Below are 53579 nucleotides of genomic sequence, written 5' to 3' on the forward strand. Positions count from 1 at the left end.
GCCTGAAGATGAATATGTCAATGACTCAACTCTTTACAAAGACAAATTGTTTAACGACAAATGTTTCTGATTGTTTCAATTGGGGCTACAGTAGGGATGACAGAGAAAAAATTGGAGTGAGAAAGACGAAAGAGAAATGGTTGAGAGGAATGAGAGAGGTGAGGAAGAGTTTGGGTTTTTTTTAGTTTTGAGAATGAAAATTATTAAAATACCATTAACCTTAAAACTTAGAATCCATGATATATAAAGATATTTTTGTCTACTAAAACCTGATACACATTGCTAAAATGTACCAATTAAAAATCAGGGCGTAGTTAGCAAACTCCATATATATATATATATATATATATATATATATATATATATATATATATATATATATATATATATATATATATATATATATATATATATATATATATATATATATATATATATAAACGTAATATGCATAAAAATTCATCATAAAAGTGTTAATTTTTTTTAAACGAAAATCGTAAAATAAATAAATTATATCTCTTTCTTACTTAATCAAGAATGTTTAAATATATAGACATCAATACTTATTAGATTCTTATATCTAAAAAAGGTTAAACAATTAGAACTTTAACAATAAAAACACATGCAAACTTTTAATTCCAAGAACAAGTAAAACAATAATTTTCTAAATTCCAATCTTACCTTTTTTTTTTACTTTTATCTTTACCTATTTCACTTTTTATTTTTTAAAACCCTAATTCCCTTTCACTTTCACTCTTTCTCTTATAGGCAAGTCCCAATCCCCACTTTCACTTTTGTTTCTTTTCAATTTCCACATTCGTTACCTAATCTAATTAATCCCTATAATCTTCTTTGCCAACAGCATCACGAGTCTCCTTCACCCTCTCTACGTCACCATTGTATATCACACCCTGTGACTTTAAATATTAGAACTAGTTTATTAAATCTACACTACATTGAGAAATCCTCACATCCACATATGTTGATGAACTATTACATGAAATTTATTATTCAAACTGTCAACTTTTTTCCATTACTTTTTAAAAAATATGACAAAATTGATAAACAATATAACGTAACTAAGCTTTACCGAATGAAGAAAAGGCAAAAATGGAGAATAGTGTTAACCGATGTGAAAATTGAAAAGAAAGATAGAGAGTGAAAGTAGGGATGGGGTGGGGTTTGCCTATGAGAGAAAGAATGAAAGTGAAAGAGGATTAGAGTTTTAAAAAATAAAAAGAAAAATAGGTAAAGAGAAAAGTAAGAAAAGTAAGATTGAAATTTAGAAAAAATTGGGGAGGTAGAGAGAGAAGATGAGATGGTGGAGGAAGTAACACTCTTTTTTTAGAGGAAAGAGAGAAGAGAAAGGGAAGAAAATGGGCCTGGGCCCAAGGTTTCACATAACTTAGTTGAACATTCTTTAGTGGGTGTTTTACCATGCACTTTCAACCCTTTCACCTGCACTTCTAAATTCCAGAAATGCCCTGTAATTAATGAAGGTGATTATACATTAATTTTTGTTGAGAAATTCTGTGCATAGTGTTGAAAACCTTAAATTTATTTTGAATATATATTACGAAACCTAACTCCCATTTCCTTTCATTCATTAGGAACTCTGCACCCCATTTATTTAAATCTGTTCTTCTCTTCTATTTTAATTAGATGATTATTAATTGTTCAAAAATAATTTGTATAAATTTATTAAATTTAATAGAATAATTTTAGAAAGAATAAAAATTGATATGAAAATGTGTATCAGATATAAAAATTAAAAAAGAAAAAATATACACCAAAAAAAACAAACTCAACGAAGAAGAAGAATAAGTTGTGCCTTTGTCTGCGAAAGAGAGTAAAGAGAAGGAGAATGTGAAATCAGAAAATGAGGAAGACGAAAGTCTAACTGTGCCAGTGAAAGATGAAGCAAAAATATGAAACAAAAATGAAATACGAAGACGAACATGTGTCTGTGAAAAAGAAGAAGAAAGCTTGTGCTGCAGTAATGTGGAAAGAGAAAGAAATGCAATTTGAGAACCTGGAACTGACAAAAACCTAAAGTCTGAATCAAACTGTTTAAGAATCTTTTAGTAAGATTTTTTTAAGTTTTCAAAAAATTAAAAACCTTTTTAATTAAGGGTAATATAGGTATTTAATTAAAGTTTGGAGGTGCAGTGTGAAAGAGTTGGGGGTGTAGGGTGAAACACCCTTTTTAGTTTGTAAGTGTTTGAAAAGTATGTTATTAATTGTTTTGGGTCTTGTTTTGTCAATACAGGTGTTTCACCGGTGTCAACCTTGATCATTGAATGGGAGAAATTTAAATATTGAAAAAGTCTCAAACCGTTAACTAATCCTTTCAACGGAACATAGATAGGCCCACGTAATATATAAACCTAATATATTTTTTTAACAATATAAACAAAAGTGTCAATTATTGAAATTCATTTGGGTCACACACATGTCTATGTAAAATATTTTGTTTAAGTGGTAAGTAGATGTGTTAACTTGATCTATAGACCAATCTTAACTTATTATTAAAAAAATTCATTTTAGGAGGTTTCTTTAAATGAGGATAAAAAAAATTTCATTTTCAAAATCCATTTCAGAATAGGTTAGAGTCAAGATTAAATGAATTTGATCATAAGATTTTAATTAATTTTTAAAAATAATTATACATGTAAAATTATATCTCTTATTATATAGTTTAATATGTTGTAATTTTATTATATTTAAATCAATATTTTTATATCATATGTTATTAAATAAAAATATATAATATATACTTTTAATATAGTTATTGACTATAAATTTATTATTTTTATCAATTTTTTAAAGAAAAACTTAGGTTTAATGTCTCGGTAGGTTTGTATTTTCGTCCGTAATCTCAAATAGGTCCCATTCTTTTTTGAGTATTTTGTGAAAATTGCATCAATTAGACCCTTACGTTAAATTGAACCTAATGACGTTACTATATATTTGACGTGACACGTTGGATTATATTTTTAAATGACATGGCTAAATGATGTGGATTTGAGTTATTTTAAAATTAAAAAATTGAAGAAAAAAATTAGAGCATCATCATCTTCACCAATTTCATCCTCAGAATCCTTATCTGCTCCATCATATCCTCATCATCCTTATATGCTCCATCATATCTTCATCGTAATCACAATCCCTTCTCCTATCATCCTTATTTATGCAACACCAATTGATAATCTTTAGAAGCCAGAAACAAACTAAGCTAAAAAAGTAATAAGAACAAAATGAACTCTGATGCTAAAGCAACAACAAACATTTGATTATAATAGATGAAACTAAGTTCTCAATCTATTACTTCTCTAAATAACCTAGCCCAATCAGAAAGAGCAATTGAAAAACAGAAAAGAGCAATCAGAAAGAGCAATCTATAAACGAATAAATTCGCAAACATGGAAGAAAGGAAGAATCTAAATCTAAAAATAATATACTAAAATTGAAAATAAAATTGAAAATCAGGGGATCAGATAATAATGTCATTCACCATCTTACACTGTCTGGTGCAAATTAAGACTAGGGCAACAATAATCATCATCATTTCAACCTAAACAAAGCTAAAAAAATATCAACCGTAATGAACTTCACCCACATAGTTGACTAACCTTGACGCAGATCTTGCGATCGCTTTGGGGGCGCTTGAACTTCTTCAATTGCTTCTTCACGATCTTCTTCGAGATCAAGGGTACCGCCATTTTTACTAACCTTAATTAGGGTTTCCCTATCGGAGAAATTTGCTTCTCAACATTTATAAAACATGAAAATTAACATGGGTTAGGTTTTTGCAGATCAGGGCCCAAACCTGACCCGCTTCTTTGCTTTTTGTTTTGAGCCATGAACTTGAAAGTTTATCTCTGCACCACCCCAATAACACATCGTCAACCTCCGTCACCTCCATCAAGCCCAAACCTGCAAACCACAAAATAAAAAAGAGCTCATCCTAAATCCCTATCGCGATAAACCCTAGTTTGCGAAATGCCACCATCAACCTCACTGTCAGCCGCGAGCCTCCATGGCCACCATGCCGCGACAACAATCATGCCGCCACCCAAACACCATTTAAGCCTCCATGGAAACCCTACAAATAAAAAAATCACATAGCCACCAGAGAGCCATCTCTGTACCTTCAAATCGCAAAATGAGAGACCCTTCGCATCCACCGTTGGCCGTCAAGAATGAAGGGGCGAAACCTTGATTCGAAAAACATCTTCCCTAATTGACAGAATAACAAAGATGGTGGCAGCGCCGCGGAGATGACGACAACCCGGTGATGGTTGTCAATTTCTTTTGAAAAAAGATAAATAAATAAGACATGTCAGAATATAATAAATTCCACATCATTTAAAAATATAGTCCAATGTCCTACGTCAAATATACAGTAACGTCGTTAGGTCTAATTTAACGGTAAGGGTCTAATTGATGCAATTTTTACAAAATAAGGACCTAGTTGAGACGCCGAAAAAGAAAGGGACCTACTTGAGATTATGGACAAAAATAGGGACCTAACGAGACATTAAACCAAAAATTTATAACATTTAATAAGACAATGCATTGTGATAAAGTTGCGTATAGTCATAGTGTGAGAATATTTGGTTAATTTTAATAAAATTCTCAACTAAAGTATTTTTCATAATATATATATATATATATCATTAAAGAAAACTAAATAAATACTAAAATTTAAGTATAAATTTAAGCCATAAAAATAAAGAAAAACAACATGTAATAAAAAAACCATAAATTTATTATTCATAATTTCATTATTTTAAGTTTTCAAATTGAGATGTCGTATTTAGTTTTGAGTCAGATTTAAATGAGTTTTTTTTAGAACAAAAATCAAATAACCATCTTATAAACTTTAAAAATATTTTTAACCAGTTCAGAAAAATTAAATATATTTAGTCAGTTAAGGATTTCAACATGTTATGATATTAATTTTTCTTTATAAGCAAGTAATCTAATTTATTGAAACTCCTTACAAAGTTTATGCTAATCTGAATAAAATGTTTGTATATAGTTTTTCGAAAAATTAAAAGTACTTAGATTTACGAGAAATTAAGAGTTAATTACACTTTTTTTTATTGTATTCAAAATAAATATTTTTTTTAAAATAAGTTTCATGGGCTAAACTTGACTGATCACAGAACTTTTGTGAATATTTTGATCCTGTGAACTTTTTTAATGGAAGACTTTTTGATCTGTGAATTTTTCTGACAATCCATGTGAGTCAGAATTAAATCACATGATGGAGTCAAATTGACATGTCTAAAGAGAAGTATAAGCTTTGATTTTATGTAAAATTGAAGTTTATACTCCAAGAGTTAACTTTTGTTTATGCCAATTTAACATAAGAGACTTAATTCATACAATTTTTACAACTTTAAGACTCAATGTATACACTAAAATCGGGTACTAAACTGAAAAAACTCACTTAACATAGGGATCAAGTAAGCAATTAAGCCATAAACTTATTTTGCCTATTAATTACATATTTTTAAATGAATTGAATTCCTTACCTACCCATTCAAAATCGTTTATTATGCTTATGACTAATTGCTTAGGTACCATTTTTAACATAGTAATTATTTCAAGAATCAATAAATATACATTATAATTCCAATGGCTAATAGATTGATAATGAAATATTTTAAAATAATTTATTAATTTCTAAATAAACGTGAAGACTTATTAAAATTTTAGGGAATAAATTGTTTACTTATTATTTATAGATAATTGACTTGTTAAAGAATTTTTTCCCCGAGAAAGACGAAAGTGTGAAATACAAAGTAGTAAAATAAATAAAAGTGTCAAGGGGAATATTAAGGAGGGAAACTTGAACTGCAACCTTAATTGCAAACCATCTATGCTTTGTTCAGTTGGAGGAGAGAAATTGGGAGAGAGTGAGTGGATGAATTTGAGCACTTGGAGGAGAGAAATTGGGAGAGAGTGAGTAGATGAATTTGAGGGGATTTGAAGGTGAATTAATTGTTGTTTATTTCAGAAGATTTAGAGGTAAATTAGAGTAGATTTGAAAGTAAAGTACATGAAAATTAGTGTAAGATTTGATTGATGTGACATAAATTTTTTTTGTTTAATTGGTAGAAATTGAAGATTACCAAAATGCCCATAGTTATTAAATTAATATAAAATGATAATCTTTAATATTATATTTAATTGTAAAAAAGTTTATAAAGAGTAAAAAATTAAAATTAATTATTAAAAGTTTGTACCTAACAATTTTTTTTACCAATTATCCAATAGTATTTTCTAGTAAACGCAGGCACCATTAGCCTTCAAGTATCATTCTACAAAAGGAAATTCAAGACAAAAACCAGTTTTTATCATCTATCAAAGCCTTCAAATCCATTACATTCATCCCATCGATTCATCCTTCCAATTTCCCAATTTCTTTTTGGTTTGCAAACCTTAACCCAACCATCATAACCTTGATAGCCACATGTAGCACCTCCACGAAGGACCATCGATAACTCATCTTCGAGCCATCATCAACCATCACGTTTCCATCTTTCACCATTTCCTACAAACCTGCAAGCAAAAGCTAACTTCTTCTGCTAAAACCCAAGGTTCAAATAGCCTATATGCTAAAGCTTCATTCTGCTCCAGACCTCCGTTGTCATTCCCGCAACTGAAACAGTAACGAGTCACCACCATGTCACCAGCTTGGTCGTTCCCCACCACTGTCATATTCGCCGACCATCACCCACGCCGCCATCGCAAAACTTGCAAAACACCATCGCTTGACCAATCGCCTTTGAGGACGCGGGTTACGACGGGTGTTGCCCTTGGTCGCGACGCTTGTCGCCAAACCCTCGCGCCACCGCTCCAAAGCCGCCATCTTCCTCGCGCCAAACCCTTTAATCGTTAGCGCTATTTGAAGTGGTTTTGCATAATGGGAACCGAATACCACTCCATGGTAACCAAATACATCTCCTTCGTCAAGTTATCTTTGGCTTGGAACCGAATATCACTTGATGCAAATCGAATAAAGTAAGTCCTTTGCAGGAGTGGAATTTTATAATACACTGAGGGTACAACTGACTTTTTACTACTAATCCCTCCAAATTTCTCCCCTTTCGCGAGTAGCCAAAAAGCTTTCCATCCCGCAAATCCATCTTCGTAGTTCATTGCTTTTCCTCTCAAACGAACACACAATTCACTTCATTTCATCGCTCACAAACTCACATGAATAATACAATCTGTTCATATGAACACAACGTCACACATGAACTTGCATTAAATGTTGTGTAGTTTGTTTGGAATATGTCACAATCATGCATAAGAAAACAAGGTAAATAATATATTTGAAATAAATACATATTTTTTCTTCATCTATCCATTTGTTGAAATATCTATTTTGTTTTTTTAACTCTTATTCTTTTTAATCTTTAAAAACTCCATTGTGTTTTTCTTTAATGAAATATTTCAATTTTTTCATTTCATAATTATATTTATTGAATATTATATTTGACAAAAATCACTATTGAAAATTAAGGTTTTGTATAAATCAAAATAAGTTAGTTTCTTAAGCATTTGCTTTTTAAATGATTTTTTAATATCGATAGAGTTATTGTTAAATTATTTTTAAATTGTTTAACACAAGTTTGGTAAGTATTTGATTATCGGGCAAGTATTTCCTTTAAAGGCATTTGGTAGTAGATACAAGAAATGATTTTTTCGGACAAAATGTTTTTTAGGAAAATATTTTTGAATTTGTAAATATCTTTTCAAATATTTATTTTAATATTTTTTATTTTGGATTGGAGGTTTTAAAATATAATTTTAGATTATGAAATACTTATTTTGAATTTTTTTTATATTTTAGATTAAGTTTATTTTGGAAAATATTTTATAAAGGTGGAAATACATTTCAAAATATTCAATTATGAATATAAAAGAATTCTACGTGTCAAAGGTATTTTTGAATTTGTAAATATTTTTTAGAACATACATCCTATAATATTTTTTAATATTTTTTGGAATACGTGTTTTAAAAGATATTTTTATGTCTAAAATTTTATTCTGAAACACTCAATTTAGAAAATGTTAAAAAAGAAAATATGTTGGGATTTTTATTATAATTTTAATAAGAGCATATAGATTTATAAATTTTATGGAGTGCATTAAGAAAAAAGTGGAGAGCAGGAAGGAAGAAGTAGACTTCAACTAATTTTAGGTATTACTCCCTCCACCACCACAACTTCTTCCTCCACCACCCCATTCCCTTTTTACCTTTTCTTTATTTTTCTATTTCTATTTTATCCTTACTAAAATTTTAGGGTTAATATTATTTAAAATCTATTCTCTTTATCATTCTTTCCTCTTTCTCTTTGTTATTTTTTTCAAGTTGTCTCTTACGTTCCATTATCCTTGGGTTATCTTTCATGTTTCACTTCTTCTTCTCTTTTATAGAATTGTGGGAAAAACAATTTATTTTCAGTCGTGAGTGTGGTGGTGCTTCAAAGTCCTGGTTCAGAAGCGTGAGAGGTTCATAGGGATAAAGGTGCGTAATAAAACCCTAAAATATAAACCCTATAATTTTTAAACGGACGTGAACATCCGTCAACATATTATACCATTTATATTTTACAGTTTTTTTTATATTAATTTTGAAAATATCTTTTTGGCCCAGTCTCTTTTGTTCCTACACTCATTTTTGTTGCCCCAAACCCAATCTGGTTTTCTAATATTTACACTGAACAATCTTCTTCTCTTCCAATTTTCTTCCACCGCTCCCATTTTCGGCGTGACCTAACCACCACCGTCTTCAATCTCCGAAGCCCCGCCGTGTCCACCGCACCTTTTCTATTCCATTCTCTATCTTCAAGACGTCCGTGCCAATTTCAGCAAAGGACAGACCTCCGCCTGCAGGGCAAACACCTGACCACCTATCCATCTCGAGAGAAGAGGCGTGAAGCGGCCGACGTTAGACACCTGAACCCCTGAGCTCCCTTAATGAAAACAAATCGTTGAGATTTTTTTGTTGGTACGTTCCCTAAACCTCACTTCTCTTTCGGACAACCACAACCATGTTCACAGCTTCATTCTCCCTTAAACCCTTTTCTTCTTCCTTCTCGTCCTCCTGCTCCTCATTCACCACCACCCTTTTCCCCAAACTCCTCTTCCCACCTTTCTCACATCTCCACCCACCGCCAGGTGTCTCTCCACCTCTCTGCACCCTCCACTCCAACACCCTCTCCCTCCCCTCAAACAAAAAAAAGAAAAAGAAAAAACCATACGACGGCGCTTTGCCCTCCCTCCTCCGATCCCTCAAAGCAGCCGCGGATGTGGCCCTCGTACTTGGCTCTCTCCCGGACGCTCCCTCCCTCTCTCCCAAAGAAATTACCGTCATCCTCAACGAACTGTCTTCCTCGTGGCAGCGCGCGACCAGGGCCTTCGACTGGTTCAGGTCCCAAACGTGGTACACCCACAACGCCATTCACTACAACGTTGTTCTAAGAGCCCTGGGAAGGGCTCAGCAGTGGGACCAGCTCCGCATCTGCTGGCAAGACATGGCTAAAAATGGCGTCTTGCCCACCAATAACACCTACAGCATGCTCGTTGATGTGTATGGGAAAGCAGGTCTTGTCCAAGAAGCGCTTTTGTGGGTTAGGCACATGAGGGTGAGAGGTTTTTTCCCTGATGAGGTTACTATGTGCACTGCTGTTAAGGTGTTGAAGGACGTGGGAGAGTTTGATAAGGCTCATAGGTTTTACAAGGGGTGGTGTGATGGGAGTGTTGAGTTGGATGATCTTGATTTGGATTTAGAGAGTTCTTTTCGTAGTAATGCTAGTGGTAGAAGTACTAATACGTCTGCATCAATGGCAATTAGCTTCAAGCAGTTTCTCTCTACTGAGTTGTTTAAGATTGGTGGAAGAGTGTCTACTTCTGTGGCACATTCAAATTTGTGTAATGTGCCACAAAAGCCTCGTCTCTCTACCACCTATAATGTGTTGATAGATTTGTATGGGAAGGCAGGGCGGTTAAGCGATGCAGCCGAGGTTTTTGAAGAAATGCTGAAGGAGGGTGTAGCCATGGATGTGTGGACTTTTAATACCATGATTTTTATTTGTGGGAGTCGTGGTGATTTGGTGGAGGCGGAGGCTTTGCTTGGGATAATGGAGGAAAAAGGGGTGGCGCCCGATACCAAGACTTATAATACTTTTCTGTCTTTGTATGCTGAGGCTGGGGATGTCGATGCTGCGGTTTCTTGTTATAGGAGAGTGCGGGAGGCTGGTTTGTGTCCTGATGTTGTGACTTACCGAGCTCTTCTTGGTATGCTATGCAAAAAGAATATGGTTCAGGATGTGGAAGATTTGATTGATGAAATGGAGAGGGATTCTGTGGGTGTTGACGAGCATGCACTTCCGGGAATTGTGGAGATGTATGTTAGTGAGGGGGATATTGATAAAGTGTATCAGCTGCTGAAGAAGTTTCATATAAATAGGGAGATGTCCTTGAAAATTCGGGCGGCGGTTATGGATGTTTTTGCTGAGAAAGGACTCTGTGAGGAAGCAGAGAATTTGTTTTATGGAGGAAGGGACTTGACAGTACATAAAAAGGATGTTTTAGAGTGCAATGTCATGATCAAAGCGTATGGAAAAACTAGACTTTATGACAAGGCTGTGTCTCTCTTTAAGGGAATGAAAAATCACGGGACTTGGCCTAATGAAAGCACATACAATTCCCTTATTCAAATGTTGTCTGGTGGTGATTTAGTGGACCAAGCAATAGAACTTATGGATGAAATGCAAGAATTAGGGTTTAAGCCACCTTGTCAAACTTTTTCTGCTATTATTGGTTGTTATGCTCGCCTTGGTCGGCTTTCTGATGCCAAGCGTGTGTACGGAGAAATGGTAAGAGTTGGAGTAAGACCAAATGAGGTTGTGTATGGCTCTTTAATAAATGGATATGCAGAACATGGTAGTCTTGAAGAGACACTTAAATACTTCTACATGATGGAAGAATCTGGGTTTTCAGCTAATTTAATTGTGTTAACATCCTTACTGAAGGCTTATTGTAAGGTTGGAAATTTGGAAGGAGCAAAAGCCATCTATGAGCGGATGAAGAACATGGAAGGGGGTCTGGATTTAGTTGCATGTAATAGTATGATCGGCCTCTTTGCGGATCTTGGCTTGGTTTCTGAAGCCAAGTTGGCTTTTGAAAATTTGAGAGAAATGGGTCGGGCGGATGCAGTTTCCTATGCAACAATCATGTATCTTTATAAGGCCGTGGGCATGATGGACAAAGCCATCGAGATTGCAGAGGAGATGAAACTTTCGGGTTTACTGAAAGATTGTGTTTCATATAATAAGGTACTGGTGTGTTATGCCGCCAATGGGCAATTCAATGAATGTGGTAAATTAGTACATGAGATGATATCTCAGAAGCTTTTGCCAAATGATGGAACTTTTAAAGTTTTGTTCACTATATTAAAGAAGGGAGGTATTCCCAATGAAGCAGTGGCACAATTAGAGTCATCTTACCAGGAGGGGAAACCATATGCTCGGCAAGCAACCTTCACTGCCTTGTACTCTTTAGTTGGTATGCATACTTTGGCACTTGAATCTGCTCGACCATTCATTGAATCTGAGGTTGAACTTGACTCATCTGCCTATAATGTGGCAATCTATGCATATGGTTCAGCTGGAGATATCAACAAGGCCTTGAATATATATATGAAAATGCGGGATAAGCATGTGGGACCTGACCTTGCAACGTATATATATCTGGTTGGTTGTTATGGAAAAGCTGGCATGGTTGAAGGTGTGAAACGGGTATATAGCCAATTAGAATATGGAGAGATTGAGTCAAGTGAGTCTTTGTACAAGGCTATTATAGAAGCCTATAAAATTTGCAATAGAAAGGATCTTGCCGAGTTAGTTAGCCGAGAAATGAGATTTGCATTGAACTCACAAGAACATTCTGAAGTTGGAAGCGAAGGTCAATATGATGTTGGAAGCGAAGATGAATATGAAGTTGGAAGTGAAACTGATTATGACGAATTCTGATACAGCTTCTTCAGGATCCTAATACTGACAAGAAACTGTATGAAGACGGATACAAATGCCATTCAATTCAGGTTAGTTTCAATGTCTTCAATTCGTAGAAGAAAGTCTTGTGTGTCAAAATTTAGAATTACGTTTCTGAAATCTAATCTCCCTTCTCAGCTTCTTCAGACACACTCCTTTGCAACTTTACTTGTTGTGGCTGTTTCGTCTCTTCTATTTCTCTTCCTGCCTCTCCGCCTCATACCAGGATTCACTCTTACACATGCAGGACTTCCCAAAGTACCAGGTATCATCTTTACATTTAATTTAATTTTATTCTGTGTTTTATCATACTGTTGTAGGTGCAGGTTGGTACCTTATGCTTGTTGCTCAAGCCTTAAAAGTTATAATATGGACATTAAGAATATTGTGTGTTTTTAATTTGTTAGAGATGTAATATTACCATGCCATGACCTGATAACTTTAAATCTTTAGGATAGTTGGTTCATTACTTGGTGCCATAGCCTCTTTAGCTTAGTGGTTCTGAGTTTGATCTTTTTTATATAAAATGTTGATTTTTTTTTTCGAGATAGGTGGGTCTGTTCATATTTTCTTTTCTAACTTTTCTCTGAAATGTGTCACTTGGACATGCCATATTAAACCAATTTTATGCTGCCACTTAACTTAGGCTTTTGAGACATTTAGGTTCAGGACATTTATTTGAACCCACCTTCAATGCCCTTTACCCCCTATGCCTAAAAATCAGGAATATTTGTTATCAAGTCTTAGTTCTAATCTATTAACGAACAAAATAGTCGATTGCTGCAGTGAAAGCAGGTTAATCTGAATATAATATCTGCAGAATTGGGGGCAGGGAAATTTGCTGATTGTAGAGTGATGGAAGAAAGTAAAGGAATATAAATCTATAGTCGTACTGTCTCTAGCGGACCCTTTAATTGGTTGGACGCCACTACTTATGCTTTAATTAAGTTTTTGCATGACTTTGATTATATGCTTTCTTAGCTAGGTCGGAGTGACATTATGATTCATATATGGTTATCCATCTTGTTTTTTTCCAGTACCTATATGCAACCAGTTAGTAATACGGTCTTTTTTTGGTCAATGGCTCCCTAACTAACGGGCTACAAGTGGTGCAATGGATGCTGGGAACTTGTTGAAGCCAATGCTTGGAAGAGGTGAACTTAGATGTATAGGAGCAAGTACATTGAATGAGTATAGAAAATATATTGAAAAAGATCCTGCTCTTGAGCGAAGATTTCAGCAAGTGTTTTGCAGTCAACCATCTGTTGAAGATACAATTTCTTCGTGGGTTGCGTGAACGCTATGAATTGCATCATCGAGTTAAAATATCAGATAGTGCATTTGTTTCAGCTGCAGTTCTTGCGGATCGATACATTACAGAGCGTTTTTTAGCTGACAAAGGTAAGATGTGACATTAGCCCATATATGACGAGTTGATTCCTTTATAATACTTTATTTTAGGGTTACTTGCAGAAGTTTGGTCTTAGCTAGAACAGCATAATGTTAGTTTTGAAAAGAAAAAAGCATTCCCTCTCTGTTAAAAGCCTACTGAATTGGATGAGATAGACAGAGCAATATTGAAATTGGAGATGGAAAAGCTCTCTTTGAAAAATGACACTGACAAGGCATCTAAAGAAAGATTAAGTAAGCTTGAAAATGATTTGAGTTTACTTAAACAGAAGCAAAAAGAATTGGCAGAACAATGGGACAATGAAAAAGTTTTTATGACACGAATAAGGTCTATCAAAGAAGAGGTAATGTTTAGTTTGTATATAGTCAGTCACAGCTCCCGTCCTCCCCTGGAAAAGAATTTTGAACCTTACATGTTGTAAACATTTGCAGATTGATAGAGTCAACCTAGAGATGGAAGCTGCTGAACGTGATTATGACCTGAACCGTGCTGCTGAGCTCAAGTATGGAACTTTGATGTCCCTTCAGCGTCAATTAGAAGAAGCTGAAAAGAACCTAACTGACTTCCGAAATTCTGGAAAATCTTTGCTTCGAGAAGAGGTCACTGGCCTTGATATTACTGAGATTGTTAGCATATGGACTGGTATACCATTATCAAACCTCCAACAAACAGAAAGAGAAAAATTAGTCTTGCTGGAACAGGTTCTTGACAAGAGAGTGGTTGGTCAGGATATGGCAGTAAAATCTGTGGCTGATGCAATTCGCCGTTCAAGGGCTGGATTGTCTGATCCAAACCGACCAAGAGAGTGGTTGGTTAGCAAATGTACGTTTTCTTACCTTCTATAGATGGAACGAGTGAAGAACAGGCTTAAGCAAAAAGAAAATTGATCTTCATTACACAGAAGAAGCTGTTAAATATCTTGGTGTACTGGGTTTTGATCCAAATTTTGGTGCAAGACCAGTTAAAAGAGTGATACAACAGTTAGTTGCAAATGAAATTGCTATTGGAGTTCTAAGGGGAGATTTCAAAGAAGAGGACTCAATCATTGTGGATGCTGATGTGACTCCATCAGCCAAAGAACGTTCTCTGAATAGACTGCTTATTAAGAAGTTGGACAGCCCTGTTGCGGATGCCATGCCCATGGTTGTCAATCACTAATTTTACCCGCCGCAATAGATAAAAGGTAGTTTTTATTTTTATGTGTAATCATTGTCATAAGAATATTCTGTTTCAGAAGATTTGTTGATTATTGTTTCACTCTAGATTGCACAGGTCACTAAATATCGTGAATTTTTTTTTTATAAAAAAAAATCTAATCATATTTAACTGCAATTATACTTTTGGTCTATAGATGCTTTGAGATACTCTTAATATAAAAACAGCTCTCATTTGAAGTTTGGTACAACTAAAGTCACTAAATATCTTCAATGTAGAAGCCTATAGTTATATTTGGTCGTATTGTTATTTTGTCCTTTTCTTCACTTATTGATGATATTAAGAAATAATGGTAAATTAAGATGGAATAACAGATAATTTGAAATAAGTTAAAATAACAGCTCGTAGTAGTATTAGAAAGTGCGAAAAATAGTTGTTAAAGAGTTAGTAAATATTTCGTTAATTATATGCATATTATTTTAAAAGAGAAAAATTGTTAAAATTATAAAAGAAATATGAAGTATTAATGTTTTATTGAAAATCTTTTATTTTGTTCGAAACTTCTTGATGATGAGTGAAATAGATCATTCATCTTTATATATTATGAAGTTGTTTTTTCATCTTTAGCTTTGCACATGATCTATATTATTACATGCCTTTGTCGTTGTAGGATGTATAGTCAACCATACTCATTAAGAATATTTATTTAGAGTAGATCACTATTATGTATTTAAGATGGCTTCTTCGGCGGTGACAATTACATAACTTCTCATGTTGGACTTCGATGGTGGTATTTTTGGGGGTGTTTGCACCTCCAACTTTTCAAGAAAATACCAAAACTAACCTTGGTTAAAAATGTTTTTAATTTAGGTAAAAAAATATAATTTTTTTCTCTAACCTAATAAAGTTACACACCTACTCACACAAACTTCTTTTGCAAACCACTAGATCGAGTGGTCGATCGAATATTGACATCCAACCATACCATTCTCGGATATCGGATACCAATCTTCACAACTTTAATTTTTCTAAAATATTTATATTAAATCTAAAAAATTCATAAAAGTTATTTTTAACAATTATATATTATCTAGTTAAATTCTAAATTCATAAAAAATAATTTAGAATTTTAAACATAATTATAAACTAATAAATTAATTATATAAGTAATGTAATAAAATTTTTATATAAAATATTAAATATAAATCGGACGTGGATATCCGAAATCATGGCATCGGATATCACGATGGGCACATAATCAATTTTTTATTATTTTAAATTACTTTTATTAATTTTAATATATTTATACAATTAAATTTATATTAATTAAAAATTATATTTTTACATTATAAATTCATACATAAATTTATAAATAATTTTAAATTAATATAATAATAATTAAATATATAACGAATATAATTTAAACCTATATTAAATATTTATCAGAATTGAAAAGTTGAAAAACGCTCCATCGGATGTTCATATCCAATTTGGCACACATAGGATCTCAACAGCTGATAAACTCATTTTCGAATTATATGTTGTGTATTTCATGCAAACAGATTAACACAGATAAAATCCTAACCTTCTTCGAAGCAATGCAACAACAATTTCACACCAACAACAGCAAGAAGAAGAAGCATCCCAGACACCACCACGAAGCACTCCAACCGCACCAGGAACGCACCACCACACCATTCCAAACTACAGTAAAACACTCACAACTGGAAAAGGAAAACTTCAAATGGAATGGACAGAAAAAATATTAAGGAGGAGAAAAGATGATCAGAGATGCAATTCAAATGGGATGTTGTTTGAATATAAATTGATTTTGTATGTTGGGCCTAAAAGATAAAAGTTGAATATTAGCAAAGACCCAAATAGCATTCTAGAAAATCCTATCTAGAAGGATTCTAAAATGTTCTACAAAAATATCTAGAGATGCTTATCCATAAGATGTCTCTAGATAAGTTTAGAATTATAGGAATGTTTTAGAAAGTTCTAGAGAATAAATTATAACCCTTAGATGAATGTTGCGGTGGCAAGATCCTAACCATTGGTTAAGGAGGTGCCATTAGTATAAATAGGGGATGGTTGTATCATTTGAAAAAAAGCCAAAAAGTTTAGAAGCACTCAATACAAGCCTTTCCTCTTCTCTCAAAATCTTCCAACCTCTCTCAATCTTAAACACTTTCTTCTAGCCTTTAAAGTTTCCTCCCAACAAAGTGGTATCAAGAGCCATAAGATCTTCGTAGAAATGGCAAATACTAGAGTTCCCTTTCAAGTCCCAATGCTCACTAAGAGCAACTATGACAATTGGAGCTTAAGGATGGTAGCTCTCCTTGGTGCACATGATGTCTGGGAGGTGGTCGAGAAGGGCCACATTGAGCCAGAAAATGTAGAGAGTCTTTCTCAAGCTCAAAAAGATAGCTTGAGAGACTCAAGGAAGAGAGACAAGAAGGCTCTCTGTCTAATCTATCAAGGACTAGATGAAGATACTTTTGAGAAGATTTCTGGAGTCAAGTCAGCCAAGGAAGCATGAGAGAAGCTTAAGATCTCTTACAAGGGAGCAGATCAAGTAAAAAAGGTACGTCTTCAAACTTTGAGAGAGTTTGAAGCTTTACATATGAAGGAAGGTGAACTAGTTTCTGATTACTTTTCAAGAGTTTTAGCGATTACTAATAACCTAAAAAGAAATGGTGAGAAGCTAGATGATGTAAGAATTATGGAGAAAATGCTTAGATCATTAGATCCAAAGTTCGAACATATTGTTACCATTACCGAAGAAACAAAAGACTTGGAGGCCATGTCAATGGACCAACTTCTTGGTTCGTTGCAAGCTTATGAAGAAAAGAAAAAGAAGAAGGAAGAAATCACAGAGCAAGTCCTCAAGGCACACGTTGATTCAAGAAAAGAAGAAAATACACACAACCAATCAAGGCGAAGTTATAGTCAAGAACAAGGACGAGGGCGTGCATATGGACGTGGACAAGGACGAAGGCCTAACAGCAATAACCAAAGAGGAGAAAGCTCTAACAGAGGGCGTGGGAGAGGAAATCCGAATTCAAGGTATGACAAGACACAATTCAAGTGTTACAATTGTGATAAGTTTGGACATTATGCTTCTGAATGTAAAGCCCCTAACAAAAATAAAGTCGAAGAGAAAGCCAATTATGCTGAAGAAAGGTGTCAAGAAGATGGTACCTTGTTATTGGCTTACAAGGGCCAAGATAGAGGCGAGGATAATTAGTGGTACCTTGACAATGGAGCAACTAACCATATGTGTGGGAAAAGAAGCATGTTTGTGGAGCTTGATGAATCAGTAAAGGGAAACATGGCTTTTGGAGATGAATCAAAGGTGGCAGTGAAAGGAAAAGGTAATGTCCTCATCCGACTAAAGAATGAAGAACATCAATTTATTTCCAACGTATATTATGTGCCAAGCATGAAGAGCAACATCTTGAGCTTAGGACAACTCTTAGAGAAAGGTTATGATATTCAACTTAAGAATAATAACCTTTCTATAAGAGATAATACAAGTAGATTCATTGCAAAGGTGCCAATGACAAGAAATAGAATGTTCGTGCTCAACATTCAAACTGATGGCCCACAATGTCGCAAGATGTGCTACAAAGACCAATCATGGCTTTGGCATCTTCGATTTGGGCATCTTAATTTTAAAGGATTAGAGTTGCTCTCCAAGAAGACAATGGTGAGATGACTGCCTTATATTATTCACCCCAACCAAGTTTGTGAAGGATGTCTACTTGGAAAACAATTTCGACTGAGTTTTCCAAATGAGTCGGCCTCAAGAGCTCAAAAGCCATTAGAACTCATACACACAGATGTGTGCGGACCAATCAAGCCAAGATCACTCGGTAAGAGTAATTATTTCCTTCTCTTCATTGATGATTTTTCAAAAAACACATGGGTATATTTCTTAAAAGAAAAATCAGAAGTATTTGAGAACTTCAAGAAGTTTAAAGCCCATGTTGAGAAGGAAAGTGGCCTTATGATCAAAGCTTTGAGATCCGATTGTGGAGGAGAGTTCACATCAAAAGAGTTTCAGAAGTATTGTGAAGATAATGGAATCATACGACAATTGACAGTGCCAATATCCCCTTAACAAAATGGAGTGACGGAAAGGAAGAACATAACAATCCTGAAGATGGCAAGAAGTATGCTTAAAAGCAAGAGACTTCCAAAGGAGTTTTGGGCTGAAGCCGTTGCATGTGCAATCTATCTAACCAACTGCTCTCCAACAAGAAGCGTTAGTGGAAAAACACCACAAGAAGCATGGAGCAGAAGAAAGCCAGGTATATCTCATCTTAGAGTCTTTGGAAGCATAGCTCATGTGCATGTACCAGATGAGAAACGAAGTAAGCTTGATGACAAAAGTGAAAAATACATCTTCATTGGTTACGACGCCAACTCCAAAGGGTACAAACTCTGCAATCCTGATTCAAGGAAAACAATCATCAGCCGAAATGTAGTGTTTGACGAAGAAGGAGAATGGGATTGGTCTACAAACTGTGAGGATCATACCTTCTTCCCGTGAGTTGAAGAAGATGATGTGGAACAACAACAACAACCGCAAGAGGCACCTGCTACTCCACCCACTTCACCAAATACAACCATTCAAAGTTTTCGAAGTCTCCAAGAAATTTATGAGGTAACTGAAAATCTAGACAATGTTACCTTATTCTGTCTATTTGCAGACTGTGAGCCCATGAACTTTCAAGAAGCAATTGAAAAGAAGAGTTGGAGAAATGCAATGGATGAAGAGATCGAGGCAATAAAGAAGAATGATACTTGGGAGCTAGTCTCACTTCCAAAAGGGCACAAAGCAATTGGTGTCAAGTGGGTTTACAAAGCAAAGAAGGACTCCAAAGGAGAAGTTCAGAGATACAAAGCAAGATTGGTCGCGAAGGGCTACAGTCAAAGGGCTGGCATCGACTATGACGAGGTATTTGCTCCAGTTGCTCGACTAGAGACTGTAAGACTTATTATATCATTAGCAGCTCAAAATAACTGGAAGATACATCAAATGGATGTCAAATCTGCCTTCTTAAATGGAGTTCTTGAAGAAGAAGTCTACATTGAGCAACCACAAGGATATGAAGTCAAAGGTGAAGAAGATAAAGTCTTGAAATTAAAGAAGGCTCTTTATGGGTTGAAACAAGCCCTGAGAGCTTGGAATGTTCGGATTGACAAGTACTTCAAAGAAGCGAATTTCATCAAGTGTCCATATAAGCATGCACTCTATATCAAAGCTCAAAGTAAAGATATCTTGATTGTATGCTTGTATGTCGATGACTTGATTTTTACCGGGAACAATCCAAGCATGTTTGAAGAATTCAAGAAGGATATGACAATGGAATTTGAAATGATCGACATGGGGCTTATGTCATATTATCTCGAAATTGAAGTAAAATAAGGAAACAAAGGAATTTTTATTACTCAAGAAAGCTAAGCCAAAGACCTCCTCAAGAAGTTCAAGATGGATGATGCTAATCCAGTTGATACTCCTATGGAATGCGGCATCAAGTTGAGTGAGGATGAAGAGGGAGAAAAAATGGATCCAACCCTCTATAAAAGTTTTGTTGGAAGTTTGCGCTATTTAACTTGTACAAGACCAGACATTCTTTATGCCGTTGGAGTCGTGAGTCGGTACATGGAAGCTCCAACAACTACTCGCTTCAAGTCTACGAAGAGGATTCTTCGATATATCCAAGGTACGACAAGCTATGGCCTATACTACTCCATTTCTAACGATTACAAGCTTGTTGGATATAGTGATAGCAATTGGAGTGGAGATATGGATGACCGAAAGAGCACAAGTGGATTTGTGTTCTACATGGGAGACACAGCCTTTACTTGGATGTCCAAGAAGCAGCCTATTGTCACTTTGTCTACATGTGAAGCAGAGTATGTAGCTGCAGCTTCATGTGTTTGCCATGCTGTTTGGCTACGCAACCTATTGAAGGAGTTAAGCTTGCCACAAGTGGAGCCAACAAAGATTTTCGTGGACAACAAGTCGGCAATAACATTAGCAAAAAACCCAGTCTTCCATGATCGAAGTAAGCACATCCACACCCGTTACCATTACATTAGAAAATGCATCAACAACAAGGATGTGCAAATGGAATATGTGAAGACACATGATCAGGTAGTAGATATCTTCACCAAACCGCTGAAGAGAGAAGTCTTTATGAAGTTGAGATGTTTGCTTGAAGTACAAAATCAAGTTTAAGAAGGGGTGTTGGAATATAAATTGATTTTGTATGTTGGGCCTAAAAGATAAAAGCTCAATATTAGCAAAGACCCAAATAGCATTCTAGAAAATCTATCTAGAAGGATTCTAGAATGTTCTACAAAAATATCTAGAGATGTTTATCTATAAAATGTCTCTAGAAAAGTTTAGAATTATAGGAATGTTTTAGAAAGTTCTAGAGAATAAATTATAACCCGTAGATGAAGGGGTGTTGGAATATAAATTGATTTTTTATGTTGGGCCTAAAAGATAAAAGCTCAATATTAGCAAAGACCCAAATAGCATTCTAGAAAATCTATCTAGAAGGATTCTAGAATGTTCTACAAAAATATCTAGAGATGCTTATCCATAAAATGTCTCTAGAAAAGTTTAGAATTATAGGAATGTTTTAGAAAGTTCTAGAGAATAAATTATAACCCGTAGATGAATGTTGTGGTGACAAGATCCTAACCATTGGTTAAGGAGGTGTCATTAGTATAAATAGGGGATGATTGTATCATTTGAAAAAAAGCCAAAAGGTTTAGAAGCACTCAATAGAAGTCTTTTCTCTTCTCTCAAAATCTTCCAACCTCTCTCAATCTTAAACACTTTCTTCTAGTCTTTAAAGTTTCCTCCCCACAGTTAGATGTAGAGTTTCTTTATAGAAATGAAAGGGATGCACTGGTGCATGTTTTATAATAAGGAAAAAATGGAAACACAGAAATAATCGATAAACATAAAATTAATAAATAATCACTTAATTAATTAGGGTGAAATGCTTGAAGGTGCAGGGAAAAGACCCACCTTTCTTCTGTTTCTTTGCATTTGTTTGAAACTTTCTAGTAGCCGACCTTTGACCTATCATTTGTCCTTTCTTTCCAAGTAATTCCCAAAATCTTGCACAAGATTTATGTGGTGATTAAAGTTCAATCGGATAACATTTTTATTTCAAACCCTAACAAAGGGTTTAATTTAGATTAAATGTTATGCTTCTTCACGGAAGTGAACTTTGTTTCTTTCAGAGACCAAACGCAACACAAACATAAACACAAACACTTTGGTGGCAGTTTCAAGTTGTGATTCATAGCATAGTTGGATTTAAGGCCACAACATGCATTATTCGTCACAGCTATGTGATTATCACGATTACGATATTTTCACTAAAGTTGAAGAAAAGCACACCTAACCATTTGAATGAGATTAAGTACTAAATGACAAGAAGTAGTAATATGACAGGCATTAATAATTGGGAGGAAAATGCACCAACCAATGTGACTGATTTGCAGCCATTCATCCATTACCAGTGTTTGAAAAGCACGAGAAAAGGGCTAATTAAAAGAAAACGAAAGAAGGAGCCCACTGTAGAACAATGATGCGTCAATAATACCACGTCCTCGTCACCCTCTAAACTTTCTTAGTTCCACAACTAGTGGTAGTAATCATATCGCAACAAAGATCAACCCACTTTTATTATTATCTCATTATAATTTGTAATGATGGTTAACAAAAGCAAATGGTAATAATCTAGATTAATCTTCTGTCTAAGCCATCATTACCCTAGTGGGACCAAATGCATTATTTTCCTTTTCCCCTACCTAGTTAAGATTTTTATGTTGCTCTCTTTGCCTCTGCTCTGACTTCAGCTACTACCTACTACACCAAAGTTCATTGCTTCCATTTTATTCTCTCTTGTCTATAAGCTTATATAACTATTTGCAAGCAAAGAAATTAACTACTAGGAAAATAACCATGAAAGGAATTGATTTGTTATGTTCTCCCTCAGCTTCCACAGCTGTTACTTCTAGCATGCACCATCGTTCTACGGCGCGTGGAAGAACAAAAAGCTACGACCATGACGGAAGGAAAAGCCAACTCTGTGTACCTTGTTCATCCCAATTGCCCTTAACTCCTAAGCCTCAGTCGGAGAAGCACAGAAAGAGCTCGGCTGATAAGGGTAACAGTGACACGCGTAGAAAAAGTTCTGTTGATGTTAATGACCTATATACTCATGCCAGTGCTGAGCGTTCATCCAGAAGATATCTCCTAGCTGACGCGCCATTCTTTGAGTGGGTATCAGAGTCTAATAAATTCACACAAATGGTTCCTTCTCAACATGATGTCGAAGACAAGTCCATGGTTATCAAAAGAAACCATGCTCCTACTCTTCGCTCCTCTTCTTCAGCTCGCTCCAAGGACCAGGTTTTTCTTTTCTTTTCCAACCTTTGTTTCTTTTTTCTCAAAATGATACTCACCGGTTATCACTTTTTCTGAAACCTTTACCAGGTCGTGGTTTTGAGGGTGTCGTTGCATTGCAAGGCCTGCGAAGGAAAAGTTAGAAAACATATTTCAAAAATGGAAGGTGAGTCCGGTTAATCCATATACTTAGTTTTGGAGTTTACATAGCAGTATCGTTACTCCGGTATAGTTGAATTTTATGTTCTTTGTAAACATTAAAGTTTGATGTTTATGGTAATGCTACTATAATCATTTATATAAACTAATCTTGCATGAAAGAAAGAGTGATTTGTTGAGAATATTATATGGGTTTGTAGGAGTGACATCATTCAGCATAGAAATGGAGACAAAGAAAGTGACGATAATCGGAGACGTGACACCACTGGGGGTACTGGCGAGTGTATCCAAGGTGAAGAATGCACAACTTTGGCCATCTCTCTAGACTTGAATCTGATACACCTTTGGGGTGTGCGTGTTTGTATGATTAGAATTTGGATAACTTGTGAAGCACTCGAAAGAGTGTTGTAAATGAACATTTTTCCTTTAGTTGTTTAGTCATTGTGGTGAGTGAAGTGGTACAACTGACAATTCTTAATTGGTCATCTGGTGTGTTTCACGACCAAATGTTTACTCTTCCGCCTAAATCAAAACACAGACCTGCTTAGGAGACAACGTCTGGCAAACTTTTGAAAGAAGAAAAGGGTAACGTGTATAGCTTTAAAATGTAGCCGTGCGCCTAAGACCCACATTATCTTGTTCCTGCTTGTGGGGTTAAGTAGTATATAAAAATGAAGTAAGTATGTGTTGGTAGAAAGTAAAGAAATTGAAAATAAGTGTGATTGCAAACCATTTTGAAGCTAAACAAGCTCATTCAGTGTATAACGAGAGAAGGACATATGAGAAAGCTTGAGGCTAAGCACTTGAAAAGCAATAATGGGTATACGTTTGTCCAAGCACTTGGAATGCACTTTGTTGGGGACACAAGTAACAGGGTAATGCATGCCAGACAGTGGTAGCAGAGAGCACTGAAGACCAGCCTGGTCTGTTTGGAAGCATTCTCTTTGGAAAACTAATGGTTCTAAGGTTTTCTTTTTGAGCTTCTGAAAGCGATTAGAGTTGGTTAATGTGACATGATGCAGGTCCCGTTGTTGAAGGGTTCGGTTTGCTTTTGTTGTTTTTGTTAACATTGTACATTCTATATTCCCTACAAGTAACCTAATCATGAGAGCATAGTCCACTTTTATGGTTGCCTAGTCTTGCTCAAATTTGACATGGTCCGGTGTTTTTATCTTCCTTTTGCTTGATCTACTTTCTCAAACCAATTCATCAGACAACAGGTACCCTGTAGAAGCCACTAGATTTCTATTTATCGCTAGTTTTACTTTCCTCCTCGTGTTGTTTCTTTGCTTCAATTTGTTTTACTAAATTCTGTGTAACCGACGAACACAATAACTTATTATTATATAGTTGGATTCTCAACACTCTCTTTAGAGTTCTTTTTACATACACAATTCTAGTATTCTTTATCTATGAACACTATTGTTTTAAATTTGAAAAAATTAAAAAAAAATAGGATAATTTATCGTGTAAATTATAAAAAGAATAATTAAATTAAAATTTACATATTAAAGATAAGTTGTAATGAGTCCTCACTATAAAATTTTCATAAGTTTTGATGGCTTATTCGTAAGTGAAGTCCGTGTGACTCAACATTTTTTTTAATATATGTTAAACTAAAGTTGTCATAAGTCACAACAACTTAAATTCAATTGAAAGTTGTTATCCGATAACATCTTATAAATTGAAAATTGTCACAATTTCCAACTAATTTCTTTTATTGTATTTATAAAAAATTCTCATAAGTCAATTTTACTTTTTCAGAATTTTATGAAGTAAAGAAACAACAATGGTTAAAAACTTCTTTCCACTACGATTCTAAAACCATCGTTGAATAAGTCTTCATTAAAAGTAGTTCTCAAACAACAACAGTTATATTTAACTGTCATTATATTGCTAAAATTGTAATGACGATTAAATTCAACTGTTATTAAAAATTCAAGATAATGATGATGCTCAGACCGTTTTCAGATTTTAATTAGAATAAAAAAAAGTAATGAAAGAGCTTTATAACAACAATTTTATCTATAAACCCAATCAAAAATTAAAATAATAATAATAATACTGTAAATGGACTTTGAATTGAAACTTTGTGACAAATGTAAATCGTACAATACTGTAAACTGTAAGTATTTTGTTGAATTTTATAGAGATTTTTCAAAAGATATTTAAATATATTGAATTTAAATTGATATTATTTTAAATTATTTTATTTTTCATCATTTATTTGGATAAGTAAATTTAAATTTGATTTTTTTTATTCAGACGAGATATTTCAATTATTAATACATACAATTATTTAAATGAAAAACATTCATAATTAATGTTGCTGAAATTTTTTTCGGTCAACATTTAAAAAAATTAAAACAAACTATTGATAAATAATAATATTTGTGTTGATATTAAAAAAAATGAAAAATTTTAATTGATACTGAGTATTAAATATAGTAATTTATAATAATAACAAAAATAATTCAAAAAAATTAAATAAGAATAAATATAAAGATTAATAAGAAAAATTCTAATCGTCATTTGTCGAAAAATAATCATCCTATCAATGTTTTTATTTTATTCACATCGAAGACTCTCATACCAAAATCGAACTAGCATAGTTTAGGTGTTTGAAAATGTGAAATATTTAAAATTTTTACCATTTAAATGGTATTTGAAATTGTCTAATTTTATGTAATCCAACTAATTTCATAAAAAATTTGAATTTCAATGTCTTTTTGAATCCAAACAACATATATAATTTATTTCATATTCTCTGTTATGATGAATTATTCTCTTAAAGTTTTCGTCCAAACACGACAAAATAGTGAACACGAAGAGAATGGAAGTAAATTTAAAACATAGTGTTTCTGCTAAAATGGAACGAGGATCTCCGCTGAACGTCCTCTTGTCGCTGGTGAACATCTCCAGCCTTATCTTTGATCGGTCTGGTAATCCTGCGTACCGAGCATTTTGCTTCTCCTAGCTCTAGTTAACCCCGCTGAACGTCCTCTTGTCGCTATCGAACATCTCCAGCCTTTGATCTTTGGTCGGTCTGATAATCCTACGTACGGAGCGTTCTGCTTCTCCTAGCTCGCTCCAGTTAACCGAACATGGAAAGGGGGGTGACGAAGACACTCCGACGCTCTAAGTCTGAAATTTTCTCTGTAGGTCTTTTATGATTAAGTAGTGAGTAAAAACGTGAGTTTACCTCGAACTTAAACCCTTAATTATAGAATTTAAAGGATTCTGATCAATTAATTTATTTCTTAATGGTCATTAATGCAAACCTTAACCGTTTAACAATAGCCGTTGTCACATTTATTGTGTGCCTTAACTCTACTCAACGGTTGTCGGGACCGGGACGGAATGACTGAGAGGCTTTCTCCTGCACGTTGACCGTTCAATTCCGTAGGGTCGTATGTCATCCGATGGATCGGTCGGCCATGAGCCCAAAGTAACTCAGAGGAGGTTCTTCTACACCTTTACCGTTCCGTCGGTCATGAATCCAAAATAACTTAGAGACTCTTCTGCAAATTTACCGTTCGGTCGGCCATGAGCCCATAGTAACACATAGGATTAAAGAAAATTATAAAGATAAAATGTTTCAAATGTAAAGAAATTTTTCTAAAGAAACTGAATGCATAAAACACAAATACGTGAATAACTAAAAAGGTTAAGATAATTCTAAATATGAAAAGAAGAAGTATCAACAAATTTCAATAATGTTTGAAGAAATTGTATAAATTACAAAGAAAACTTAACCAGTAAAGGGGATGATGCGAGAAATGCAAATGCAAGGAGGTGTGGAAGAAGAGACTTTAAGAAGGGATATGTGTAAAATGGTGAGATTATGTAGAGAGAACGTTTTATTAAAGGATTTTGTTCTGTAAGGGGGACATTAATTTGGTATGAACCTCTTTTTTGCTTTCTCTGCTGACTTCTCTTCTCTCTGAAACAGACTCAATCCCATTCACTCCTATTCTTCTTCTTCGTGTGGAACCATATAGCTCAGGAGAATACCTAATTGAATAGCGTTTGATTCTTTTTGTTGTAATTTATTTGTTGTTTTCTTGTTCATGTTATAAGTCACACACATATTATAAAACTGGTTGAAATCTGTTATAAATAATATCTCCTATTTCAACTTATAAGCAAAAATAATTATCGAAAATTTTACGTTAACTAAAAATAAAATTAATTTAAAATATATAAATATATATAAATCTTAAGTCAGTTTTATAAGGTTGAATTAAATTTAAAATTTATTTTTTAAATGTAAATGTTAAAGTGTTCATAATTAAAATTATATATTTTTTTATTTATAGACATCTCAATATTTGTTTTCTAGAGATCCAGAACAAGAAACCTTCCAATATTACCATGTGAGTGTCCACTTGTTACCTTCTTTAGAGAAACAAGTCTTTGTAATCTATTTTCTCCATCTCAATCATCCAATTCAGTTAGCGACATTATCTTTATTTTCTTTGACTTATGAAGATTTTGAGCCTACTAACTTAATATTTTTTTATACTTGCAAGTAATTACGCAACCTACGATAAATTCTCCCAAACACTTGTATTAGCTCTTTAACAATGATTTAATAAATCTAATATTAAGATTCAATTTATATAAAAAATTTAAAACTATAAATTTATCAATCTTTTACATTATATATGATGACATTGAACTTATTTTTATTTGATATAAAACTAATGACATTCACACTTAAAATCTAAATGAGACCTAGACTTAAATAAGAATTAACATTACTCTTTATTAATACTTTAAAACAATAAAATAGTAAATATTCAATTTTATATTTTTATATGATGTTCTACTCTGGTTTCTATACCACGTAAATCTTAGAGTCATATAGTTATAATATTAAGAATAAGTAATCTTAAGAATCAGTATTGCAAAAATACAAATGTCACTTTCCTATTATAATTTTCATATTTAAGTAATTTTGAATATGAAAATGATGAAAGGGCATTATGGACATTGATTATGAATTAATTAGTAGAGTATTCTCGTCCACATGAAGCAGTGCACCCTACCATTTTACCCAAAACGTGCATGCAGACAGACAAGTACTCTGTCTGAGAAGAAGAAGGTTGAACAATGTAACACTGCTTGATCTGGAAAGTGCTTCTTTCTCAACGATCAGATTTTTAATTTCGTGATGGAAGTTCATACACCAACACGTATTCCTGTGCTGTACAATAGGGTATCCAATGCCCCAAGACTGCATCAAGTTCGACCACGTAACACCATCATCACATCACATACCCATCATACCAAAAACACATTTCCATCGCAAGTTCATTAAACATTGTTTCTGTCAATGTTTTCGATGTATTATTTGTTTTGAAATTTAAGGAAGGGAGTGTTTATAAAACTGAATTAGATCAAGAAGCAGCTTTCAACCCTCTGAAAAAACAGAAAAAATCACATCCATACAGCTAGCTAGCACTTCCACACACCATCGTTTGAAGTTTCATTTTTTCTATGATTCATTTTGTCCGTACATCGCACATCCTCTTAACTATAAATGCACCTACCGACTTATGATCACACACACAGCTAAAATCTCTCTCAGCTCAACCTTTTCAAATCTAAGAACACACCATAGCTTACCCTTAACGTTTTTGCAGAATCCTTCTGAAATTACAGAGCCAAAATGAACAAAGACCAAAGACCAAAGAAAAGGTGAAGCTTTAAGAATGTTCAGTTATTGGAGATCCAGGAGAATGTCCGGGTCGAGATCCGGCAATGAGAAGGCCTTGGTTGATTCCGAAATCTATTACATACGTGGACTCTCCCGGCGGTGGCAAAAGCTTCTGAAATTGTCTGGTTGGCGGTGAAGTGCGCCGATTTCATCAAAATACCGGCATGACTCCATCAAACAGTTTGCAACACGTTCGGCCAAAATCTGTAGCAACATGTTTCACTAAATTTAGCAGAGCATAGGGTACGTTGATGAATTCAAACATATTTCATGAATACTTCAGTATATTTCTTATTAGTTTTGTATTTTATGTATAAGATTTTTTATTTTTTTTAATTCAATAAAGTTCTTGTTTCTTTTCAAAAAAATCCTTATGTTAAATTGGCCTAACATACACGTGTCAACATCTGAATTATTTCTTATCTTAAAATCCCTTTATTTTTTTTTCTCTTCTATCTTCCTTCACCTCCTTCTTTTCCCTCTACCTCGTATCGTATAGTGTGATCAAATTTAATGTAAGTATATAAAAGTAAATGAGATTACCGGTATTACAAGAATGAAACTTGTTTAAATTTCCTTACGTCATTGATTTGTTTAATTAATTATTAGATAAACAAATCCTACTTAATCTCTTAAATTTAGTAAGTTTAATTAATTTTATTCTCTAAATATAAAATTAATTTTTAATATTGTGATTTGAAAAATAAATAAAGTTTTTGTTTTAGTCCTATCTAAAACCGGTTAAGATGAATACTTTAAAAAAAATAAATTTAAGGTATTTAATAATAAAACTATACAAAATAAAACTAAAGTAGGTTATCACGAAAGTATCTCATTGTTTCAGTTATTCTTTATGGTCTTTCTTTTTTTGCTTTACACACCATCAATTTACTCACTTAGAACCTAATCATAGAAAAATAGAAGCTTCTGATGACTTTTGAAAAAAATTGAAGATGAAAAATAAAATACAATGATACTCATAGACTTTTTGTGTGAAAGATACTTGTTTTATTTATTTTTATATCTATCCATTTTCTACTTAAAGAACAGCAATGCTGATCATTAAGTTTTCACCAACCAGCCACACCTAAATTTTTGCGCATCATTCATGCACCAAAACAACACTAATTCAAATTTTTGAGAAGTTTGCTTAATAACATCATCCTCTTGAGTAATTTCAAAAGTTGAATTGTCTTCTTCGTATGATATTTAAGTAGCTAAATTATTCTTCATCGTATCTAACTTTATATACCAAGTGCTCAAACTCTCATTTCGAGCACAAAAATGTGAAAAAAAATAATAATCATGAACTCAACTTATTTTCACAAAAAAATAAGGGTAGTTTATTGTAAAATAAAATAAAAAAGTTTGAAAAAGATATGATAATATAAGTAATTACAATCCTTATCCATTATTACTATTAATAAAATGTCAAATTCTAAAAATGAATTTGCTTTTTTAAAATACTCTTCATTGAAATAAAAAGAATTTAAAGAAGAAGGTAAAAGAAAAAGAACAGCCACACAATAAGAAAATCCACATAAATTTTAGTGATTTAAAATAATTAATCATGACTAATTTAGATATAAACTTATAAACTAAAAATTATTAATAATTAAAATCATTTCAAAAACCTATAATTGATCTCTAAATTAATAACTAAAATCATTTTTATTATGAATTAGTCACTAATTAGAAATTGATCTCTAATTAGAAAATAAATTTTAAATTTACTTTTATACATATTTCTAATCATTGAAATTCATCATTATTTAAGAATTTCTTTTTAATGAATTTCGATCCTCATAAATTACACTCTTAGTGAATTCAACCTATTAAAAATAAACTGAGTTTAACCTAACTTGTCCCGGTATGCCAATGGGCTAGTCAATCCATTTTTTCCCCTAAATTTAATTCAAAATAGTAAAGAAAAAAGAATTGTGGTACTTTGATATAACAAGACGACAAATTACGTTCATTTGATACAGTTAAACAATAATATTTTAATTATAATTATATTATTTTTTTAATTTAAAATTGTATCATGTGGCCCGAACAGCCACGCAGACACCCCATCACTAAGTCATCCCGAACGGTCCTAGAGAGCAGAAATGTGCTAGTGACTGAACGCAACAAAATCATTGAGCAAGGCTGGAGGACCATAAGTAGAATGTCTGATCCTAGTCAATAATCAGGTTTCCCTACAAAGGTTAAGGTAATAGGTAATTAAGGGTATTGGGTTAAGATTGAGTCATGATTAAGATTTTACTAATCTTAAGCTCATGCCGAAAATTATAAATAAGAGTGAAAGGTAAGAGGTAGTTGTTCGCATTTACTGTACATTTATTACTGTTACATTGAATTCCCGTCAACTGACTTAAGCATAAGAAAACCTTTGGCAGGTACACCTCCAAACAGTGAAGCGACAAAAAAGACTAGAAGAACAGATACCGGACAATCTTTCGGAAAAAATTGCGTAAGTGTTAACGACTTGACATCACATCCAAAACAAAAATCATAATATACATTATTATATTATTAAAAGTAGTGTCATATAAATGTTTATTTTTAATCCGTGTCAAACTACATTTTTTCAAGAAAAAAAATAGTTCACAACAATTAAGTACCTCAACATCATAACAGTATCCATTTTCCGGTTTCTAGCGAAATAAAATGTTCAGAAATAAATAGTTACTTATTAGATGGAAGCATCATAACATGATTTTTTTTCTCAAAAAAGTTGTAAAAAGAGTAAATCAATATGTGTGCCTGCACATGGCTTTTCAACTTCTTATGGTATTTTCTTTTTCCATAGGTCCGAGGTTTAGTCAAACAAATTAAAGCAGAGAAACAGCTCGAAGAGGAAAGTAAAACTAGTGATAAATAGAATTCTGGTGCCACCTTTTGTCTCATGAACTGGTTTGAGAAAGAAGATAAAGCAAAAGGAAGATAGAACACCAGACCACGTCAAATTTGAGAAAGACTAGGCAACCATAAAAGTGAACTATGCTCTCATGATTAGGTTACTTGTAGGGAATGTAGAATGTACAATGTTCACAAAAACAACAAAAGCAAACCGAACACTTCAACAATGGGACCTGCATCATGTCACATTAACCAACTCCAAGTGCTTTCAGAAGCTCAAAAAGAAAACCTTAGAACCATTAGTTTTCCGAAGAGAATGCTTCCAAACAGACCAGGCTGGTCTTGAGTGCTCTCTGCACCCACTGTCTGGCATGCATTACCCTGTTACTTGTGTCCCCAACAAAGTGCATTCCAAGTGCTTGGACAAACGTATACCCATTATTGCTTTTCAAGTGCTTAGCCTCAAGGTTTCTCATATGTCCTTCTCTCGTTATACTGTGAATGAGCTTGTTCAGCTTCAAAATGGTTTGCAATCACACTTATTTTCAATTTCTTTACTTTCTACCAACACATACTTACTTCATTTTTATATACTACTTAACCCCACAAGCAGGAACAAGATAATGTGGGTCTTAGGCGCACGGCTACATTTTAAAGCTATACACGTTACCCTTTTCTTCTTTCAAAAGTTTGCCAGACGTTGTCTCCTAAGCAGGTCTGTGTTTTGATTTAGGCGGAAGAGTAAACATTTGGTCGTGAAACACACCAGATGACCAATTAAGAATTGTCAGTTGTACCACTTCACTCACCACAATGACTAAACAACTAAAGGAAAAATGTTCATTTACAACACTCTTTCGAGTGCTTCACAAGTTATCCAAATTCTAATCATACAAACACGCACACCCCAAAGGTGTATCAGATTCAAGTCTAGAGAGATGGCCAAAGTTGTGCATTCTTCACCTTGGATACACTCGCCAGTACCCCCATTGGTGTCACGTCTCCGATTATCGTCACTTTCTTTGTCTCCATTTCTATGCTGAATGATGTCACTCCTACAAACCCATATAATATTCTCAACAAATCACTCTTTCTTTCATGCAAGATTAGTTTATATAAATGATTATAGTAGCATTACCATAAACATCAAACTTTAATGTTTACAAAGAACATAAAATTCAACTATACCGGAGTAACGATACTGCTATGTAAACTCCAAAACTAAGTATATGGATTAACCGGACTCACCTTCCATTTTTGAAATATGTTTTCTAACTTTTCCTTCGCAGGCCTTGCAATGCAACGACACCCTCAAAACCACGACCTGATAAAGGTTTCAGAAAAAGTGGTAACCGGTGAGTATCATTTTGAGAAAAAAGAAACAAAGGTTGGAAAAGAAAAGAAAAACCTGGTCCTTGGAGCGAGCTGTAGAAGAGGAGCGAAGAGTAGGAGCATGGTTTCTTTTGATAACCATGGGCTTGTCTTCGACATCATGTTGAGAAGGAACCATTTGTGTGAATTTATTAGACTCTGATACCCACTCAATGAATGGCGCGTCAGCAAGGAGATATCTTCTGGATGAACGCTCCGCACTGGCATGAGTATATAGGTCATTAACATCAACAGAACTTTTTCTACGCGTGTCACTGTTACCCTTATCAGCCGAGCTCTTTCTGTGCTTCTCCGACCGAGGCTTAGGAGTTAAGGGCAATTGGGATGAACAAGGTACACAGAGTTGGTTTTTCCTTCCGTCATGGTCGTAGCTTTTGGTCCTTCCACGCGCCGTAGAACGGTGCTGCAGGCTAGAAGTTACAGCTGTGGAAGCTGAGGAAGGACATAGCAAATCAATTCCCTTCATCGTTTTCATGGTTTTTGTGGAGCGAGTAATGAGTATGGTGGTTAATTTGTGGTAGTGGCGAGGTCTAAACATATAAAGTAAAGAAAATATGTTGGAGCAATGGATAAGCAGTAGGTAGTACTAGTAGCTGAAGCTAAGAAAAGGCAAAGACAATAAGGAAAGGAAAATATAGATGATGCATTTGGTCCCACCAAGAAATTATGAGATTAATCTAGATTTTCAAAACTATATTTTACTTTCCTTTATTAATTATTTTCCTTTTTTTCTTTCGGTGGTTGAGTAACTTTGGTATAAGAAATATATTCATATTTGGTGTGGTATGAATAGTAGTGGCTGTCAAATTAAGAAAGTTTGGAGAGAAGAAGACAAACAGAGTATTATTGAGGCATGATTGTTTTTTCAGTGTGTTTTGTGGGCTTGGTTGGTTCGTGTTCTTTGTATACACAGACTTTTCATGGTTTGGAAGCAGTGGTTACAGCTCTTAATTTCATTCAAACAGCTAGATGGTTTGTTGACCTGCAAAACATTAAAGAAAAAGTGATGGTAAAGAGCTTGGTTCGCCAGTTCCCGTCACCTTGTTGCCTCCCCCTCGGGTCACAAGCTGACGTTACCCAACTCAGCGAGCAAAGTTGTCTGTGAGACGATTTATAAAGTTTGGTTTATCGAATATTTTAGACTACGTGGGACTTGCAGACCGCAAAATTAAGTCTTGAGTTGGGAAATGAGGCTTCTTCTTCCTCCCCATCTATTTTCTCCATATCTATGATGCATCTTAATACATTATAACCTTGTAAATATTGAAGGATTTCCAAAAGAACAATACATTCCTCTTAAATGATAAGTTGTAATGATCGTTTGGTGTGTTTTATTTTAAATATTCTTGTCTTTAACTATTATAAATTAACATTTACCATTTTAGTAAATATCTCAGTAAAAAAGCTTGCAAAGAAAAGGTTAGTTAACATATTAATATCATATTTTCACACATTTTTTATATTCATTTAATACTATCTTTTCTAATTTCTTATCTTTATTTAAGTATAAAAATTCATTTTTTTTATTACCATTTCACTTTTGTAATATGTATTGTTTATTGCTTCACACATCCACAAAAATGGTTTTATCAACTATTAGTTTGGGAATCACTACCACTTGGTCAAATGAAACTGTAGTAGGATATAGCTGAGCAACTCCACTTCCCACATCTGATTCAGGAAGGGCAACAACTCCAATAGTTCAATTGTTTAAGCTCACTGCATGCAATCTTTTATCTGCCCTTTATGCAATCCAAACCTTCCTATAAAACTACTACTATAATCTTATTACTACTTCATCCTTCTTCAAAGCAACCAACTGCACCATTATTCAACGCCAAGGTACATATTAATCACAGTTTACAGAAAAGGAAAAATGGCCAAAAAGCTCACCTTCACATATTTTTCCCTCAGACAGCATAACATTAAAAACAAAAAGTGATGGTTCAAGAGATAGGCTCACCAAGCTCAGTGGTGTGGAGATGCAGCATAACATTATCCACAAAAAGTGATGGTTCAAGAGATAGGCTCACCAAGCTCTGTGAAACCAGCCTCACGCTGTGCCCTCCTGTCTAGAAACCAAGAGACCTTTGCCTTCGCAAAGATTCCATAGCTCAACTCTCAACTTGGAGTGGGCAAGCAGCATTATGCATCTACCAATCCAACTCAGTGAAACCTAAACTTTGTTCCATCACCATGATGCCCCCACTCGGGTCACAAGCTGACGTTACACAACTCGGCGAACAGACCTGTCTGTGAGACGTTTATATAGACTGATTTGTCTAATATTCTAGACGATGTGAGACTTGTAGACTGCAAAATTAAGTGTTGAGTTGGAAAGTGAGGCTTCTTCTTCTTCCTCGTTTATTTTCTCCATGTCTATGATGCATCTTAATACTTTATAACCTTGTAAATATGTGAGTTGGAGTGGTATATATTGAAGGATTTCTACATTCCTCTTAAAAGATTAGTTGTATTGAGCGTGTTTTATTTTAAATATTTTTTTTAACTGTTTCGGTTTACGAAGTTGAGGAAAGGTTTTCTATCCAAATGATTTTTTGTTTCTAAATTCCGAAATAGTTCTTGAATTATTCGGTTCGTCCTGGAATTATCTCAGAAAAAATTTGACATTCAAGTAAATTTTTTTAATGATTCTGTAATAAATGAGTCGTGAAAAGTCAGTCCATTATATCAATCTTGATTTTATAATGGATTTTTAATAATTTATTATTTTTATTAATTATCCATTAATTACTTTTATTATCTTATTATTTACCAATTAATACTTTTATCATTTTAATTAAATGTCAATTATTTACGGTTTCTGACCGTCGGTTGCTTCTTTATTATATGATCGATAGTCCTGTTTATGATTAACAGGGGATTATACAGTACATTAACTATTATAAATTAATATTTACCATTTTAGTAAATATCATAGTAAAAAGCTTGCAAAGAAAAGATTAGTTAACATGTTACTATCTAATGATATTTGACACACATACTTTTATGATACTATTTTTACTTTTTTTTAAAATATAAAAAATCATTTTTTTTTATAACCATTTCACCTTTATAGTATATTGAATGTAAATACATGTCACGGTTCATTTGCTGCTTCACACTCCACAAACATGGTTTATCAACTGTCAATTGGGAATCACTACCACTTGGTCAAATGAAACTGTTGTAGGATAGAGCTACTGGGCAACTCCACTTCCCACATCTGATTCAGTAAGGGCAACAACTCCAATAGCTGAATTGTTTAAGCTCACTGCATGCAATCTTTTATCTGCCTTTTATGCAATCCAAATCTTCCTATAAAACTACTACCATAATCTTATTACTACTTCATCCTTCTTCAAAGCAACCAACCCCACCATTATTCAACGCCAAGATACATATTAATCACAGTTTACAGAAAAGGAAAAATGGCCAAAAAGCTCACCTTCACCTATTTTTCCCTCAAAACCATAGCAGTACTTCATCTCTTCGTCTTTGCCATCACCCTAAGGCATGCCAAAACAGATATGGTCGCTGATGCTCAAGCCCCTACAGTATCTTTCTTCATGCATGACATCATTGGTGGATCAGCCCCTTCAGAAAGAATCGTTGCTGGCACCATTGTAGACACTCAGACAGCTAAACTTCCTTTCTCAAAACCCAACAACAGGATCTTCCCCTTTAAAGGTGCCATACCATTAGTTGATACAAGCACTGCCACTAATCCTACACATTCCAGCACCACCATGGTCATAAAAGACATTGACAAAAACAAGGTTGTTATCGATAGGAATCCACAAGGAGCATCACCAGACATGTTTTTGTTCGGAAGAATAACGGTTATTGACGATGAAATTACGCAAGGGCATGAGTTTGGGTCAGAGGTTATTGGTAAAGCACAGGGATTTCATTTGACTAGCTCATTGGATGGAAGTAGCCGAACCATGGCATTTACGGTTGTGTTTGGTGGTGAGGGTGATGATGAGGAGGATGCTGTTAGTTTCTTTGGTGTGCACAGGACAGCTACAAAGGAGTCTCATATTGCTGTAGTTGGAGGAACTGGAAAATATGATAATGCAAAAGGGTATGCCAAAATTGAAACACTGCCTTCACCTCAACAACATACCACAAATGGGTTGGAAACTCTTCTTCAAATTACTGTATACATAGCCTAGATAATAGATTATAGTAATTAGCATGTAAGATTACATATTGTTTGTAGTTAAAGGAGCAAAACCTTTTTTATACATGAATAGAAGTATATTATCAAATGGTTGGATATCCAAATTTTCAAGTGTTCTCAAACGGTTCCCTACTTAAAATTCTACCTTTTAAAATCATTCAAAACAAATATTTTAAGCTCTCTACCCTGCAAGTTCCATGCAGGTAATTTTGATGGTTTGTTCGATGACTAAATGCGATTCCAAATGTGCAGTTTTGAGAAACATTTTTTAGCTTTTAATCTCTTAACCATCAGATGAACTCAAGGAAATTTATTAATTATTCTGCTTTGACTTTTTTGTGTTAAAGATGTGTTTTCTAGACTGTTCTAATTGCATGGTTTCAGTTGATAGGACTTTTTCTTGCTGGGGAACTGGAGAGAGTAGAAATGGTGCCAGAGAGGAGGTAAAGCCTACCAATGAATTCTCAAAATGACTGAACTGCATTGAAGGCCAAACCTCATTTTCAATCGAACACTCTAGGCTAATTCTTCTTTTCCAACTTCTTAAAATGAACATTTATTAAGGAGTGTTTAATTTTACGCATAATTTTTATAACACCTTTTGTAAACTTTTTCTTTCTTTGTGTATTGCACCATTCAGTTTATGTCGCACACCTGTTCTGTTCCTAACCATGAAAAATAGGAAAGATCATGCATTAAATGATAAAATATAACATATTAAACAAATTGAACTGTTGGATAATGATTGTAGTGTTCTGCATATACTTGTGAAATGCAAGAAGAAATCATGATCCTGAGAGGAGTTATCTGATTGACAAAAATAAGAAAGTATTATAATAGATAACCATAGAAATTGTGAATGGAAAATAACATTTAACAGTGTAATTTGTGAACATTGGTTTTTGAAAAGCACAATATGCTCTCACACAGTAAATTCATTACAGGAAATACAGACAAGGTTGCAGTGATTGTAAGTTTAAAAGAAGAATGAGTGAGAGGAGGCTAATAAGCAAGATATGCAGTGAGCTGCAACAGAGTCTCAACTCCATCGGTATTGTGTTGCTGACCGCTAACCGGAAAAGTCTTTATGATGGCATACCCTTCTGCGTTCAGATACTTTCCGGTTCCTCCAATGATGGCGATGTGGGACTCAGAGACTTGCGTTCGATGGACACCAAAGAAGCTGAGACTGTCGACGTAACCATTCTCTTCAAACTTGGCAGTGAAAGCCATTGTCTGGCTTGTTCCATCCACAGAGCTGGCTATATAAAAGCCTTGTGCTTTCCCCACCAAACCTGAACCCAATTCCTGTCCTTCCGTCAGTTCATCATCAAACACAATCATTGTTCCAAACATTATCTTTTGCAGAGTCATTCCTTCTGGGAGCTGATTCGTGTTGGTCACCGAGAAACCAATACCTCCGTTGCCAAAGTTGTTGCCATTGTTGTTGAAGACGTTCCCTGTGGTACCGCCCAGTCCGGTGAGGAAGGGAAGGTTGTTGTTGTTAAGAATTCCGCCATTGTTGTTGTTCTGGGGAAGGCCGCCGTTGAGAGGAAGGTTTGCACCGTTTGGCTTAGCGAATGCCACTTGAGCGTTCAGAGCTGGATTCGTAACAACGCCCGTTACGGCTCGAGCTGAGGGGTTGGAGCCTCCGAGAATGTCGTGCATGAAAAATGAGAGCGTGTGGTGTTGGTCAACGGCGTTTATTGGTGACGGAACAGGGGTTATAGGTACAAGTGGAGGGAGAATGGATGAAACGGGGGACTGGGCAGTGTTTGGTTGTTGTGGTGTTTCTTCTACTTCTTCCAGGATTCGAGTTGAACTAGTGCAAGTGATTGCAAGGAATGTAAGTGCTACCAAAAGCATTGCTTTCAGGGGCATTGTCATGTTCATGCTCGTGGAAAGAGATTTTAGAAAAATGGTTAATTTGATTATATGATAATTAGAGCTACGACGAGAGACACGTATAAATAGGCAATTTAGAGATGCAGGTTCAAACGCCATAATTATATGTATGTGGTGGAGTTGATGTGTGCGGAGTAGTTGATGAGAGCAGCTAGCTCATTCATCTCTTTGAAATTCTCAATGTATTAGTTAAAACAAACAGTGTGCATTATAAATAAACCATTTAGAGAATCTTTTTCATAGGAAATTTAAAGTATTACGAAAATTTGAAGTCTTCATTTAATAATAAAGGAGTAAAACTCTAGCTTTTATTATATAATAGAATTGAAAGCATCCATTAAACCGAATGAGTTTTATGCTTGTTAATTAGGATTATAAATAAATATAGTAATTTATCAACAATTACGAACGGAAGCATCTGCATTAAAGATGGAACATTTTCATCTTTGATAGAGACATCATACACTTTTTTATCCTTAAATGTTATAAACAGATAATTTGTCTCTAATGAGAGAGATTATAATTTTCATCTTTAAATATTTAGAGGCATAATTTTTCTAGACGAAATTGCTTCTCTAAATCAATTATTAAGAAAGGACTTTCTAAAGATGGAAATTAACCTGGGACATCAGTGAAAATAAGACAGAGAAGAAGATAAATGAGAGAAGGAAGCAGTGGAATTCAAATGATATCATGTAAAAAATTGCAAAGATACAGACAATTCGCCCGTATAAAATGCATTATATTAGATTTACGAAGATGTAAGTAGAGTCATAAGCTCAGTGACACCCTTATCCTCACTGCAGGCAAACTTTATTATGGTTTCCCAGCTCACCAAATCAAATTCTAGCTTTCTCTTCTCCATCTGTTCCAAGACAAAGCATGCACCATCAATATTCCCAGATTTCAAAAGGCCAACAACCAGACAATTAAATGTTTCCGATCGTGGACAATGTCTACTTGTTAGCATTGCATTCAAAACACGCAGACCTATCTCAAAATCCCCTATCCGGCACAAACCATCAACCACCATCCTGTATGTAGCTGCATTTGGCTCACATCCACCAATCTGCATCTCAAATAAAACTTTGTAAGCTTCCACTGCTTTGCCTTCCTTGCAAAGATAATTTATCAATATGTTGAAAGTTACAACATCTGGCTTAAGCCGCCTTTTCTTCATCTCAAGGAGCAAAGACTTGACCTCTTCAACCTTTCCTCTCTTCCCAAGATCATTCATCAGTACACCAAAATTCACCGGCTGGGGTTTACACCCACGATACGCCATATCAAACATTAGCTTCTTAGCTTCATCATACTTCTCCAAGGAACACAAACCCTCCATCAACAGAGCATAAGTTACTTCATTTGCGCGTCTACCTTTCTGACCCATGTCCTCAAGCAAGGCCATTGCTTTATCCAAATCACCTTTCCTACACAAAAACCCAATGAGACTATTGTAAGTGACGACGCTCGGCTGCACTCTCTTCTGAAGCATTTCATCAAACACCTCACATGCTTTCCCCCACTCGCCCTTTCTCAACCACCCTTTAGTCATTATATTGAAAGTGACAGTGTTTGGACGAAAACCCATTTCATAGGATCGACCAAAAACATCATTGGCCTCATCGAACCTATCATTGTCTACAAGAACATTGAGAAGAGCGTTGAAGGACTGAATGGTGCGGACACAGTTGAACTGCGGCATTCTGTTGAAGAGTTCAACGGCCTTTTGGGGACCGTAATATTGAAAGAGAGCAATGAAGACGCTTTCTCTGCATTGCATATCGGTGTCTTTCATGTGAGCGAGAATGGTTTCCACGGCGTCGAACATTCTAGAACGAGCTAATTTGTAGAGCAATGCAGCATAGGAAGGGTAATAGTGGCGGAAACCGTGTTCCTTGTAACGGTGAAAGAGAGACAAGGCTTCTTCTGGGTCTTCCACTGTTTTGACTTCGGCGACGAAGGGAATGCGCCTGCGAAACTTTGGACGAGTTGGTCTTTCATTGGGTCGAGGTTTATGGGTGTGGAATTGGGATCCATTGTTAGCATAATGAAGCAATGGATTAGGATTAATCGTTTTTCTTCTCCCACAGATCATTCAAGCAGAAACAATAGTCACAGTGAAGAAATTGAGAATGGAAAGAAGAAGAATAACATTGTTCTAACAATTTCTTCTGTAATTTACTTTATAACAAGAATGTGAAGAAGTAAGCATTATGTTTATATAATTATATATTTTTATTATTAACTTTTTATATATATATATATATATATATATGAATGAGTATGCTAAGTTGAAACTTTTTTTAGTTGTATATTTTAGTAAGGTGTACAAAGTTTTAAAGATAAAAGAAATCTATGTTTATAAAAAAAGAAATCCTTTAGTATTTTAATAATTTTTATTTTTAATTTAAAATAAAAAATAAAAAAATCAGGAAAAACTCAACCCTAACCCAATTTTTTCGTTTATCTAATTTATTTTCTCTCGTCTTGATTCTCTCTCATCCACGTATAACAATATGGGATACCTTTCTCTTGTTGTTTTATTAGCTTATTTATTTATTATTTTAATAACAAAATAATTGATAAAATTGATGTTAATTTTTATTGGAAGATTGTGTTATATTCTTTCTCTTTTTATTGTTATTAAATTTTGTTTTTAATATTTCTTCGTTAATAATGGATATAGTTTCAATAAAAATAATAAATTTCTTTCTTTTCAATTTGTCTTAAACATCAATTACTCTATCATATAATTCATTTATTGAAACATTGAAGTAATTTCAGCAAAAAAAATATTTTAAAAAGTAATGTAAACAATCTTACACTATTGGGCCTTATTTACATGAAATGGATAGGGTTGGGTAAGATGTTGTGATTCCTGTTTGGGTGTTTCTCCCTTCACCACCACCCCATTCATGTTTTACCTCTCTTTATTTTTCCATTCCTATTTTACCCTTAGTAAAATTTTAGGGTTAATATTTTTTAACTTCTACCCACTTCAATCCTCTACATGTATGCAGCGACAACTCTTCTTCTTCTTTATCGTTCGTCCCCTCATTGTTTCATTGTGCTCTTCTTCCTCTTTTTCACATTCCACTTCTTCCTCTTTTTCATGTTCCACTTCTTCCTCTCATTCTTTAATTGTGATAGAATTGTGGTCTCAGAGTGTGGTGGACTTTCATTAGCTGGTGTGCTTAGTGAGAAATTGCAAGTGATGGTGGAGTGGTGGTTCTTGAAGGATTCGTGGTGAAAGTGCGTAATAAAACCTAAAAAAATAAACGTATAATCTTTAAACGGATGTGAGCATCCTTCAGCGGATGTCAACATCCGTTTAAGGGAAAACGAATGTCTTTTGTCTTAAACGAATGTTGACATCCGTTCAGATGCTCACATCCGTTTAAAGTTACATGTTTATTTTCCAGTTTATTTTTATTAGTTTATTTTTTTATATTAATTTTGGAGATATTTTAATAATGTAATTTATATGTTTTGATGTATTATTTTTTAATATATTTTTATGTATTTTAATAATGTATTTTTGAAGATCTTTATTGTTATTAGTTTATATTTATATTTTTTTTGTATTTTGTAGTTATATATAATTAGTTTTTTGTTTGAATGTTTTTGTATAATATATACTTTTTATATATGGTTTTTGTATTCTTTAACAATTTTATAATTATATAAAAAATTATTTATTACTTTAATTATATGAAATATATAATTTTATTATATTAATAATTTTGTAATTAAAACAAACGGACGTGGTGGAGTTTGGGGGGTGAGAATATGAAAAAAGAGAGAATGAGAGTTGGAAGGTGGGGCTGAATAAAAAATAAAAATGAATAGAAAGATAGGTTTGAATTTAAAGTACTTAAATAAGTTTAAAAGTAAAAAAAGTTATTTTTATAATTAAATTTTTTTTGTAGAAGGTTGGGGAGGTGGAGAAAGAAGCGGTGCTGAGGAAGGGAGCAACACCCTTCGTGTTTATATCCTAAAAGAAACCATACTTGCCTCTAAAGAAAACACCTAAATCGTAATAGCTTGGTGATACCAATTTAAATCCACCAATTTATATATAGACATTTTTCTAACAATAGACTTGATCTCATTAGATTTTTCTTTTATTACATTGGTGTAATTTTCAAAAATTTATTGAAATAGATAAAATTTTAAAATAATTACATAATAGATAAATTAAGTCTTCTACATTTAAATAAAAATCATATTTTAAATACATTATATTTGTTTATTTTTTACTTATAATATTTTTAATGAAGTTCACAATAAAAAAAAATTATTGTGTTTTTGAGAAATAAAATTGATTTTGATTAAAACTATCTCATGGAGAAGAATGTTGTGATGTAGTATCTGGTTTTAAATTAGCTAAGCTAACTTAACGAACAAAATTCGAATTTTGAATGCAATTAGATTTTCTATAAACAATAATAAGTGTTCTCACAATATTTATTGTTGGGGAACAGAAAAGCAATAAACATAATAAAATCTTGTGATGAAGGAATGAAAGACACACTAAGAAACTCTTATTCATGTTGCATTATCATAGAAAAACTCTTTATAAAAGAAGACATTATCATAATCTGAAAGCAAACTCAAGAGTAACAATGAGTCAAACCACGAAGAAAGCAAATGATACAATAATTTTTACATACTTTTAAAGTTGAATAAGAAGATCACAAGGACAAGAAGGAGAACAGGTGCAAGAACGAACACAATGATACATTTTGATTTCTTTCTATAAGATCTTCAAGCAAGTATAATATTCAAAAACAGAAGAGTCACCTTGTTTGCAGCTTTGAATATGATATTGAAGATCAACAAAAAAATATATATTTCCTAATAGAAGGAAAAGGAAGAGAAGAAGGTAAATGTGACAGACATCACGATGATGACAACTAACATAGTGACAACAGACATGACAAATGTAACAGCAATGAAGGATGAGGACAACAATGGGTGACAACAAATTTGTGTGATCATTAACAGTTTTTAACTTTTGATAATATCATATTTTTTTTGTAGTGATTACACTTAAGAGTTTCTTTCTTTTATAACTTTTTATTTTAGATAAATATACATTTTATTTTAAAACATTTTTAATTATATGATTAATAAATTTTAATTAAAATTTTTTAAAATATTATCAATTTTTTAAATATTCTCTCTATATATAAATTTTAAAACATTAATAAATAAGAATAGCATATAACTTTTAGTAATCAAATTATTCAAAACAAAATTGCATTAAAAACATTTATATAAAAATTTAAAAAAAAATTAAAAGTAAATAAAATAGAAACTTCTAATTTTAATTTATTAATCAAGTTCTTAAAAAGCATTTCAAAATAAAAATGTTAACATAAAAATTTTAAAAAACTATTAATCAACTAAAAAATATTTTAAAATAAAAAATTATTTATGTAAGAGTTAAAGAAAAACATTAAAATTAAAAAAAAATAAAAATCAAGGAGAACTCGTATTCTATTTATAAAACTTGTATAAAACCATAAAGAAATTAAAACAAACAAGTTATTAAAAGGAAGTCTTCTTTATAAAGCACAAATTAAAAAAAAATCGTATTTTTAAAACGTGACTTTTCTTTTCTAAAATGGTGTGTGAAAAGACTTCTTTATTTAAGATATGATATTCACCTATTTATATAATTTTTCAAAAATTTACTTTTAGTAAATTGGAAAAAAAAAATTGTACCAGTTCACTGTAGCATGGAAAACTATTCCCTGACACCATATTTCTATATCTATATTTTGTTACTTTTTGTAATAAAATATTATACTAAAATAATAAAAGTAAAAATAAAAATAAATAACATATTATAATAAAATAATAATGAAAGAAAAATGGGAGCATGAAACTATAATGACCCAAATAAGAAATATGCAATTGCATTGTAAGTAATAAATAACCATTTGCTACCGATTTTAACTTTAAAAGTATTTTGCTTTTTTTCTTTTTAAGTCAACCGAATCCTAATTTAAATGAACTATTTAATGAGATACATTTGAATATAACTTTCGTAAATTATTATATTTATTTAACAATTTTGTATAGTAACCAATATTGAATTAAATTATTTAATTCAAATATAAATTAAATTATTAAATAAAGAAAATAATAAAAATGATTTTCTGATGTGTGTGAATATGTCAATTTACTAGATTTTGGTTGCTGGGCTCATGCACATTTTTTATTTGATAATAATATATTAACACAGATTTTTTTTTATAATATGTGTGTTATTTCTATATTAAATAATGAATTAATAAAAAAAATAATGTGTAAAAATATTGTCAAAGTATAAAAGTTTTTAGTTTTTTAATTTTTTCATTTGACAAGTTTTAAAGTTTGTTACATGTCCCATCGTAATTAAAAACTTCCAACGAACACATTAACTAAAACTTTTTTTTTTCAAATTTGAGTTGTGTTAGAAGTTCAAATTTAATAGCTACACGGAAACAAGCATTGTTGATAGGCATGATGTGGAATTCGCAATTAAAGCCGAAACATACTACAGGAGTTTAAAGCCAAAACAAAGGCCATGAATTTAAAGTCAAAATATAGATAAAAATTTAAGATGCATTAAAAGTTAAATGAAGAATATATAAATAAAAATATCTATATATTTATAATTTTAAAGTTTTAAATTCAAAACAATATCTCAATATATTATTAATATAATTTTCTTTTTCTAAAAAAGTTTAAATGCGTTTGTAATGTAATGTCTAAACCTACGAAACTATAATTAGTTTCTATATTTTGGTCTTTCAAGTTTAAAAACAAATTAGCATGGTTTTTTAATTTAATTAAATTAATTTTTTTACGTATTAAACAGTATTTTAAATTAAAATTTAAGTTAAATATATATTAAATTACAGTTTAAACTAGGTCACCATAAAAATTTAACATAACTAAACTACAAAGATCATATTTATTTATTCTTAAAATTTAATAATAAAAAATATATTAAAATTCTAAAAAAGAACACATTCAATTTCACGCAACACTAAATCTAAATACACTACAAATATATTTAAAAAGAATTCAATAATATAAACTTTTAAAAGAAGATAAAGCATGGTTGTATATTCATTTTCGTCTTTATTGTATGAAAATATTACATATTATTGCATGCTCATGAACATAATAATCTCACGTAAATTACACTCCAAAATACATACACACTACAGTATCAGACGCAGAAAGAAGAATACAAACTGTCATGTCATGCATATATATATATATATATATATATATATATATATATATAATACTTGGGTGTCATAATTTCCATGGATAATTAACTAAAGTTGAAGAAAAGGAGTAGGATCTAATCGTGGAACAGGGATGCATATAAGATCATTGGCCCTTGGAGCAGTCAAGCCTGGTCGTTCATCCATGTTGATTTTGCCTCTTCCATGCTCCAAGATTTCACCTTCAGAACCAAACATCTTCCACTCAAAACACTGCACCAGTGTTCCAATGATTGTAGGCAATTCACGCATGGCCAAAGGCATACCAGGACACCCTCTTCTTCCACTGCCAAATGGCAACAACTCAAAATGGTGCCCTTTCAGATCAAAATCTTTTCCTTCACCTTCTGCAAATCTTTCTGGTCTAAACTCCAAAGGCTTCTCCCAGATGCTTGGATCCCTCCCCATAGCCCAAATGTTTATGCAAACTATTGAACCCTTTGGAATCATGTTTCCATTAACCACACAGTCTTTGATTCCCTTTCTCATAATCATTGGTATTGGTGGATGAAGCCTCATTGTTTCTTTTATGATGCCATGGATGTAAGGAAGCTTTTCACTGTCTGCTTCACACAGTAATCTCTTGTTTGCAGTCACTCTGTCCACCTCCTCTTGAGCTTTCTGCAGCACCTTTGGATTGTTCAACAGTTCTGCTATTGCCCACTCTACTGATATAGCAGTTGTATCAGTAGCTGCTGTGAAGTAATCCTGAAAATAATAATCATAATTAGTAAATGAAAAGTTCCATTTTATTTCTTCATGTGGTAGGTTTCAAGTTTCTATTCACTTTTGAAATTGTGATAATAAATAAGCTTGATTTCTTAACAGTTTATTTGTATACATGTGTCTTAAACAACCTATACACGGCTTTTTGAATATATCTTTTTTTTGAAAAATGTTCTTTTAACCACATTTTTTACCATTTTTTTACAATCTAGTAGTTTGTGATTATTCGTTGTAAATATATATACCAATAAAATAATGATACGTTATAACATGTTATTAAAAGAAGTTGTTAACAGGCGCTGTTACTTTCTTTTTAATATTTTCTTGCTACTTTATCTGTCACATTTGTGAATCATTTAAGAATAATTAAGGGTTAAATATGTTTTTTATCCCTTAATTTTCAGTGAAAATTGGAATTAGTCCCTCTTCAAAACTTTGGACTAATTTAGTCCTCAAACTTTAGAAATTTGTGAATTTAGTCCTTTTAACCAAATTTTGTTAACTTTATTTGATGTTTCAAACGCATTTTTCAGTTAATATTGAAGCAAAAATGTGTCAAACGGTACAAACAAGTCAAATGCTATCATGAAACGCACTTGAAACATCAAATAAATCTAACAAAATTTAGTTAAAAGGGCTTAATTCACACATTTTTAAAGTTTGGAGACTAAATTAGGCCAAAGTTTTGAAGAGGGACTAATTCCAATTTTTACTAAAAGTTAAGGGACCAAAAACATATTTAACCCAATAATTAATATAAAACAACTAATTATACTTTTATCTATCACATCTTTATGAATCATTTAAGAATAATTAATATAAAACAACTAATTATATTGATGATAAATATAATATAGTTGACAAATTAGAAATACTTTTGCTAAACTAAAACCTAGTATTGAGTGTGGTCATGATGATGATAAATAGGTTTGATTTTTTTAACATTTTAAATGTTGCTTACCTATTACCTCTTTCATGAACATGGTCTTTTAAAGTATGAAGACTTTAAGCATAGATGATAGTTTTCACTGCTTAAGAAATTACAATCATTTTAAAACTCAATATATTAATATTTTAAGTATATTTATTTTATATTTTAATATTAATTATAAATATATATAATATGATAAGTTGACACTCTAAAAAGATATAATTACTCCATATTTATATAATTTGACATTATATAAAACAAATAATTCACATTACATTAATATAATTGTTAAATATATTATCTTTATTTTATTTTTATTTTTTATTTTTAGTTATTTAGTTATTATTTTTTATTTCTATTTTATACTTAGTTTATATTTTTTTATTATAAATAAAGTATCTTTTATATATATATATATATATATATATATATATATATTAAAAAAATGAATTTTAAGTATAATTTAATTTTTTAAAATTAATTTATAAAATAATATTTGCATTCAGTATTCTAAATTGAGATTTCAATAATAACTACATGTATTGAAAACTGATGCTTAAAAAATATATATAATAAAGTGCAAAACTTATTAAATGATGTAAAAAGTTATTAAAATAATAGTATTGATAATTGTTAAATGGGTGTAAAAGAAAAAAAGTAAAGTATTAAAATTTGATATCATATAACACAAAACCTATTCACTAACAATTAATATTATAACAATAGTATATATTAATAATTTATATTAAAATAAAAAGAATTATAGTTGTCAAATTGAAGTATTTTTTTAAAGCAATGCTTATCTCTCAAATATTTATATATTGAGATGTGACGTGAATTCAATTGTCAAATAAAAACTCTTTTGTTTAAGAAATGTCGTATCTCTCACTAATATATATATATATTGAGATGTGAAGTAATTGTATTTTTTTACGAGTGTCTATCATCTCCGTTCAATGATATATTAAGTTTGTTAATCTATTTAAAAATCAATATATTAATAATTTAATATATTTATATGTTTATTTTTAAGATTTTAAACCTCATACTCAATAGTATATTAAATTTGTTAATATATTTAAAAATCAATATATTAATATTTAATATATTAAAGATAAATGTAATATAATTGAAAAGCTAAAAGTATTCTACTAAACTAAATATCTATTAATGAGTGTGTTTATGATAATAAATAGGTTTGATTTTTTAACATTTGGCTTACCTATTACCTCTTTCACACGAACACTCTCCTTAAAGTATGAAGACTTTGAAGGTGAGATAATATGTTAATACTTCTTAAAAGAATACCATCACTTCAAAACTCATTATATATATTAACATTTTAATCATAATTTTGATATTTTGATATAATATTAATATTTTAACATATATTATTTATTTAGTTTCAAAACATATAAAACAAAATAGATTTACATTTCAAGATCAAAGTTATCATATGCTTATTTTTTAATATTTTAATATACTCAAACGGTAATGTATGTACGAAAGAACCATAATACGTACCAAGATCAACGATTTGACATGGTTCCGAGTTAACTCAACCTCCAAGTCTTTCTGTTCAACAATATCCAGCAAAATATCGAGAAAGTCTTTCACTTTCTCTTCTCCATCTTCAAAACTCTCAACCTTCGATTCCCTTCGCAGTTCTTCACGATCACAGATGATCTTCTCTAGCAGAGAATCGTACCTCTTATGTATATCCAATGCCCTCTTCCTGAAACCTTGCAAATCCAAGTTCCTGCAGAAACCTATGAAATCCGAAACGTTAAACTCCCCGAAAATCTGCGTCACTTCACGAACCAACGCACGTGCCTGCTCTGCCTGGCTGTCTGTTCCGGAGCTCGTGATGCTGAGCATCATCTGCGATATCACGTTGTTGGAAAGCCTTATGAGTGACTCGGTGAGGTTCACGCTTTCTTTGGCCTTCGATTTCTGGAAAAGAGTTTGGACAAATTCGTGAACGAGCCTTGTCCGAATCGGTAGGAACTGCTGAAGGATTCTGTTTCCCAAGAGCTCAGTGGTGCTGAGCTTTTTCATGAACTTCCAGTAAGTGTCGTAAGGGGCAAACGCGAACGTAGCGTTGTGGTAGGTAACCATGTTGATGGCCATGTTCATTTTGCGAGAAGAGTATGTGAGCTCATTGGTCTTGAGAAATTCTTTGGCGAGTGAAGGGGTGTTTGCAACTATGAACTTCTCAGAACCTATTCGAAGGTATATAAGAGGCCCATATCGGAGAGAAAGTTCTTGGAACGCGTGGTGGATGAGGGGTTTAAGCAGATGGAGGTGACCGATTATCGGTAGAGCTGGTGGGCTTGGAGGGGGCTTCAAGTGGGTTTTGGGCTTTTTCCTTCTCTCAAACAAGCTTTTGAAAAGGCAAGCACAGAGGAAGAAACTCACAACTAACAAGAGAGACTCAGGAATCATCTTGGTTGTTGTTTAACTAAAGATTTATGAATTGAAAATGCTTTTGAAGTTACTACCAATGGCTTTTATATCCATGCAAACACAAATTTTTAGTGGCTTGTGTTCATTGTAAATTAGGTGTTGCATAGGCATGGCAACCACTAGGGTAGAAAAACATGTCCATTCCATATTGCTTTTCAAAGAAAGGTAAGGCTGGGTTGTTTTTCCAATTCAAAACGAATTGACTTTTACAAGTTGTCAAGTTATCACGTTAATCCATATATTTTTTATTTTTTTATCATTACAAAATTTAATATCACATGCAAATGAAATGAAATTTTTTATTTTTATAGGAATTAGACACTTTTCAAATATTGGCGGAATTGTATTAGATTTGGCTATAAAACTGGGATGTGTTAATATGAAATGTTATTATGCAAAGTTCAATTTTTTCTAATGAAGTCAGGATAGTTTTACTTGATTCGTGAGTAGTTTGTCAGATTTAACCATTTTTTTTCATCCCTCGCCATGAATTTAAATTGTTTTTTCACTATTTGACCTAGAAAATCTAATTTGTTACCCATTGTATTACTTATCGAATACAAGTTTAAGAAATAAAGGTTAGTTTTTAAAAAATTATGAACATCCATGAATACTCACATATATTTTAAAAATATATATTATAAATTTTTAAAATAAAATCTAAATAAATTTAAAAAAATATAAAATGGGATTAAATATGTTTTCATTCCTTAAAGTAGGAAGCGAATTTGTTTTTAGTTTCTCTTTCAAAGTAAAGTACATTTTGGTCATTCTCCTTAAAGAAATCTTAATTTTTCGTCCTCTAAAACCAACTATTTTAAAAAGAAGCTGAGGTGGCTAACGGTTGGCCACGTGTGATGACATTTTTCCTTCCTAACTTTTGTCACGTTGGTAAGGGGCTTAACGGTTAAGGGAATGGGGATGAAGGGACCGAACGATTAAGAGAATATGGGTGAAGGAACCGAACGATTAAGGGAAAGGGATACAAGAGGCCGAACGGTTAAGGGAAGGGGGTGAGGGGGCCGAACGGTTCAACACTTAAGAAACTGTTTGGTCCCTTCACCCTCTTCTCTTAACCGTTCGACCACTTACCAACGTGGCAAAAGTTAGGAAGGAAAGATGTCATTACACGTGGCCAGACGTTAACCACCTCAGCTTCTTTTTAACGTCGTTGGTTTTGGAAGACGAAAAATTAAGATTTCTTTAAGAAGAAAGACCAAAATGTAGTTTAACTTGAAAGATTGACTAAAAACAAATTCGCTTGATAGTTTAGGAACTAAAAATATATTTAACCCTATAAAATGTAATTAAATGTTAATATTAATTAAATTTAATCTAATAAAAAATAAAATAAATTTTAGTTTTAATTTTTTTTACTGATAATGTATACATAAGAATACTGATAATTTATATTCACATGCAATCCATTTATACAATGTATTAAATTATTCATTATCTATTTATTATTCACAAATACTCACTTGAACTATCTATTTATTATTTATAATAAATTTTATTCTTAGACTGATATCTTTTTCATTATTTTATACCGTGAAAATCATATATCTGTACCAGTCATTTAAAAAATATAGTCAACTGTTATGAAAATTTGTCAACGTTTTAAGCTATCTGATACGTGCAATAAATTCCTAAATTAATTGTAATGTTGAAGTTAACACCAAAAAGTACATTTTTAAAATTTATATTATAAAGTATATTTTAATACCTGTATTACAATTTAATAAATATATTCACTTTCATTTAAAAATAAATAAATTTAGTCTATGACAACTTTTCCTTTTAACACTACACAACCTAGAGAGAAAAATGGACATGATGACAGACATACAGCAAACTTTTCTATATAGATCATATATATATATATATATATATATATATATATATATATGTATATATATATAATATAAAATCATTTGATACAGCATTTATACCTTTTGAATATACTAAGACTTGAATTATCGTTAGGTTGATTGTCGCGAATATTTTTAAATTCAACTTTCAAACTCTCGTTATTATACAAACATTACAAACTCTCGTTTTTAATATATAAAAAAAGCAGTACTATTATAACCTGAGTATCTTTTTTTCGATTGTCACACAATTGAATTCGATCATCGTGGCGTAAGTCCAAACGCATATTGTAAAGTGTTTTTTTTAATGTTAAAAAACAGCATTAAAGTATTGAAGAATAATCTCTTCTACTAATCAATGTTGTCAAACTTTAGCTTTGAACTTTATACTCACTTTCAAGCCATGCAAAACTAGTTCTAAAAAGTAGTTTTACTTAATAATTTGGGAGACTTTGTGCTTAAACATATTATATTATTTTCTTAAAAAATGAAATTAAGATTTTCAGTTCATTTATAAAAAATTATGTCATTTGAAAATATAAGTAAACCATTAATTTCGGAAAATAGGGTAAACGAACATTGTGAGAACCTGATAAATTAATACACACTAAATCCATCCTCTGATCACACCATTAATGCACCTTGCCATGTCAAAACCCACTCACACTCCCACTGCATGCGTTTGCCAAGTGTCACGGTTAGAGCACTTTGAGAATGTTAGTGGAAGACAAGTGGCGTGTGGAGGATGGGAGTTCGTTTCTGTGTAGGAAGGAAGTGAATTTTCAGAAAAACTCTTCCCATTCTCTGCATGCAATCACCTTCTTCCTCACGAAACTCTAGCCTTTCTTCATCTCTGCCTTCTCTCTAAACTCTTTCATCTTCTCTCTAAGATCACTCACTACCAACATCTCTGCTTCCATTTCAGAAACCGTAGAATAATTCTCGGTGTTGTAAGCTTTCATTAGAACCGAACAA

At 32.7% G+C, this 53579-nt stretch overlaps 7 protein-coding genes, 2 non-coding genes and 2 pseudogenes across 17 annotated transcripts; 5 read left to right on the forward strand and 6 right to left on the reverse strand.

The window, feature by feature from the left end:
* Window positions 1-3490: 3490 nt before the first annotated feature.
* On the reverse strand, window positions 3491-3572 carry LOC124846441 (small nucleolar RNA U31b). The gene has a single exon (XR_007029531.1). It is a non-coding gene; the product is annotated as a small nucleolar RNA U31b (small nucleolar RNA).
* A 5135-nt stretch (window positions 3573-8707) lies between these two features.
* LOC124846433 (pentatricopeptide repeat-containing protein At1g73710-like) lies at window positions 8708-14745 on the forward strand. 9 transcript variants are annotated; one of them, XM_088108798.1, is made up of 5 exons: window positions 8709-12127; window positions 12216-12342; window positions 13115-13478; window positions 13539-13831; window positions 13920-14745. In XM_088108798.1, exon 1 carries the CDS (start codon window positions 9075-9077, stop codon window positions 12054-12056), a length of 2982 nt encoding a protein of 993 aa, XP_087964924.1. In that variant the 5' UTR covers window positions 8709-9074; the 3' UTR covers window positions 12057-12127; window positions 12216-12342; window positions 13115-13478; window positions 13539-13831; window positions 13920-14745. The 9 variants fall into 9 exon arrangements, with proteins under 9 accessions (XP_087964923.1, XP_087964926.1, XP_087964924.1 ...); XM_088108799.1 differs by having other exon boundaries at window positions 13551-13831; XM_088108801.1 differs by having other exon boundaries at window positions 13648-13831.
* On the forward strand, window positions 13192-14646 carry LOC148201747 (chaperone protein ClpB4, mitochondrial-like). The gene is made up of 5 exons (XM_088109480.1): window positions 13192-13231; window positions 13332-13478; window positions 13644-13831; window positions 13920-14310; window positions 14354-14646. Exons 1-5 carry the CDS (start codon window positions 13192-13194, stop codon window positions 14644-14646), a joined length of 1059 nt encoding a protein of 352 aa, XP_087965606.1.
* A 1988-nt stretch (window positions 14746-16733) lies between the features above and the next one.
* On the forward strand, window positions 16734-17969 carry LOC148201748 (uncharacterized; annotated as a pseudogene).
* Window positions 17970-22504: 4535 nt separating this feature from the next.
* Window positions 22505-24517, forward strand: LOC124846435 (protein SODIUM POTASSIUM ROOT DEFECTIVE 2-like). The gene is made up of 3 exons (XM_047323696.2): window positions 22505-23095; window positions 23180-23255; window positions 23449-24517. The coding sequence occupies exons 1-3, from the start codon at window positions 22646-22648 to the stop codon at window positions 23571-23573; spliced, it is 651 nt and encodes a 216-aa protein (XP_047179652.2). The 5' UTR covers window positions 22505-22645; the 3' UTR covers window positions 23574-24517.
* An 8088-nt stretch (window positions 24518-32605) lies between these two features.
* Window positions 32606-34291, reverse strand: LOC124846436 (uncharacterized). The gene is made up of 3 exons (XM_047323697.2): window positions 33244-34291; window positions 33084-33159; window positions 32606-32890 (listed from the first exon to the last, which is right to left on the reverse strand). Exons 1-3 carry the CDS (start codon window positions 33763-33765, stop codon window positions 32766-32768), a joined length of 723 nt encoding a protein of 240 aa, XP_047179653.2. The 5' UTR covers window positions 33766-34291; the 3' UTR covers window positions 32606-32765.
* Window positions 34292-35161: 870 nt separating this feature from the next.
* On the reverse strand, window positions 35162-35468 carry LOC148201749 (signal recognition particle RNA). The gene has a single exon (XR_015785392.1).
* Window positions 35469-36607: 1139 nt separating this feature from the next.
* On the forward strand, window positions 36608-37458 carry LOC124846440 (dirigent protein 9 pseudogene; annotated as a pseudogene).
* Window positions 37459-38273: 815 nt separating this feature from the next.
* Window positions 38274-39363, reverse strand: LOC124846439 (dirigent protein 25-like). Its single transcript, XM_047323698.2, has one exon. The coding sequence runs from the start codon at window positions 39304-39306 to the stop codon at window positions 38416-38418; it is 891 nt and encodes a 296-aa protein (XP_047179654.2). The 5' UTR covers window positions 39307-39363; the 3' UTR covers window positions 38274-38415.
* Window positions 39364-39977: 614 nt separating this feature from the next.
* On the reverse strand, window positions 39978-41493 carry LOC124846432 (Tetratricopeptide repeat (TPR)-like superfamily protein). Its single transcript, XM_047323692.2, has one exon. The coding sequence runs from the start codon at window positions 41414-41416 to the stop codon at window positions 40070-40072; it is 1347 nt and encodes a 448-aa protein (XP_047179648.1). The 5' UTR covers window positions 41417-41493; the 3' UTR covers window positions 39978-40069.
* Window positions 41494-46410: 4917 nt separating this feature from the next.
* LOC148201750 (cytochrome P450 93B16-like) lies at window positions 46411-50793 on the reverse strand. The gene is made up of 2 exons (XM_088108730.1): window positions 49792-50793; window positions 46411-47318 (listed from the first exon to the last, which is right to left on the reverse strand). The coding sequence occupies exons 1-2, from the start codon at window positions 50710-50712 to the stop codon at window positions 46662-46664; spliced, it is 1578 nt and encodes a 525-aa protein (XP_087964856.1). The 5' UTR covers window positions 50713-50793; the 3' UTR covers window positions 46411-46661.
* Window positions 50794-53579: the final 2786 nt, after the last annotated feature.

This window comes from Vigna umbellata, chromosome 3 (genome assembly GCF_029865625.1).
Source record: "Vigna umbellata cultivar VRB3 chromosome 3, Vumbellata_1.0, whole genome shotgun sequence".
Taxonomy (NCBI): domain Eukaryota; kingdom Viridiplantae; phylum Streptophyta; class Magnoliopsida; order Fabales; family Fabaceae; genus Vigna; species Vigna umbellata.

Coding starts and splice junctions, on each gene's coding strand:
- LOC124846436 (XM_047323697.2), bottom strand. CDS start 33,765: ATGTTTAGACCTCGCCACTACCACAAATTAACCACCATACTCATTACT. Junction 33,160..33,243: donor CAGCTCGCTCCAAGGACCAG/GTTTTTCTTTTC, acceptor AACCTTTATCAG/GTCGTGGTTTTGAGGGTGTC. Junction 32,891..33,083: donor ACATATTTCAAAAATGGAAG/GTGAGTCCGGTT, acceptor ATGGGTTTGTAG/GAGTGACATCATTCAGCATA.
- LOC124846439 (XM_047323698.2), bottom strand. CDS start 39,306: ATGAACATGACAATGCCCCTGAAAGCAATGCTTTTGGTAGCACTTACA.
- LOC148201750 (XM_088108730.1), bottom strand. CDS start 50,712: ATGATTCCTGAGTCTCTCTTGTTAGTTGTGAGTTTCTTCCTCTGTGCT. Junction 47,319..49,791: donor ATGTCAAATCGTTGATCTTG/GTACGTATTATG, acceptor TATTATTTTCAG/GATTACTTCACAGCAGCTAC.
- LOC124846435 (XM_047323696.2), top strand. CDS start 22,646: ATGAAAGGAATTGATTTGTTATGTTCTCCCTCAGCTTCCACAGCTGTT. Junction 23,096..23,179: donor CAGCTCGCTCCAAGGACCAG/GTTTTTCTTTTC, acceptor AACCTTTACCAG/GTCGTGGTTTTGAGGGTGTC. Junction 23,256..23,448: donor ACATATTTCAAAAATGGAAG/GTGAGTCCGGTT, acceptor ATGGGTTTGTAG/GAGTGACATCATTCAGCATA.
- LOC148201747 (XM_088109480.1), top strand. CDS start 13,192: ATGGATGCTGGGAACTTGTTGAAGCCAATGCTTGGAAGAG. Junction 13,232..13,331: donor GAAGCCAATGCTTGGAAGAG/GTGAACTTAGAT, acceptor AGTGTTTTGCAG/TCAACCATCTGTTGAAGATA. Junction 13,832..13,919: donor TAAGGTCTATCAAAGAAGAG/GTAATGTTTAGT, acceptor AAACATTTGCAG/ATTGATAGAGTCAACCTAGA.
- LOC124846433 (XM_088108797.1), top strand. CDS start 9,075: ATGTTCACAGCTTCATTCTCCCTTAAACCCTTTTCTTCTTCCTTCTCG.
- LOC124846432 (XM_047323692.2), bottom strand. CDS start 41,416: ATGATCTGTGGGAGAAGAAAAACGATTAATCCTAATCCATTGCTTCAT.